At 43.8% G+C, this 60,624-nt stretch overlaps 2 protein-coding genes across 2 annotated transcripts; both read right to left on the minus strand.

The window, feature by feature from the left end:
* Positions 1 to 1,505: 1,505 nt before the first annotated feature.
* LOC128415343 (prostaglandin G/H synthase 2-like) lies at positions 1,506 to 16,920 on the minus strand. The gene is made up of 10 exons (XM_053391431.1): positions 16,360 to 16,920; positions 15,790 to 15,906; positions 14,006 to 14,149; positions 12,674 to 12,817; positions 11,401 to 11,582; positions 8,624 to 8,707; positions 7,818 to 8,064; positions 6,557 to 6,843; positions 4,616 to 4,763; positions 1,506 to 2,203 (listed from the first exon to the last, which is right to left on the minus strand). The coding sequence occupies exons 2-10, from the start codon at positions 15,860 to 15,862 to the stop codon at positions 1,800 to 1,802; spliced, it is 1,713 nt and encodes a 570-aa protein (XP_053247406.1). The 5' UTR covers positions 15,863 to 15,906; positions 16,360 to 16,920; the 3' UTR covers positions 1,506 to 1,799.
* Positions 16,921 to 24,543: 7,623 nt separating this feature from the next.
* PTGS2 (prostaglandin-endoperoxide synthase 2) lies at positions 24,544 to 35,842 on the minus strand. The gene is made up of 10 exons (XM_053391430.1): positions 35,510 to 35,842; positions 33,513 to 33,629; positions 33,278 to 33,421; positions 32,379 to 32,522; positions 31,370 to 31,551; positions 30,611 to 30,694; positions 30,017 to 30,263; positions 28,928 to 29,214; positions 28,454 to 28,601; positions 24,544 to 27,564 (listed from the first exon to the last, which is right to left on the minus strand). The coding sequence occupies exons 1-10, from the start codon at positions 35,559 to 35,561 to the stop codon at positions 27,161 to 27,163; spliced, it is 1,809 nt and encodes a 602-aa protein (XP_053247405.1). The 5' UTR covers positions 35,562 to 35,842; the 3' UTR covers positions 24,544 to 27,160.
* Between the last annotated feature and the right edge of the window lie 24,782 nt (positions 35,843 to 60,624).

Raw genomic sequence — 60,624 nt, forward strand, 5'->3', positions numbered from 1 at the left:
CTTGTGGGGAAAAATGATTGCTGTGCCATAGAAAACCATTTGGGTATCCAAGACTTTAAGGTAGCTGTGACTCAAAAGCATTCATGACCTTTCCAACTTATTTCATGCAAATAATGTGTTTTTTCCTGTTAATTTTGTAAACATTTTTAAAATTACTCTGGTATTGCAGAAGAAGTCCATTGTCCAGGATGTGAAAGGGCTCTGGTATCCTGGTATCAAAGGGGAAGAGAACTTAAAAGGGAGAAGTGAGGCACCAGAAAGAGATGAAGAAACTTCTAGGTATGAACTAATCAAAAGAACCAAGAGAAATGGAATAGAGAGTTCTCAAAACAAAGAGGACAATTACCCCTATAGTCTGTGGGCACAACCCACCAGAAATTCTCCTGAGCAACCTCCATTGAGTGCTACAAAAGCCCAAACAGCAGACCTCATAGAGCTCTCTCAAGAGTTTCCTGGTGACTTTTGTCCATATTTCCTTGGGTTACACCAATATTTCCTTTTCCAGCAATATTTCCTCTATTATCATTTTGGTTTAACAGATAATCATTATATCAATTGCCGGAGTACAAATAACAGAGGGTTTTTCAACTAAGAGGGCCAGTAATGTATGGGCTTCAGAACCATAGTATTAAACATGCATTTCTTAAGCAATATGAAAATTTAAATACCTACAGTACGAGAATAATGTTGCATTTCCCAAGTTACCAGTCAATTAGAGAAATAAGGGTCTGATTCAAGGGCCTTGAATTTGCAAAACTGATGATAACCAAGCTATTAATCAGAGTGCATATTTGGTTTATTTTCTGGTTTATTTTTTACCAATTACGCTTATAGTTCATTTTCGTAAGTGTTTATCAGCCAACTTGAAAAGTGTCAGTAACCAAAAGTTGAAATGGCCAGATATAAGTGGCTGTGTTATAAAGAAGCTCTGGAACATACAGTGCTATTCTATATCTCAAATCACATTTGTGAGCCCTAGATGGGATCTGGAACTCCACTTCTCACAAATGAAAAGAGGAAGCATAAACCCCACACCACTTGCAACAGCTGAAGGCAATTTATGGGTTTAGAAAGTGGCCATTTGCCTGTTAGATCTTATTTCAAACTGCATAGCTAATAAGGAATGGTTTTAGCATGATTTAATAACAGGTGGCGCTGTGGGTTAAAGCCTCAGCGCCTAGGACTTGCCGATCGAAAGGTCGGCGGTTCGAATCCCCGCGGCGGGGTGCGCTCCCGTTGCTCGGTCCCAGCGCCTGCCAACCTAGCAGTTCGAAAGCACCCCCGGGTGCAAGTAGATAAATAGGGACCGCTTACTAGCGGCAAGGTAAACGGCGTTCCGTGTGCTGCGCTGGCTCGCCAGATGCAGCTTGTCACGCTGGCCACGTGACCCGGAAGTGTCTGCGGACAGCGCTGGCTCCCGGCCTCTAGAGTGAGATGAGCGCACAACCCTAGAGTCTGGCAAGACTGGCCCGTACGGGCAGGGATACCTTTACCTTTACTTTTACCTTTAATAACAGGATTTATTGTTCCATGAAACATCACTTCTAGACACCTAAAATGGTTCCATATTTAGGGTCCTTCTTGTCAAGTTTAAGAGGCAGAGTTATCATTTCTGTTCAAGTTTAAGCAGCATATCTCATGCCCTGATCCATTTTGGAATACATCTTTCTAGTACAGTAGATATTCTTAAAAACCGAAAGGTTCGGTCCTGCAGATCTAAGCAGAACATGCCTTTAAAGTGGTTTTTGTTAGCAGCAGCAGCAATGATATATATAAATAAATATGCAAAACACTGTTCCCTATAGTTCAGCAAACTGTTCTTTTGATCGTAATGGTGGGCCAGTCTCGACTCTTGCTGTGCTGGAAGTGCTAACATTATTTGCTGCTGCTGTTGCGGGGTTTATGACATGGAAAGCCACGAGAGGACAGCCCTCTACATTGTTGCAGATAAGGTTTTGGATGGAGGCTGTGTTCACTATGTCAAAGCCAACTTTGCCCCCAAAGGTGCTGGGCTTCCAGTACTCTGGTGAGCAAATAGCGTTTCCAAAGAGACCTTTCAAAGAGAACGGTGCCCCAATTTCTATCATGGTCTCACCAAATATACCACCAGGATATGGTTTTTCTACAAGAAGAGCTGGGTAGAACTCCATAGCATCAATATCCCCATAGAGTTCTTCAAGTTCTGCAGCCATTTCTTTTTCTACTGTGATAACAAGAGGCAAAAATCATGGTTAAGCAGGGAATCTCCAACAGTTGGGGCGATGGTTTTGTATATGATTGCAAATCATTAGCGGGTTCTTCTCTGAGGTTCTGAGAATAAGAAAGGAAGTTGCCTTACAAAGGAGGACAGGGAGAGACCCTGACTCATTAGTGTTGCAAAAGCTGCCATGAAATAGAAATAGTATGGTGGGGAAGTCAAGCTCTGCAATCCTGAATAAATTTTGCATCAACAGGGAGAAAGTCAATGCAGCGAAAGAATAATGAATGAATCATATTACAAATCTTTTCAAGGAAAGCTATGGTTGACACAGAATAGTTTTATGGAAAACTATCTCCTAGAAGGACTCCCCACAACTGCTTTCTTCCTTTCCATCCTTAGAACATGCAGTTTCTCTTTTGAGCATCTCTCCTTACAGCTTGAGGGACGCGGGTGGCACTGTGGGTTAAACCACAGAGCCTAGGACTTGCCGATCAGAAGGTCGGTGGTTCGAATCCCCGCAACGGGGTGAGCTCCCGTTGCTCAGTCCCTGCTCCTGCCAACCTAACAGTTTGAAAGCATGTCAAAGTGCAAGTAGTTAAATAGGTACCGCTCCGGCGGGAAGGTAAACGGCGTTTCCATGGGCTGCTCTGGTTCGCCAGAAGCGGCTTAGTCATGCTGGCCACATGACCCAGAAGCTGTACACCAGCTCCCTCGGCCAATAAAGCGAGATGAGCGCCGCAACCCCAGAGTCGCCCACGACTGGACCTAATGGTCAGGGGTCCCTTTACCTTTTACCTTACAGCTTGAAAAGACAGTACATGTTCTCAGTAGAGGGGCTGCAACTACCCAATCTCTAATAAAAGACAACAGAGCTTTTCTACAGGAACTCAACACTTTTTAAAAACTAATAATAATAATAATAATATTTTTTAAAAATTCCTTCCAGTAGCACCTTAGAGACCAACTCAGTTTGTTATTGGTATGAGCTTTTATGTGCATGCAGACTTCTTCAGATACACTGAAACAGAAATCACCAGACCCTTATATATAGTGAGAGGGTGGGGAGGGGTATTACTCAGAAGGGTGATGGGAATGGGTGATTGGCTGATAGGTGTGGTAAACCTGGTGGTAAGCGATGGTGTTTTCTGGTCATATCCGTTTGGTTTCTGTGGTGGAAGCAATCAATGTACAGATCTAGTGTGGTATTGCATCCATCAGGAGGGGTCCATGTGGAGTCCCTTTTTGTGTAACTCTTTTTAAGTGGTAGTTGGTGGTCAATGTTCTGTTCATTAATGTGTTGGGAGTGTGGTGGTTGTTCCCCAGTAGGTTGAGAGATGTTGTGTTGTGAAGATGTTGTTTGTTCTACTTTGTCTTGTTCTTGTGTGTATTCAAAGTACTCCTTCAGGCATAAATGGCGGAAAAATGCTTCCAAATCCCCGCAGAACTGAATCATGTGTGGGGATTTAGCAGGACAGAATGATAGTCCACGTGAAAGGACTAATAATAACTTATTATTTATACCCTGCCCATCTGGCCGGGTTTCCCCAGCCACTCTGGGTGGCTTCCAACAAAATATTAAAATACAATAGTCCGTCAAACATTAAAAGCTTCCCTAAACAGGGCTGCCTTCAGATGTTTTCTAAAAGTCTTCCAAAAGTCTGGTAGCGTTCTCGACACACTGAAAAATTCATTTATTGGGTATATTGCTTGAATCTTGGATTTGGATTTGAACACTTCAGCAGAGACATCATCTTGCCAACAAAGGTCCATATAGTTAAAGCTATGGTTTACCCAGTAGTGATGTATGGAAGTGAGAGCTGGACCATAAAGAAGGCTAATCACCGAAGAATTGATGCTTTTGAATTATGGTGCTGGAGGAGACTCTTGAGAGTCCCATGGACCGCAAGGAGATCAAACCTCTCCATTCTGAAGGAAATCAGTCCTGAGTGCTCATTGGAAGGACAGATCCTGAAGCTGAGGCTCCAATACTTTGGCCACCTCATGAGAAGAGAAGACTCCCTGGAAAAGACCCTGATGTTGGGAAAGATGGAGGGCACAAGGAGAAGGGGACGACAGCGGACGAGATGGTTGGACAGTGTTCTCGAAGCTACCAGCATGAGTTTGACCAAACTGCGGGAGGCAGTGGAAGACAGGAGTGCCTGGCGTGCTCTGGTCCATGGGGTCACGAAGAGGTGGACACGACTGAATGACTAAACAACAACCCAACCCATTGGAGCATCTAGCCTTTAGCTGCCTACACAATCCTGGACCTGCTAATTGCTTTCCCTTAATTGGAGATGCCAATAATTGGACCCAAAACATCCCCATACAAAGCAGCGGTTTGATCTCTAAGCTGCGCAGCCTTGCCCATAAAGAGCAGCTCCTGTGTTTCTCTAAGTAGAGGACAAGTCTTACCTGTGAGCTCTTCAAATGACTGAAAGGGTTTCAGCATAAAGTGCTTCCGATACTCATTCATGGAGCGGTATCTCATCTGCCTGCTTCGATCAATGGAGGCCTTAGCTACTTTCTGCATTGCAGCAGGGACACTCCGCCCACCAGCTACCTGTTATCAAAGAAATGGAGTAATGTGAGTACCAAAAAGGTAAAGGTAAAGGGACCCCTGACCATTAGGTCCAGTCGTGACCGACTCTGGGTTTGCGACGCTCATCTCGCTTTATTGGCCGAGGGAGCCGGCGTACAGCTTCTGGGTCATGTGGCCAGCATGACTAAGCCGCTTCTGGCGAACCAGAGCAGCGCACGGAAACGCCGTTTACCTTCCCGCTGGAGCGGTACCTATTTATCTACTTGCACTTTGACCTGCTTTCGAACTGCTAGGTTGGCAGGAGCAGGGACTGAGCAACAGGAGCTCACCCTGTTGCGGGGATTCGATTTGGGGGTTGGACTCGATAGCCCTTGTGGTCTCTTCCAACTCTATGATTCTATGAACTGTCAGCCTTCTGATCGGCAAGTCTTAGGATTTGTGGTTTAACCCACAGCACCACCCGCGTCCCTTTTGTGAGTAACAATATGGAGCTTAAATGCTGCATATGTTGGCACAAGTATGGCATGGCGTTGCATAATACCTACAAGCCTTGCCAACATGGTTCCAAAAATAGGAATGTGAGGTTTTGGAGTTGGCCTTCCTTTGGGTAGAATGGAGAAGTAGAGAAAACAAAGAAGACTGCATTAAACTTGGTTACTTCAGACAGAGCTGTATGTTCTCACTGGGACTATACTCAGAGTCCAGTTCTCACATAGAATAAAAAAACACAGGTAAAAGACTAGACTTGAATTCTTCTCCACAACGTCTATACGGAAGGAACATTTTTTTAAAGAGAAAACTGAGGAACATTCCATCATGCAAGTTCCTTCAAGCAGAATAGTGAACAGGTTTGCCACTTCAGTGATAAAAAGCTACTTTTCTACAAGTATATGTAGAGAAACGACCCTAACTAGTCATGTCTATTGTGCATTTGTTGCATTATAAACTGATCAAATGGAACAGTAGGTCATAAGAACTTCTGGCTCCTTTGAAATCAACCGGACCTCAAGTGTAAAAGACGCTCATCTCTTGATTTACCGTATTTTTCGCCCCATAAGGCGCACCGGCCCATAGGACGCACCTAGTTTTTTGGGGGGAGAAATAAAGGAAAAATTTTTTATCTCCCCCCCCCCCGACGAGGGGCTGGGGTGGGAAGCGTCGCCCGAGCTTGTGGGGCTGGCGGCGGGGAGAAGCAGGCTTCTCCCCGCCGCCAGCCTTCAAACCAGGTCGGGGGACAGCGGGATGGTGCGCTGCGCCTCTCCTGCTGTCCCCCGAGCTTGTGGGGCTAGCAGCGGGGAGGAGCAAGCTTCTCCCTGCTGCCAGCCTCCAAACCAGGTTGGGGGACAGCGGAATGGCGACGTTCCGCCTCCCCGCTGTCCCCCGAGCTTCTGGGGCTGGCGGTGGGGCTCTCCTGAAGCCTGGAGAGCGAGAGGGGTCGGTGCGCATCGACCCCTCTCGCTCTCCAGGCTTCAGCGAAAGCCTGCATTCGCCCCATAGGACGCACACACATTTCCCCTTCATTTTTGGAGGGGGAAAAGTGCGTCCTATAGGGCGAAAAATACGGTACAATGTAAAACTGCTTGTGCTATTCAGCCTTCTGTCAGAAAATGCAACAATGGGAGATCAATAAAAGCTGCTGCCCCAGAGAAAGCTGCAGATACTGCAAAACTGTTTCCCAAATCTCAGAAGGCCCCACTGATAATCATTCTGCGTTTAAAGGCTTTTCAGACACAAGGGTGACTTACGAGGACAGTTGTATCATGTTGCCTCAAGATGAAGGCTATGCAATTTCTTAGTAGGAAATATATTCTTACCCTTCCAGCCCTTTGCCTGGAGAAGGATTCCACCATGTGGGAAAGACCATGTTCTAACATGATGGAGTTGTTATGGATGAACTGCTGGTATGTGTACTCTTGGTCATGAATCTGGAAGGTATCAGGGAGGAGAGGGTGCCAGTGGTAAAGGGTGTTGAATTCTGCCGCTATTCTGTTCTGATACTGGAATCTCTGGTTGAACAGCAGCTCTGGGTCAAACTTCAACTTGAAGTGGTAGCCACTCAGGTGCTGCACGTAGTCTTCAATCACAATCTTGATGGTCTCTCCTGTTTCCCCACAGAAAACAAAAGTCAGTCAGTCAGTCTTTTCATTTCCTAAACAATAAAAGGGTAAAGGACCCCATGGCGGTTAAGTCCAGTCAAAGGTGATGAAGTTACTGGACTATGCAGAATTAAATAAACTAACAGGAAGGATCCGAAACTGGCAGGACCAGAATTTTAACGAAGACTGGAGTAAATTTACGGATTATCTGAAAAGTATCTGTGATTATCAGACGATGTTTGTAGGTTTCCAAGAAGTTCTGTGAGGAGTATTATTGGAAATATTGTAAAAATGGAAAAGGAGAGATGATATGTTTAAGAGATGTAAAGGCAATATTAAGTTAAGAAATGCATAAGAAGTGATTAAGACGGAGGATCATCAGAGGTGTTGATGGAAGTCCGATAAGATTGTATTTGTGATAAATTATCTGGTACGTTTTATAATTTTGTATAAGAAAACAAACAAACAAACAAAAAAGTCCAGTCAAAGGCGATTATAGGGTGCGGCACTCATCTCGCTTTCAGGCCGTAGTCTTCAATCACAATCTTGATGGTCGCTCCTGTTTTCCCACAATAAAGTCAAATCTTTTAGTTTTGTTTCCAGAGCAATGTTAAGTCCCTAATCATATCTGCAGCAAGCCATCCAAAATCCAGCAGGCAAACAGAAAGCGAAACTCATCTGCTGTGGAATGCCATGCTCCCAGTTAAAAGTCACAGCAACATTGAATAATGGAAGAACAGTCCTCTTGCATCAATCCAAGTGTCCATCTTGTCTGGCACTACATTTCCAACGATGGCCCACAAAATGTCCCTGAGATGCTCAGAATCAACAATAGTTAACCAACGGTGATAGAGCTATCTCCCATGAAATTGTCTCGGCCATTTTAAAGATATCTTAGATGATGGCCATCACCACATCTAGCAGCAGCAAAATTCCATCGAGTAATTGTGTGTTAACCATGAGCAATTGTAAGAATTACCTGTTAAGATCAGGCGGGCAGTTTGGAACAGCTGCTCATCATCCCATTCTGGATGCTCGCCCTTCAGAATGTCACAGACCCGGTTGTGTTCCCGGAGCCATAACGTGGCGTACATCATCAGCCCTGGAACCAAACCAAAGACCTCTTGCCCTACAGAAAATTTCAGGTGCTCAGGGACATGTGGCGGGTAGATCATTTCTGCCTGAGTTTCTTTGACCGTAGGTGGGTACATCTCTCCATCGATCATCTGTAATTACAAAATAAATAAATGAGCATGGCAACACAGAGAATCTTCTATCATACTGAATTTTAGCCAATAATATGAAAATCCAGTGAAAATATAATATGCTTATATGGTACCTCGGGTTAAGAACTTAATTTGTTCTGGAGGTCCGTTTCTTAACCTGAAACTGTTCTTAACCTGAGGTACCATTTTAGCTAATGGGGCCTCCTGCCGCCACACAATTTCTGTTCTCATCCTGAAACAAAGTTCTTAACCTGAGGTACTATTTCTGGGTTAGCAGAGTCTGTAACCTGAAGCGTCTGTAACCCGAGGTACCACTATACTTGTCAATTTCCAGTGGATTTCAAGTACAGAGATTTTTGTGAGATTGTGGCGTGATAGTCTATACTCCTTAAATAGTTACCTAGGGGAAAAATGGTTGCTGGTGCAGTTACTAAAATGTCTGTGGGGCTTCTATGCATCAGAGGGAACACACCACTCTTCCAAGTAAATACTTTAACATAAATACAATCTCTCTTTTTCTCAACACACTGCAGCGTTTTCAGAAAAAGTCCAAACCAACCTGAAATTTCAGCTTCCCATCCTTAAAGAGTCTGAGTTTCAGCTGCCTATCCAAATTCTCTCCGTAGATATGATTTAGATCAACCTGTTGAAATGATAGGAACATGAACGTCCAATTTTTAATTTGACAGATGAAACAGAGAAACAAATAGATTCAGGGTGAAGCCCTTACAAAATAGACAGAATAAGCTCAGCAGAGTAAAAGGGATTTTTAAGTTGGTTATTGTATTGATGGAAAAGCTGTTTATAAGATATATATATATATATATATATATATATATATATATATATATATATAAACAGACAGAATATTACTTAAATATACTAGTTGTCACCCAAAGAAAGTTGAACACTTCGTAAATGTCCAGTAAAATTAGTTATCTCCCTCTTAAAGTTTCAGAACAATATATGCTGCAGTGAGGGTACAACGGAGGAGACAGTTTGGTCAGTCCTCAAAATACGTCATGATTTGAATATTCTTAATTTATAGAAAAATTGTTTTGCTATTGCATGCCTGTATTTGGGTTAAATATAGAATGAGCCCTGGCATATAAAACTGGTTTTTTTCTGATACACAAGACAGGGTGGTGGTGATACATATCATTGTAAACACGGTTGTTAAGAAGGGCTCCTGCTTTCTGAAGGAACTAATGGGAATTGTTTTGCATGCCACCCCAGTCTCCAGTGGTACAGGATTCCAGGGTCCATATTTTCTTTTGGAAATGAGGCAGAGCAGAGACTGTGGCATCTTTATGATATAAGGCTTATTTACAAATATATAAAACCTGAGCCTATGATGGAGGGTCTCACAGCATTAACACCCCAAAGGGTCTTGCTTCTCCCATAGCCGTAGCTTTAAGTTCAGACAGATGTCAGACATCATGCTTTGCCTTCTGTTTTGTGTCTTGGTCACACAATTCCTAACTCTCACCGTTCTAACCTACACTTTGATCCTCGTTTTCTTAATAACATATCTCCCAGGCTTTTACCTCGACCCAGGAGGCTAGCCTGGCATAATAATAATAATAATAATAGTAATAATAATAATAATAATAATAATAATAATAATAATAATAATAATAATATATTTATACCCTGCCCATCTGGCTGGGTTTCCCCAGCCACTCTGGGCGGCTTCCAACAGAACACTAAAATACAATTATCTTTTAACACTTGCTGCTTCCAGGGGGTTAAAAGTGTCTAGCACATGGAGATGCAACGAGGCTGAGGTTACGTTCTAGCATATGTGGTGGACCTGTAAAAGCGTAAAAGAGTATTGGGAAAGAATTCATAATGAATTGAAAGAAATGCTTAAAAGTACTTTTCCAAAAAAACCCAGAGTCGTCTTTGTTGGGGATAATTCAGCCTGAAATTCCCAGGTGTCAAAAAAGGTTATTTATGTATGCCACTACTGAGCCCTGTCTTTTGTTAGCACCAAAATGGGAAAACAAGCGAGGTCCCAAGTAAAAAAGAATGGCAACTTGAACTGATGGAATGTGTGCAGCTTGCGGACCTAACACAGAATAAGAGAACAAGAAGAGCATAGGTTTAGAGAAGATTGGAAAATGTTTATTGAATATATGGAGGAAATTGTATATATTTGGAAATGTGGGCAGCATTAAGATAAATTCAACAGTGTAAATAAGCTTTGATGGATGTGATAATGGAATACTGAATGGTGTAGTTTATATAAAATATGTAGGGATTTATGTTGCGTGACCAGGCACGACAGCCCCAGTCACTAGGGATCATAAGAAAGGAATAAAGACTCTGGAATTAAAAATTAGGCCACAACTTTATTAAACTTCCAAATGTAGGAAGAGCTTGGCGTAGGCCTTAGGTGTGTATCCCTCCCAGCCCCCCAGCCGGGGGGAACTGGGACTCATCAGGGTAAATGGGATATGGGGGTGCTCTGTGAGATGTAAGTGTAGCAGGCAGCCAAGCCCATATCCCCGCACGCAGGGTAGTTCACTGACAACTTTTCAGTGTATGGCCAGTGACACCCATATATATAACCCCTTTAAGAGGGGACCCTGGAATCGCCACCGCAGGGGGGGTGAGTCACCCCTTCACACACACACCCCATAGGAAAGAAAAGACTAAAGGATTCCACTCAAGGCCATAACCACCAAAGTTGTGACGAACAGCTATGGGAAGACAAAATGCAGGAAAATTTCTTCCCCGTCCTTCAACAATAAGCAGTCAAAGACTGTTGCAGCGCCCGCTAAACAGGAAGAAAAAGTTAACCTGTAAACAAGAAAACATTAAACAGAGGGAGGGGAGGGAGGGTGAATCTCCAGAGCCGACTGCTTGGCTATTGTCGGCTCCACCCCCTATTTATAAATGGGGATGGTCCCACATTCCAGCAAGAAACTTGATAACTGAGGCTGGGCGTGAACCTCCAAAAATTAACACTGAGAGGCAGGTCAGTCCCTGTTTGCCAGTAAGCTCCCTGGAAACCGCAGCACCGCGCGCGATCCCACAAAGGGCACCCACATTATGAAGTATGAGTGCGCATTATGCAAAAGGAACCATGGGAAGAGAAGGGAAGCCAATGATATTTTAAGGTTGATTAAGTGAAAAATGTAAAACAGGAAATTTAATAAAAATTATGAAAAAGAAAGAAAAGTGTCTAGCACATAGCTCGGCACCGCCAAGCCTTAATTGAATTCTAATATTTATAAGGTCCAGAGATTGTATTTGTCCAACACCCTCAAATGCATAACAGTTCTGCTTTGTAATAGCTAACCAGTCGAAGTCATGACTCTTTCAGCTTACCCCATGCCCAAAGGCCTTTGTGAAGGCTGGTCCTTTGTCCTTTTCTGTACGGAGGTATTGGTGGTTGAAGTGTTGAGCGAAGAACGCAAACATGATATTTGTGCCTTGAGGGCTGGGAATAAATTTTCTCCTAAGTAGAACTTTCTCCACAACGAGTTTAGACTCTGGAAGTTCCTTCTTGCCTGGGATGTAAAATAATCATTTATTTTTCTGACACTTGTAAGTGCTGGAAACAGAATAGCTGCTGCAGTTTCCTTTTCCCTACAGGTAAGATTCACCTTCTGTTGTGTGGGCAGGGCGGTCCCTCCCCCTACCTGGCCGATCCCTTGGCAACGCCTCCCCAGGTGGGATTGGGCGATTGGCTGAGGTAGGCGGAGACCTCCAGGTATCCAGCCTGGGGAGGGTGAAACCAGCCATACTACCGAAAGGCGCCCCCCCATTTGATGTGGGGAGTGGTCCTTCCTACAGGAATTTGACAGGGAAAATGTAAATATGCAAAACTCCAAATGTACAGTATGTTAAACTCCAAATGTACAATGTTGATAGCTTCTTTGTGTTTTGGAACTAGTCTAATTCTAAAGTAGTACGCTGAATATAGTTCTGGTTTAAACCAGTTTGTTATTAGTTTGGTTGCCAGTATATGCCCAAATTGGGATGCGGGTGGCGCTGTGGGTTAAACTACAGAGCCTAAGACTTGCCGATCAGAAGGTCGGCGGTTCGAATCCCTGCAACGGGGTGAGCTCCCGTTGCTCGGTCCCTGCTCCTGCCAACCTAGCAGTTCGAAAGCACGTCAAAGTGCAAGTAGATAAATAGGTACCGCTCTGGCGGGAAGGTAAACGGCGTTTCTGTGCGCTGCTCTGGTTCGCCAGAAGCGGCTTAGTCATGCTGGTCACATGACCCGGAAGCTGTACACCGGCTCCCTCGGCCAATAAAGCAAGATGAGCGTGCAACCCCAGAGTCGGTCACGACTGGACCTAATGGTCAGGGGTCCCTTTACCCTTACGTGCCCAAATGCATCACTTGCTAGCATCCACTAAAAGCCTACCCTCTTCTTATTTGACAAAGTAAGACAAAACCTTTCAATGTGAAGATTTATGATGTAGCAAATGCTCTACATCTTGTGGTTCTCCTTCTGAGGTATTCCCTGGACATGATTGACCACTGCATTGAGGGGGGAGACCAGGGTTGCCCCCACTGGCCTTGTGTACGTAGAGGAGGAATAATATTTCATCTTCTCTTATCTTCACGTATTCAGATTTTTGCCCCTTCTTACCTTTCACACCCATAGGGGTTGGGCAGCTGCGTTCTACCGGCGGAAGTGCTCTGGTATAGTAAGAAAGGTTTGAATAGGCTTCCCAGCTTTTGTAACCATAACGGCTGTTATACGTTGGTGGGCTTTCTATTAAATTGGACCTTACTAGATGGCCAAGGGATGAATAAAAGAAATCATGTTCAGGGCAAGCAATTAATGACTGTGTGACCTAAGAAGTGATAATTCATATACAGTCTGTTTTCACAGAGGCAAACTCTGGCCCTCCAGATGTTTAGGACTACAATTCCCATCATCCCTAGCTAAGAGGGCCAGTGGTCAGGGATGATGGGAATTGAAGTCCCAAACATCCGGAGGGCCGGAATTTGCCTATGCCTGATCTAAACCTCACCAATTAATGATCTGACCACGGCAAGGCAAATTTCAGAAGTGATGTGAGAGGATAAGCCCATTCTCAATTTTATACTTTTTGCATTTTTGCATCTTTGGGGCCATAGCAACTCTAAAAAATTATGACACTAAAAACCTCTTGTCAAGGCAGAGGAGTCTGCTGGGCAGGCCACAATTAAACCACCCCTGGGTGTGGGCCCAACTGTCCCCATTGGTCAGGTGGGCCCACCGCCAGGAGAATGTCCATCCAAGGTCTGCTGGCATTGGCCAATAGCCGGCAGCCAGGTGATCGGGCCTGTCATTTGCTGGATCACTTGTGTGGCCTGGCCGTGATACTGCCCACTGAGGAAAGTGGGAGGACATACCACTGTCAAACCCCGTGGAGAATCCTGAAATTTGTAATCAGATGAGGGTGCTCAAAACCCTTTGAGAAAGATCCCCAACTTCCCTCGCAGAAGTACAGACAGCTATATAGACCACAAAACTTCTCAAGAGGAGTTTTCACTTTTGCTGTCATCTTCCACAAGAAGCAAATTGCACCTAAGGTATGAAAAGGAAGACTCTTGACTCAGCTATTGCTTTCCATAATGCCATTTATTAGAAAGCTTAGAGGGTAGAATTCAGTTACTGCATTAGGTCAATATGTATAGAAATGACAACTATTGTAGTCAACATATGGTACCTCAAAGAGCTCAGATATATATAGCTGACCTCCTGTTCCAAGCCTATATTCGTTCACCGGGGAATAAGGCCCGTGGAACTCAGTGAGACTTACTTCTCAAGGAGTAGACATGTATAGGTAAATACCTGTCCCCACTATTAAGCCTCTAATCCAATACTCATTGACCTGGCAGCAAGCTCCATTGAACTCGGCGAGACTTACTTCTGAGTAGATGCGTATAGGACTATTCTGTAAGAACAGCATTGAAAGGTAGGGTTACTTACACATCAATATGAATCTCATGATGGTGTTGCGGAGGAAAGGGGTGTTGTTGATTACATCCCAGACTGCTTTGAAGTGAGTCAGCAGATAGTAGACTGTGGCTGGAGCAGGTTTCAGCATCGCTCTCAGCCAAGTAAAGAATTCGGCTGCAAGGAATGAAGTGCAATGAAAATTAGGAAAAACATTCTTGAAAAAAATGCAAATAAGTACTGAAGAAAACTGGACCGCCATATGCCCAGGGAGAATCTGTGAAAGGTAGAGGTTTGTCCTGGATATTAGGAAGTAAATTTAAAAAAAGATGATTTTGGGGCTTTTGCGGGGGGGGGAGTGCTACAACCCTGGGATTTGTTTTTTAAAAACTCAACAATTTTCGGGGTGTCCTGGTTTGAAATATGGCAACCCTTTGTTTGAAACCTTTGACGCTACCTTAAACTAAGGTATCTCCAGCTGTTTTTGGACTGCACCTCTCATCAGCCCTAGGCAGCAGGACCAGTAGTCAGGATTGATGGGAAATGTAGTCCAAAAACAACTGGAGACCCAAGTCTGGGAAACTCTGATTATTGCTATTACTGATTATCTAAATCAGTAATAACTTCACTGACTAGTGGCCTTTCTCCATGGCTTCAAACAGGAGTCTTTCCCTACCTTACCTGGTGCCACCAGAAATTGAACCTGGAACCAGCTATTTGTGGGATACCCAGCCTCATATAACTAACATGCTTAAGTCTAATTAATGCATGGAGGGGTTAATACCATAGAGCAAGCTGTCCTGCCGGCCTTAAATATGTCCACTTCCTCTCACTTTGGGAGGAACTAGGTAACCAAGCCTTTGTTCACCCTCTGTCTATTTGAGAAGTTCAGCGTGTAGGGATGTCTGAGCTGGTTGCTCCTGTTCAAACCACAAGGCTCACAGAAACCACTATTGAGTTCCTATACCAATTAGTTCAACTGGTTAGCTATTACAAAGTTTGAGGGTACCAGACCACTACAGTAATTTAGGAACCTTCATCACTTTGTAATTAAGCCAAGTTTTATTGCCTGTGCAATTTTCTGAAGCTCATGAATCTGACCTTTGGAGAGTTTGTAAGTAAACCATTTTTAACTTACCAAAAAACGTGTGGTCTTTTCCTATGCTGCAGGAAAAGTGGAACTTTTGAAGGAACTTGAAAGGGCACATTTTAAAGGGCCAATAGCCTATATTTCCATGCTTAAGTAAAGGTACCCCTGCCCGTACGGGCCAGTCTTGACAGACTCTAGGGTTGTGCGCCCATCTCACTCAAGAGGCCGGGGGCCAGCGCTGTCCGGAGACACTTCCGGGTCACGTGGCCAGCGTGACATCGCTGCTCTGGCGAGCCAGAGCCGCACACGGAAACACCGTTTACCTTCCCGCTAGTAAGCGGTCCCTATTTATCTACTTGCACCCGGGGGTGCTTTCGAACTGCTAGGTTGGCAGGCGCTGGGACCGAACAACGGGAGCGCACCCTGCCGCGGGGATTCGAACCGCCGACCTTTCAATCGGCAAGCCCTAGGTGCTGAGGCTTTTACCCACAGTGCCACCCGCGTCCCCCATGCTTACTTTGCTACAAATTTTGTGATTTTAAATATCTACAGGAGTTCCCTCACCAAAGAGCACTTGGTACTTGCCCCAAACTTGCCCCAGAATTTCTTTTATACCCATTTTTAACTTGAACCAACACTGTGCAAAATGATGTGCTCTTTACATCACTGGACTATGGCTTTTCTCCTAAATGTTAATTGTGCAAGTGTAACTTTCTGGGATACGTACGTGTAGTGCAGTTTCCCCCATGATAACCAGTCCGCGTACAGTCGCATTCATAATGGTCAAATCCTGCTGTCATGCAGATTCCTCTGTTTTGGCATGGATTTGAGCAGCAAGGATTAACTAAAAGGGAATCAAGAGATTAAGTTAAGTGAGATCTAGAGCAGTGATGTCCAAACTTTTTTCAAAGAGGGCCAGATTTGATGAAGTGAAGGGCCACGAGGTCCGACCAAAGTACCAACCAAAGTTGTTGAGCTTTTTTAAGGATTGAAGTTGTTGAGGGTTTATTAGGATTTTACCTCAGAAAAATTAAACTGTCACAGGGGCCGGATTAAACCAGCAGGCCGGATTAGGCCCCCAAAACAGATTTTGGACATGGCTGATCTAGAGTCTTATAAAAATCCATGAACTAGTGCTAATGAATTAGATCCCAATAGATTAACTGCTGCTTGATACCATTAGATTATATTTGCTCTCACGTTCCATTCAGCCTTTTTTTACTTTGATACTGCATCCTTCACATGTTATGGTATGGCTGTAGAAGGATGGGGAAGCAGCAGTAGGCAAGCCCTTTACCTACAAGATCCCAGCAGCTGCAAGTAGTGTCCTGGACAGTCTTTATTTTGTGTGCCTTCCCTTCTTTTCCATTTTTTGCTGTGCTTCAGCATTGTTGTTGTTTAGTTGTTTAGTCGTGTCCGACTCCAGAGCACACCAGGCACTCCTGTCTTCCACTGCCTCCCACAGTTTGGTCAAACTCATATTAGTTGCTTCAAGAACACTGTCCAACCATCTCGTCCTCTGTCGTCCCCTTCTTCTTGTGCCCTCAATCTTTCCCAACACCAGGGTCTTTTCCAGGAAGTCTTCTCTTCTCATGAGGTGGCCAAAGTACTGGAGCCTCAGCTTCAGGATCTGAGCCAGTGTGGTGTAGTGGTTAAGAGCAGTAGACTCGTAATCTGGTGAACCGGGTTCGCGTCTCCACTCCTCCACATGCAGCTGCTGGGTGACCTTGGGCTAGTCACACTTCTTTGAAGTCTCTCAGCCCCACTCACCTCACAGAGTGTTTGCTGTGGGGGAGGAAGGGAAAGGATAATGTTAGCGGCTTTGAGACTCCTTCGGGTAGTGATGAAGCGGGATATCAAATCCAAACTACTACTACTACTACTACTACTACTACTCTTCTTCTTCTTCTTCTTCTTCTTCTTCTTCTTCTTCTTCTTCTTCTTCTTCTTCCTTCCAGTGAGCACTCAGGGCTGATTTCCTTCAGAATGGAGAGGTTTGATCTTCTTGCAGTCCATGGGACTCTCAAGAGTCTCCTCCAGCACCATAATTCAAAAGCATCAATTCTTCGGCGATCAGCCTTCTTTATGGTCCAGCTCTCAGTTCCATACATCACTACTGGGAAAACCACAGCTTTAACTATACAGACCTTTGTTGGCAAGGTGATGTCTCTGCTTTTTAAGATGCTGTCTAGGTTTATCATTGCTTTTCTCCCAAGAAGCAGGCGTCTTTTAATTTCGTGACTGCTGTCACCATCTGTGATGATCATGGAACCCAAGAAAGTAAAATCACTGCCTCCATTTCTTCCCCTTCTATTTATTAAGACAGATGTGGCTGTTTCTGGACAGAAAAGCTTGACCACAGCCATCTGTGCACTGGTAACTTCCAGAGTGGATTGCTGCAGTTCTCTGTATGTGGGGATGCCTTTAAGACTGATCCGGAAGCGGGAAGCGGCAGTTGGTGTAAAATATGGCAGCTGCTCAGTAGGGCAGGCTATTGCTGAAAGAATTGCCCATTGCTGAAAGAATTGCACTGAGTGCCAGGCTAAGGGCTCGTCAACACTTCTGCTTGTTCCACAGAATTGTAACTGGGAAGGGACCCAAAGGTTTGACGTGCAGCGTAAATTAATAATGCAGAGTCTTAAAGAATAAGAGCTTTACTGAGTTAAAATAAACTTCTTCATAAACAACATGGTTCCAAACAGTTTGACTGAGATTACATACTGCTCACATCTGAGGCAGACTGACTCTGACTGAAATCTTACAGAGAACGCACAGAGAAAATGGCTGCTAAGTCACATGGCAGAGTGACTCAACACTTAGCAGTTAGGTCTGAATAACTTTAGTAGGCCCAAATGACTGTGCAGTCCCGGCACTTCCCAGGCTGCTTTGCTGCTTCTGCTCTCATGTGTCTTTGTCACATGACAAGGATCACCTGGTCCAGCCCCCTGCTATGCTGCAATCCTGCCCACAGCTATCCCTGGGTGGACTTGAACCACCAACCTTCTGGTTAATAGCCGGACCCAGGGTTTTGCCTTGATCCTGCTACTTTCCCCCAGAAAACCCACTCTTTAGTGATAAATCAAAACAAACAGCCTTGTATAAGAAACTCGATTGCTCTTTGTTCTGATTCAGCACTAAAGATTGGGTTTCTCCAAGAGGAAGCAATGGGGCAAATGGAAGTGTGGGAAACCCTTAAGTTCAAGGTGCTGGTTTTGCTGTTGAAAGCACTATATGGTTTGGGACCAGGATACCTGAAAGATGGATTTGCCCCTTATTTGCCCAGTCAGTACCTGAGCTCTGCAGCTGAGGGCCTCCAGCAGCTAACATCTTATAACAAGGTTCATTTTGTACAATATAAGAACTGGTGACACCATACCCTGTAGAATTAACTCCTGTCACAGCGGGTGGCACTGTTGGTCTAAACCACTGAGCCTAGGGCTTGCCGATCAGAAGGTTGGCGGTTCAAATCCCCACGACGGGGTGAGCTCCCGTTGCTCAGTCCCAGCTCCTGCCAACCTAGCAGTTTGAAAGCACGTCAAAGTGCAAGTAGATAAATAGGTACCACTCCGGCGGGAAGGTAAACTGTGTTTCCATGCATTGCTCTGGTTCACCAGAAGCGGCTTAGTCATGTTGGCCACATGACCCAGAAGCTGTACGCTGGCTCCCTCGGCCAGTAAAGTGAGATGAGTGCTGCAACCCCAGAGTTGTCCGCGACTGGACCTAATGGTCAGGGGTCCCTTTACCTTTACCTAAATATTAGACAGGTGCCACCTCTGTTGTGTTTTTGACACCTACTGAAGACCTTCCTTTGAAACAAGCCTTTGAAGTAGGCTTTGTCCCAGTGTGCATCAGTATTGGAATTGTTCTTAAGAACATCTGCTGAACATCTACACCTTCAGCTAATGTTCTTAAGATGTTTTTGTTGTTCTGCTGCTTGTTGTTTCCTGCCCTGGGCTCCTTGGGGAGGGAAGATGGGAGATAAATGCAATAAGAATAAATAAGTAACTTCATTCAGTGTCATTATTAGCAACCTGGCAACGTTGCTTTCTTCCATTGGTGCTACAGTAGTAAGACACACTAACACCGAAAGGTCTTTCTAGTTGAACTTTTAGTTGTAGAAAAACTCTGGATGAAATTAAGGGGAGTCTACTATTGGCAAAGATGGAGGAAAATGTGATGGCTTTCTCCATGCAAATCTTACACAATGGATTTCATTAGTCCAAATATTCGAATCCTTGAATAAGAGTCATTCTGTATGATTTACCGTATTTTTCCGTGTATAAGACTAGGTTTTTAAACCAAAAAATTAGGTTTAAAATTAGGGCTCGTCTTATACATGGGTAGTGTTGAGGGGTGTTTTCTTAATTTGGAGTCCCCAAATATAGGGGGTGTCTTATACATGGGGGTGTCTTATACACCGAAAAATATGCTATAATCTTAACTAAAACCTACAGGTAGAAATTACTCTCATTTGCAGGAGCAAATGTAATGCAAGATCTAAATATACTATGGTTTTCATTCAGCTATTCATCTTTATGCTACTTGCTTGCCAAAATCATTTCCAGGAGGTTTGAAACTATAAAACAAATTATAAAAGCTATGCAAAAATAAAACAGATCCACCAAAGCATTAAAACATTCTTAATTAAAATACACACTGAAACAAGCCACTTCAAAAGCATAGCGATTTAAACAGTTAACGGCAATTAAAACAAGAAGATCAGAAAGTCAAGTTTATCCCCCTCTGTCGAAACCCATTCCATCGTAACCAAAGCAAGTCCCATTGGATGGGCATGTATAATCTTGTGCACCTGGAAGAGAATTTAATTATTTCAGCAGGTTTTAATCTGATCCTATCACTTCCTATATCTTCACTGCCCCAGAATGGCATTTGATGTATGGTCTCAGAGACTCAAAGTATAAGTGACATTGCAGTTTCTAAACCACACCCCCCTGCCCCCAAACGTGGCTCTAAAAGTTTATTATCATCTCTTGAAAGGATAATTAGCAATAAGCGCTTCCAGAACCACTGGAAATCATTTACCTGCTTTTGCCTCTGCACGAGTAGATGTAAAAAAAGAGACAAAGCATACAGTGGTTTAAAAACAGAAGTCCCAATGCCTCTCCCCATTTTTCAGGCTACACAAATGATATAGAGGGGGGAAAGGCTGCTATTAGCTCCAAGATCAAACACTTTTAAAGCTTCCTGCCCCTTCCTCTCCCTTATATATCATTTCCTTCCCAATGAGAAAATCAGCCAGAGATATTGAGGAAAGGGTATGAATGGGGGCCTAATCTTTAGTTAGTGTTTCATTAATCTTTTCAGAATGAGTGCACAGAAGGCAGAATACAGGCATTTTTCTCTACGTTTGACTTTTGTTAAAGGAAATTAAGCCTAGTTCAGACAACACAGGTATCGAGGAGACAAAGCCAGAAATAATTATATTCAGTTAAATTACATTCATAGATACAAGGATAAAACCACTCATGCTCTTACAGTCCAAACAGAGCGCTCTAAATTCTTATCTGTAGAGCTCCTGCTAAGTCTTCTTCTCCCCTTCAACTTCATCGTCCACCTAACCTGTCCATAAAATGCCTCTTAGGGACAGCTGTGTGAAACTTTCAGGAAACTTAGACGTTAACCTCTTATTTCAGGAATACTTAAACATTTCCAAACACCACCGGTTGTTTTCAGTGGTTTTTAGCCACTTCGATCCATAACTGTAACCCCAAATCGTTCTTAAATACCGAAGGAACTCCAGGAAGAGACTACCATGAGAAACATCTTGGGAGTACATTTTAACAGCCCAATCCCATCCTTACTCAGAAGTAAGTCCTGTTGCACTCAGCGGGACTTAGGTTGAAGCAAGAGGGCACACAACTGCAGCAAATGGTTATAACTAATTTAAATGGGTCAACAGAGGAAGAGAGAAAGGAGTCACGACGCTCACCTGATTGGCTGAGGGCAGAGAGAGAAAACAGAACAATGCAGGTTAAAAACATTTCCTAACTTTGAGGAGAAAGTAGCAGACTCAGCTTCTGTTATTTAGTATATAATATGATGATATGATATGATAAATATTAATATAAATATAATATTATAATAAAGATAAATTCCTGAGGAGTTGTGGCACAATGACTCCTACTCGTTGTTTACCCCTGCAGGATTAGCAATTTCTGCTCTTGGTGCTAATTTTGTGTCTGGAGTAGGTCAGGTAGATGATCTGCCTTTATGGACCAGTTAGCGATGGCTTATAAACCTGAAGCAAGCAAACTCCACCCCTTATTCATAACAAACTAAGGGTGGCAGAGTGTGTGTGTGGGTGATCAATTAAAGTTGGAACAGATTATCCTCATGTTCTCTTTCAACTCTGTTATTCTTTCTCCATAAACAATTGTATCAGCCCCGTGGTTTTCCATGGATCTGAGGGCAATGAAACAATCGCTGAGATGGCTAGAGCACCAGTGGTGGATAACTCATTCTGTAGCTGACTGGACACAGGTTAGAGCTCAACGTCGAGTCTACTAAGTGGCGGTAGCGACGGCGAAGAAGACTTTCTTCACTGCCTCTATTGCATCTGCAGAAAACAGCAGCAGGAGACTTTTTCAGGTGGCTTGCAATTTAGCAGAACCACCTGCTATATCGGGGTCCAGAACGGGCCACATGATCTCTTGCAATGATTTTGCAAAGTTTTTTGCAGATAAAGTCGCTCAGATTCGGGAAGAGGTAGACTCCACCGTGGGAGCAGGGCCGGGGTGGGAGAGTGCTAGAGTCCTGTCAAGTCAAGTTGCGTGGGATCAATTTCAATCTGTTACCTCCAAGGATGTGGACAGGCTGCTTGGACGAGTGAAACCAACCACCTGTCTCCTTGATCCTTGCCCATCCTGGCTTATAAAAGCTAGCCGGGAAGGGCTGGGCGATGGGCTTCGCAGGGTGGTGAATGCTTCTCTCTGTGAGGGAGTCTTCCCAGACCCGCTGAAAGAGGCGGTTATCAAACTGCTTCTTAAAAAACCATCTTTAGATGCAGCCAATATGCCCAACTATCACCCAGTCTCAAATCTTCCATTCTTGGGCAAGGTGATTGAGGAAGTGGTTGCTGAACAACTCCAGGCACACCTGGAAGAAGCGGACCATTTGGATCCCTTCCACTCGGGATTCAGGCCTCATCATGGGACTGAAACTGCCTTGTTCGCACTGGTTGATGATCTCCGGGGAGCTAGGGACAAAGGTGAGAGCCATTTCCTAGTTCTGCTGGATTCCTCAGCAGCTTTTGACACCATCGACCATAACATCCTTCTGGACCATCTAGAGGCGCTGGGAGCTGGGGGCACTGTTATACAGTGGTTCTGCTCCTTCCTCCTGGGCCGTGTTCAGAAAGTTGTGAGGGGGGATGAGTGTTCAGACCCCTGGGCTCTCACTTGTGGGGTGCCTCAGGGTTCTGTCCTCTCCCCCATGCTTTTCAACATCTACATGCAGCCGCTGGGAGAGATAATCAGGGGGTTTGGGCTGGGTGTTCATCAGTATGCGGATGATTCCCAGCTCTACCTCTCTTTCAAATCGGAACCAGTGAAAGCGGTGAAGGTCCTGTGTGAGTGTCTGGAGGCGGTTGGAGGATGGATGGCGGCTAACAGATTCAGGTTGAATCCTGACAAGACAGAAGTACTGTTTTTGGGGGACAGGAGGCGGGCAGGCGTGGAGGACGTCCTGGTTCTGAATGGGGTAACTGTGCCCCTGAAGGACCAGGTGCGCAGCCTGGGAGTCATTCTGGACTCACAGCTGTCCATGGAGGCACAGGTCAATTCTGTGTCTAGGGCAGCTGTTTGCCAGCTCCATCTGGTACGCAGGCTGAGACCCTACCTGCCCACCTCCTGTCCCCTGCTTGGACTACTGCAATGTGCTCTACGTGGGGCTACCTTTGAAGGTGACCCGGAAACAACAACTAATCCAGAATGCGGCAGCTAGACTGGTGACTGGGAGCGGCTGCTGAGACCATATAACACCGGTCTTGAAAGACCTGCACTGGCTCCCAGTACATTTCCGAGCACAATTCAATGTGTTGGTGCTGACCTTTAAAGCCCTAAATGGGCTAGGTCCAGTATACCTGAAGGAGCGTCTCCACCTCCATCGTTCTGCCCGGACACTGAGGTCCAGCACCAAGGGCCTTCTGGCGTTTCCCTCGCTGCGAGAAGCCAAGTTATAGGGAACCAGGCAGAGGGCCTTCTCAGGAGTGGCATCCTCCCTGTGGAACGCCCTCCTACCAGATGTCAAAGAGAAAAATAACTACCAAACTTTTAGAAGACATCTGAAGGCATCCCTGTTTAGGGAAGCTTTTAATGTTAACAGGTTATTGTATTTTAGTGTTTTGTTGGAAGCCGCCCAGAGTGGCTGGGGAAACCCAGCCAGATGGGCGGGGGATAAATTATTATTATTATTATTATTGAAGCTTTTCTTTTCTTATTTATCCATCCTCTTTGTGACCTCCACTTCACTGCGTTTTTCGAAGTCTACCTAGCCTAGAGATGGTAGACCTGTTCAAGCTGGACTGTGCCAACCCCGCTACCCTAGGAGTGTTTCACATCACTTTCAAACTTTGGCTAGAGACAAATGAGGAACAGCTTAAGGATTCCAACAGTGTGATGCCTGTTTGAGAATCAGACAGTAGGACTGACCACCAAAGTGTAGGATACAGATATCCTTTGGATAACTCTCGTGTAAAAACCCGACACTGGAAATGAGGAACGGCTAAGGGAGTTGGGCATGTTTAGCTTGGAGAAGAGGAGGTTAAGGGGTGATATGATAGCCATGTTCAAATATATAAAAGGATGTCACATAGAGGAGGGAGAAAGGTTGTTTTCTGCTGCTCCAGAGAAGCGGACACGGAGCAATGGATCCAAACTACAAGAAAGAAGATTCCACCTAAACATTAGGAAGAACTTCCTGACAACAAGAGCTGTTCAACAGTGGAATTTGCTGCCAAGGAGTGTGGTGGAGTCTCCTTCTTTGGAGGTCTTTAAGCAGAGGCTTGACAACCATATGTCAGGAGTGCTCTGATGGTGTTTCCTGCTTGGCAGGGGGTTGGACTTGATGGCCCTTGTCTCTTCCAACTCTGATTCTATGAAATGCATTGAGTACACATAAATGGGAATGGTAACAAAGCCTTAGTCAACGGGAATCTTGGGTACATGCACCCATGTTGGAGATGTTCAGGCCCTGTAGTTGAATGTGGTACTCCAGGATAATGTTGGCCTCAGGATTCTCTCATCAGATCCCTCTCCCAGACCACATCCCTGAGTAGTTCTCCCTGGGGAGAATCTGCCCTTGAATTGCAGCAACAACTTTTGCCTTCCTGAACACAGGATGCCCGGGGTGTGTGTATGTGTGAGTGCAGAAACCCGACTTCTGCATGGCTACAAAAATGCCCCACCTCCTTGCACTAGTGTTCATTGCGATGGATTTGAAAAATGCAGAAGACACCAAATAATTAGCTTTCAAATAATTTATTTGTAGAAGTACACTTTGCACATCATGGAACGTTAAAAAAACAACACCACCAAACAGTTTTAAAACTATAGTAATAAATAAGGCCACAATCCAGAGAATATGCTGAAATCCCATTGATGTTAACAACAACACAAACGTGACTTAACTTTATCTGGATTGCGGTCACTACAAAATTCTTCCCTGTGCATAATCTGGCATCATTCTAAACACCCAACCAAGACCAGCAGGCTGGGATAAATAATACTTTGGGGTTTTTTTAAAAAATGGAAATATTACAGGAACAAAATGAGGCTGTGTGATGCATATCCAGTGAACTCAATGCAGAGGAAGAAAGAATTCCATAAAACTGGCACCATATAGTGAACTACAGCTATTTAGAACACACACACGGCACTTGCAAGTAATGTACAAAAATGGTTTTTGGTTTTTTTTAAAGAAAGGTTCCAAGAAAAACAGGCTCACAATCTAATAATTACAAGAGACATGGAAGAGGAGATAGCACTGAGTAGGTTGTAAAAGCTTGTGGGGAAAGAACAGTGAACACAAAGTTCAGGAACTGGCAGGACTAGTGTCCTAATTCCAAAGAGAAAGAACTTAAATGGGAGAAGTGACAGGCATCAGAAAGAGCTGAGGTAACTTCTAGGCCTGAACTAGTCAAAAGAACAAAGAGGAATGGAATAGTGTGTTCTCAAAAAGGACAATTAGCCCTATAATCTGTGGGCACAACCCACCAGAAGTTCTCCTCAGCAACCTCCACTGAGTGCTACAAAAGCACAAACAGCAGATATCATGGAGTTTTCTCAAGAGTTTCCTGGTGACTTTTGTCCATATTTCCTTGGGTTACACCAATATTTCCTTTTCCAGCAATATTTTTTCCTTTAGCACTTTGCTTTAACAGATAATCCATTATATCAATTTCCAGAGTACAAATAACAGAGGGTTTTTTAACCAAGAGGGCCAGTAACGTACGGGCTTTAGAACCATACTATTAAAGATGCATTTCTTAAGCAATATGAAAGTTTAATACCTACAATAAGGTTGCATTTCCCAAGTTAGCAGTCCATTAATTAGCATCTAATTGAATGTGTAAAATTGACAATACCCAAGTTATTAATTGACGTGCCTGTTGGTTTACTTGAGGAATTATGTTCATTAGCCAACTTGAAAAGTGGAATAGAATTTTTTTAAAAAATATAGAAACTGAAGTATAATAATATTAACAGAAATGCAGTGTCAGTATCCAAAAATTGAAATGGCCTTTGTATACATAAAGTGCTGTGTTAAAGCAGGGTTTGGGAACCTACAGTACTGGTCTATATCTCAAGTCATATCGATTTGAGTCCTAAATGACATCCGAAACTCCAGTTCTTACTTATGGGAGAGATGTATCTCACCCATCACATTACATAGGCATCTCAAAAGAGGCAGCACAACTATCTCACTGGCTCCTCTATGGAGTTTCAAACACCTGAAGGCACTTTAGGGTTCAGAAAGAATGAGTTTAGTGTTATATTCTACAACAGAGGTCGTCCACCCTTGTTCTGTATAGAGCCTTTGAGTCTCTGCAAGGACATTAAAATGATATGGATCCACTCTTTATATTGAAAATTATTAATTTGGGAGGAAAAAGAAAGGACTGGTTTTTGTGTTGGCTTTTTACATCTTCTTAATTATAATGAAAGAGAAATCTACAGTTCCAAGCCTTTGTTTGGAGCATTAAAACCAAAGAGTGAAATTTCATCTTCCAGTCACAATTCCATAGAGCTAGGGGAGAACTTTCCATTAAAAAGCAATTGAGATTCTGCAGAGACTACAAGCTCCTATACATTTCAAGAGGAATTACATGTGAATGGTTTCACTGGGTTGCGTCCTACACAGTTGTGGTCTTACTCTAAGAAGAGGAAGGAACTATCTGTGCAATAAAAGGGAAGTGCAGTTATAGACACACACAAAATGAAGATCAGTCCATTATCAAAACCTATTGCTGTGTCACATGGGAGAGGTAGTGAAAATAAATTTTCCTTTTTCCCAAATTTGCATCCATGCTCCCTCTCAGTTTAAGTGTTAGTGCACCCTACCGAGTTTACTATAAACAGGGGGTAAAAATCCTTAACTTTGGCTAAACCATAAGGATTCTTTTTGTCCTACATTCATTTTGTAAAGTACAAAGATTTCTGTAAAAGGACAGTTTTCATGAGCACAGATTTCCAGAATTGTTCTGGATTTTTGTTGTTGTTTTTTTAAAAAATAGAGCACTTCCAGACTCTCAGATAACAGCACGTAACATGGTTTTCTATTTAGGATCATACCTGTCAAGTTTAAGAGGCAGAACTATTGTTTATGTTCAAGTTTAAGCAGCAGATCTAATGCCCTGATCCATTTTGGAATACATCTTTCTGGTACAGAAGATAGTCTTAAAAACCAAGGGATCCAGTCCTACTAATCTAAGCAGAACTCCCCCTTTAAGTCTGGCATCGTGAGTTAGATGCCAAGGCACAGGAAAAAAAATCCATGGTGTTTTGCCTGAACTATAAATAACAACAAAAACAACAATATAATAGATATCATAAATAAATAAATATACAAATAGCTGTTCTCTATAGTTCAGCAGAGCGCTCTTTTAGTAGCACAGCTCGGCCGATCTCGTCTCTTGCTGTGCTGGAGGTGCTGACGTTATTCGTTGCTGCTGTTTCTGGGTTTAGGACATGGAAAGCCACGAGAGGACAGCCTTCCACATTGTTGCAGATAAGGTTTTGGATGGAGGCTGTGTTCACTATGTCAAAGCCAACTTTGCCCCCAAAGGTGCTCGGCTTCCAGTACTCTGGTGAGCAGATGACATTTCCCATGAGACCTTTCAGGGAGAACGGTGCCCCAAGTTCTATCATGGTCTCACCAAAGATGGCTCCAGGACGTGGTTTTTCGACAAGGAGGGCTGGGTACAGCTCCATAGCATCAATATCCCCATAGAGTTCTTCAAGTTCTGCAGCCATTTCTTTCTCTCCTGGAATAGAGAGACCAAAAAAAACAACCACATAGTAGTAAAACTTCAACCTTTTTCTCCACAGTTTTGTATTCAGTTCTAAATCACTAAGTAATTATTCTAGAAGATTCTGAAAAGGAGCATGGGAATTGCCTTATACAGGAGGACAGGGAGAGGATTCTAGCTGTTGCAAAAGCTGCCATGAAAGTAATACAGAAGAAAATAATAGAGACAAAGAGAGAGAAATACAAGTCTGTAATTCTAGAGAAAAGTTGCATCAGCAGGGGAAAAATCAATGCACTTGGAGAAGAATGAGCGAAATAACAACTCTGTAAGATATCTTCTCAAGGTCTTTGATTGACACAGAATTTTCTTCATGAAAACCAACATAGAAGCTCCCCCCATAAGAGTCTATTTTCTTCCTTTTCATCCTTAGAACGTAGTTTTCCTTTTGAACATCTCTCATTGCAGATTGAAATGACAGTGAGGAATCTTGTCAGAGGAGCTGCAACTACCCAATCTCCAATGAAAGACAACAGAGCTTTTCTACAAGAACGCAACACTTTTTTCAAACAACATGTTCATGATATACTGAGTAATTCATTTATTGGTTATATTGTTTGAATATTGGGTTTGGATTTGAACATTTGAGCGCCAACTTGAGGGCCTTTTGGGATGAGAGGCAGCATAGAACTGAACTATGACCTAGTCTAACCCAACCCATTGGAGCATCTAGCCTTTAGCTGCCTACACAATCTTGGACCTGCTAATTGCTTTCCCTTAGTTGGAGATGCCAAGAATTTGACCCCAAACATCCCCATGCAAAGCAGAAGTTTGATCTCTAAGCTGTGAAGCCTTGCCCCACAAAATGAAGCTCTTGTTCTTCTATAAGTAGAGGACAAGGTCTTACCTGTGAGCTCTTCAAATGACTGAAAGGGTTTCAGCATAAAGTGCTTCCGATACTCATTCAAGGAGCGGTATCTCATCTGTCGGCTTTGATCGATGGAGGCTTTCGCTACTTTCTGCACCGCAGCAGGGACATTCCGCCCACCAGCTACCTGTTATCAAAGAAATGGAGTAATATGAGAAACCACATGGAGATCAGAACTTCAAGCCCCTTTGAAATCAGATGGACCTCAAACATTTATCCATCTCTTGGATTTACAGTGAGAAACTTGCTCATGCTATTCACTCCTCTGTCTGAAATACGACAGAGAAAGCTGAAGGCAGTCTAAAACTGTGCCACAAATTTCCCCTTTCCCTAATCATTCTTCCCCTGCTCAAAATATTTTCAGATATTGGAGTGATTTAACAGGTGGACAGATGTACCCTGTTGCCTTGAGATGAAGGCTATGCAATTCCTTAGTAGAAAATAAATTCTTACCCTTCCAGCCCTTTGCCTGGAGAAGGATTCCACCATGTGGGAAAGACCATGTTCTAACATGATGGAGTTGTTATAGATGAACTGCTGGTATGTGTACTCTTGGTCATGAATCTGGAAGGTATCAGGGAGGAGAGGGTGCCAGTGGTAAAGAGTGTTGAATTCTGCCGCTATTCTGTTCTGATACTGGAATCTCTGGTTGAACAGCAGCTCTGGGTCAAACTTCAACTTGAAGTGGTAGCCACTCAGGTGCTGCACGTAGTCTTCAATCACAATCTTGATGGTCTCTCCTGTTTCCCCACAGAAAACAAAAGTCAGTGAGTATTTTCACTTCCTAAACAATAATAGGGTAAAGCACCCCTGGATGGTTAAGTCCAGTCAAAGGCGGTTATGGGTTGCGGTGCTCATCTCACTTCAGGCCAAGGGAGCTGGCGTTTGTCTACAAACAGCTTTCCAGGTCCTGTGGCCAGCAGGACTAAACAGCTTCTGGCGCAAAAGGGAAACCGTGATGGAAACCAGAGCGCACAGAAATGCCATTTGCCTTCCCGCCGCAGCGGTACCTATTTATCTCCTTGCACTGGTATGCTTTCAAACTGCTAGGTTGGCAGGAGCTGGGACCGAGCAATGGGAGCTCACCCCGTCGCGGGGATTCGAACCGCTGACCTTCCGATCGGCAAGCCCAAGAGGCTCAGTGGTTTAGACCACAGCACCTCCTGTTCCCTTATATTTCCTAAACAATATTGAATGCTGAAGAATACAAGAACGGCCTTCCTGATTCAGACCAAGAATGCATTTTGACTGGCAACACATTTCCAACGGTGGCCAACAAAATGTCCCTGGGAAACTCAGAATCAAGGCAAAAGGGTAATAAGCCATTCTTTCAGGTTCCTATTCAACATCCAGTATTCATACAACCTATTGCCTCTAACAAATGGACGTTCAGCTAAGACAACATAGGCAACAGGTGATGTTGGGCCGCAAATTTGTCTCAACCCATTTATACCATCTTAGGTGATGGCTATTGCCACATCTAGCAGAAGCAAAATTCCATCGAGTAATTGTGTGTTAACCATGAGCAATTGTAAGAATTACCTGTTAAGATCAGCCGGGCAGTTTGGAACAGCTGCTCATCATCCCATTCTGGATGCTCGCCCTTCAGAATGTCACAGACCCGGTTGTGTTCCCGGAGCCATAACGTGGCGTACATCATCAGCCCTGGAACCAAACCAAAGACCTCTTGCCCTACAGAAAATTTCAGGTGCTCAGGGACATGTGGCGGGTAGATCATTTCTGCCTGAGTTTCTTTGACCGTGGGTGGGTACATCTCTCCATCGATCATCTGTAATTACAAAATAAATAAATAGGCATGGCACCACAGAGAATCTTCTATCATACTGAATTTCAGCCAAGAATACTAAAATCCAGTGAAAATATAATGTATTTATACTTGTCAATTTCCAGTGGGTTTCAAGTACAGAGGTTTGTTGTAAATTGTAGCACTGATCTAGATGCACATAGTTATCTAGTAAGAATAGGGTGTCTGATGCAGTTATTGAAATGCCTGTGGACCTTCTCTGCATCAGAGGAAACACAAAAGCTCCTCTCTTCCTGGTTAAGATGTTAACATAAGTGATGCTCTCATTTTCTCAGCACACTGCAGGATTTTCAGAAGGAATCCAAACTAACCTGAAATTTCAGCTTCCCATCCTTAAATAGTCTGAGTTTCATCTGCCTGTCCAAAGTTTCTCCATAGATGTGATTTAGATCAACCTGTTGAAATAATAGGAACATCAAAGTCTAATTTTAATTTGTCAGATGAGACAGAAAAACAATTAGATTCTCCCTCTAAATGTTTCAGAACATAGTATGTTGCAGTGACGTTCCAATGGAAGAGAGAGTTCTCTCCACTCATTAAAAGTGTTGGAAAACAATGTTATTTCTCAAATGTCATTACCGATAAAATTTCGGAAGCGCAGCTCTTTCAAGTTTTTGCGCTGTCCTCAATGACAACTTCAAAAAGCAGGAGCCCTTGTAAACAACCACTGTTACAACAGTATAAATCACCACCACCCTTGCTTAAAGTATTATCTTAGAAAGTTGTGCTGCAGACAAAACCAGTTTATAAACAGACACACCGACTGCATTTTTCACTCCAAATTCAGGGATGCAATAGCTATTTTTCCATAAATTGAGGAGAACCTAATTGCTATGTATTTTAGAGACTGACCAAATCAAGTCAAATGGTTCTCCCACACAGTGGGCACATAAGATTGTGGGAACAGGCTATTCTGAGGTTATGCAAGAGAGATTTGCTGTACATTGTGCCTATCACAATATTGATGCAACTCCTTTGTGGATGGCAAGATATCCCTCTCACCGCAGGAGTTGATAAAAAGGTTTGTTTGCAATAACTCATCAGTCCAAGTCACAGTTCTGCCATCTTACCCCATGTCCAAGAGCTTTGGTGAAGGCTGGTCCTTTGTGATGATCTGTCTTGAAGAACTGGTGTGTGAAATGTTGGGCAAAGAATGTGAACATGATATTTGTGCCTTGTGGATCAGGAATAAATTTTCTCCGCAGTAGAAATTTATCTACAATGAGCTTGGAATCGGGAAGCTCCTTCTTACCTGCAATCAAAGCAATCATTTATTTTTCTGACACCCAAAGGGACTAGAGCAGCGGTCAGCAAACATTTTCAGCAGGGGGCTGGTCCACTGTCCCTCAGACTTTGTGAACGAATTCCTATGCTCCACAAATAACCCAGAGATGCATTTTAAATAAAAGCACACATTCTATTCATTTAAAAACACCAGGCAGGCCCCACAAATAACCTAGAGATGCATTTTAAATAAAAGGACACATTCTACACATTCTACACGCTGATTCCCAGACTGTCCACGGGCCGGATTGAGAAGCCAATTGGGCTGGATCCGGCCCCCGGGCCTTAGTTTGCCTACCCATGCACTAGAGATTAAATAACTGCAGCCGTTTCCTGTCTGTTCTACAGGAGTTTAACAGGAAGAATTAAAAATGTCAAACCCCAGTTTAATGCATGTTGATAGCTTCTTTGCTGTTTGGAACCTGTCCAATTGTTAATTATCATACTAAATATAGTTGTCTTGGTTTAAACCTGTTAGTTATTCATTTGGTTGCCAATATACACACAATTTGTTGGCTGATTAACAACCACAGCAAGTTTTCTGTTCCTTTGACAAAGGAAGACAGAACATTTCGCTGGGAAAATATGTGCTGCAACACACACTCAATATCATGTGTTTCTCCTTCAGACATATTTTCTAATGTTTAAGCCATTTTCAGGCATTCACTGAACATAATTAACTATTGCATTGAGAAGGGAGGTCAGGGTTGCCCCCACTGGCCTTGTGTACATACAGGAGGAATAATATTTCATTTTGTCTTACATTCACATGCACAGATTTTCCCCCCTTCTTACCTTTCACACCCATAGGGGTTGGGCAGTTGTGGTCTACCGGCGGAAGAGTTCTAGTATAGTAAGAAAGGTTCGAATAGGCTTCCCAGCTTTTGTAACCATAATGGCTGTTATATGTTGGTGGGCTCTCTATTAAATGGGATCTTGCTGGAAGGGGAGAGAAAGAACCAGGAAAATTATGACCATGCTTAAATCACCACAGTATGGAGACAGAGAACCTTGCCAACAAGACTTCCCACATAGTCTAATTTCACAGTCTAAGCCCCACCGGGGGGGGGGGGATTAGCATCTGACCTTGAAAAGTCCGTTTTCAGAAGTGACGTGGAATGTAAAAATCCATTTTCAATTTTACTCTCTTTGCATTTTTGTCTCTTGGGTCACAACTATGCCGAAAGATTCTTACACTTAAAATGTCCATCAGTGGTTTCTCTCATATTCCCAAGAACTGGAGTTTGGCAAGGGTGCTCAAAACTCTTTGACAGAGATTCCCCCTCCCCTGTCACAGAACTACAGTAACCCATAGCGAGGAAATTACCGCTAAACCTATTTTCAGTGTGTACCATACATGGACTTTGAAGAAAGGTTTGAACTTTTGCTCTTATCTTCAAAAAGAGGCAGATGGGACCCAAAGAAGCAGCTTGACTTAGCCATTGCTTTGCCTAATGCCATTTATTAGAAGGCTGAGTGGCTAGAGTGTGGTTACTGCATTAGACCAAAATAAATTGCAACCAACATATAGCACTTCAAAGTGCTTGGGTAAATATCTACCCCCAAGCTTAAGCCTCCAGTCCAATGCTCATTTACCCGAGAGCAGGTGCCAATGAACTCAACAAGACTTACTTCTGAGTAGATGCATATGGGACTGTGCTGTAAAAGTAGCATTAAGAGAGATGGATACTTACACATCAATACGTATCTCATGATGGCATTGTGGAGGAAAGGGAAGTTGTTGATTACATCCCAGACTGCTTTGAAATGAGTGAGAAGGTAGTGGACTGTGGATGGTGTGGGTTTCAGCGTCACTTTCAGCCAAGTAAAAAATTCCGCTGCAAGGAACGAAGGGCAACGAACATTAGCAAAAACTGTTAAACGCTCCGAAATGCTAATTGTGCAAGCGTAACTTTCTGGAATACGTACGTGTAGTGCAGTTTTCCCCGTAATAACCAGTTCGTGTACAGTCACATTCATAGCGGTCAAATCCTGCTGTCATGCAGACTCCTCTGTTTTGGCATGGATTTGAGCAGCAAGGATTAACTGGAAGGGAATCAAGAGGTGTGCTGTCAAAGCGAGATCTAGAGTCTTATAAAGGCCCTTGGACCAGTGCTAATTGATTAGTTCCCTAGAGAACAACTGCCACTTGATACCATTATATTCTATTTCCCCACAGAATGCATCCAGCCTTTCTAGTTTGTTAGTGCATCATGCACATGAGGTTATGGTATAGCTGTTGGAAGCGTGAAGAAGCAGCAGAAGGCAGATTTAACTTTCTTGGGTGGAAAGCACCCCAATTCTGGAAAATAATTCTAAACGCAGCCTACAGAATCATCACTAGCACCCCTGGGGAAATGATTTCTGCCGTAGCTGCTGCTTCTGCAGACACACTAACACCGAAGAGTCATTTCGTAGGAACGTTCAGCTGGAGAAAAACTCTTCTCGAAATTGATGGGGAGTCCGCTCTAGGCAAAGATGGAAGAGAAGGCGATTGCCTACTCCATACAAACCCCGAAGAATGGATTTCACTGGTCGTGATACTTAAATTCTTGGGCAATAGTTTTTCTTATGAAACGTGTACAACTTTTACTAGAGCGTGTTAGCAGAAATTAGTACCACCGGCAGGAACAAAGGCAGGCAAATATAACACACATCCCTGAAATGTAATAAAGCATTCATCTAGGACATTATATTGTGTATCTAAGGCTACAACCCCTATATCTGAGAACAAGCTCCAATTAGGCTTCCTCCTCTGATTAAACATTTATAGGTTTGTGCTCTAAGAAAACTTAAGTTCACTTTCAAGTGAACATAATGATACCAGCAGCTTCTAATAAAGCCTCAGAGTACTACTGGTGCTGATGTCTAATCCTTCCTCTATGCCACCATGCCGCCCCCCCACCAGCGGTTCTAAAAGTTTCTGACCGTCTCCTAAGAAGATACTTAGCAAGATCCACTTCCGAAAATCACTGGTAACCATTTACATGCAATTGACTCTGCAGCATGGATTATCCACACATAAATAAAAGAATGTAAAAAAGAAAGCAAGCATACACTAGTTTGAAAACAGAAGTTATGGTGCCTCTCCCCATTTTACAGGCTAGGCAAATGACGTACAGAAAAAGGCTGTCCTTAGCACCAGCATCAAACACTTTTGATGCTTTCAGCTCCTTGCCCTCCCTTACATAACTTTTCCTGGCCAAGGAAGACGAAAGGGTATGAATGGGCACAATATTTAGTTACTGCTTCATTAATCTTTTCAGAATGAGTGCACAGAAGGCAGGAGGAAAAGCACCAGGAGATACTGGTTTTTTCCTCTACATTTGCCTTTTGTTAAAGGAAATTAACCCTAATTCAGACAACATAGGTGCCGAGGAGACAAAGCCAGAAATAATTATATTCAGTTAAAATACATTCATAGATACAAGGATAAAACCACTCATGTTCTTACAGTCCAAAAACTCTAAATACTTTTATCTATAGTCCATAACTAAGACTTCTCCCCTACATGACATTTTTCCCCTAACCTAACCTGACCCAAAAAAATACTTTTTGGGGGACTTCTGTGTGAGACACACTCAACTCTCAGCACTTTTACAAGTTAACCTCTCATTTCAGGGTTACTTAAACATTTCCAGGCTCCTTCAAACTTCAACCCTGCATATATTGCAACAAAACACCATCGGTGGTCTTCGGTTTTTTTCATCGCCACTCTGAATGGTAAGTGTAGCCAGGAACCTTTCTTAAAAACCCGAAGAGCGCCAGGAAAAGGACAAAACGAGATAACAATGCGCAACCCTAGGAAGTCAGTAGGATTTGCACGGAAGGTACCGGCAAGTGCCGCCACCATCCCAGCTCAACACAGCGCTGGATTTTTTTGTAGCTAGCACAGACTTAATTTTAAAAAGATCAGCAGCACTCACCTGCTTGGCTGATGGCCAAGATAGAAAACAAGACAACGCAGCGTGCAATCATTTTTTGGCGCACAAAGTAGCAGGCTCAGCTTCCGAAATCGCGGATATGATAAAATAAATAATAATATAATATTATTATTATATAAATAGATATTCCCGAGGAGGAGCTTTCACTAGCTGCCCAGCGCCGTTCAGGATCCGCAGCTGGTGCTCTTGAAGTGATCTCCGAGTCTGGAGCAGCTGCCGCGGACCTGCTTGCCTTTATGCGCAGCCGGAGTGACTCACGATTGCGCGCAGGAAGCGAGCAGGATCCGCCCCCGGAGACGCAAGTGGGGGTGGTGCGGAGACAAGGAACGTTTGGCACTCATTTTTTTCCCTGCAGGTTTGCACGGATTCTCACCGCCCCAAAGCTGGGCGATCCCTTTCGTTCCGCTTTGAAATCGAAGCCAAGTGGGCTTGTGCGGGGAACTCCCCTGCATTTGCCACGGGAAAGGGAGAGAGAGAGAGAGGTGGGGACGGAGAGGGATATTGCGCGATGGGCTTTGTGGAAACGTGGGAGAACGCCAGCCCCAACATTTCACTGATCTTTTTTCTTGCCCGACATGGGACTCGAACCCACGACCTCGGTATTCAAGAGTCTCCTGCTGCTCTCTGAGCGATCTCAGAGGTGGAGCCTGCGCGTAAAGAGTCGCCAGGTGGGGCCGTGAAGTTAGAGCCAGAAGCAGATCCGCAAACGCCGATTCTTGCTAGGTTTAAGTTGGTCGACTTCTTGCTGTGGATCCCAAGCCTGCGGAGGATCACTCACTGTAAGGAAGGCCAGTGCCTTCCGGCAAGATCTTCGCGTTTTTGCCTGCTCACCTGCTACAGGTGATTCTTCCGGCAGGCAAAATCTGGGTTGGCTTCCAGCGCAGACGCTTCCTCGCCACCGCGCTCCTTTCTGACATTCTTAACTCGGATCCTAAAATAACGGCATGCTCCGGGTGGACTCGCAGCTCCAAAATCTCTCCAAAGCCTCCTATAAGTCCGTGCCCCCCCCAATCACACACACACACACACACACACACACACACACACACACACACACACACACACTTTATTGGTGACCCAGTCCCCACTTCCGATTCACAAACTGGATCGCTGGGAGTGAGGCTCAGTCAGAAAATTTGGGATATCATGAAAGGACAGCAAATGGTTAGAACAGATTATTATTGTTGCATTTTTGCTTCCCCAGGTATATAGCCTTGGATGCCACATGATTTGGGTTGGATAGCATTTGTTACACAATGTACAGTGGTACCTTGGGTTAAGTACTTAATTCGTTCCGGAGGTCTGTTCTTAACCTGAAACTGTTCTTAACCTGAAGCACCACTTTACCTAATGGGGCCTCCTGCTGCTGCCGCACCGCCGGAGCCCGATTTCTGTTCTTATCCTGAAGCAAAGTTCTTAACCTGAGGTACTATTTCTGGGTTAGCAGAGTGTGTAACCTGAAGCGTATGTAACCTGAAGCATATGTAACCTGAGGTACCACTGTATTGTTTTCTGGGTCCTATGGAAGGATAAGAATAAGGGTGATGTTGATGTACCGTATTTTTTCGTGTATAATACGACCCTTATTCTTTGGGACTCCAAATTAAGAAATTGGGGAGGAGATGTTAAGCTTTTTTGGGGTGGGAATTGCCCAGAGTTGTTCAGCTTTTTATGGGGGCGGGGGTGCCTGTCAATCGCTCAACCGCCTGACTGCAGCTGCCAATCGCACGCCTCGCAGAAGGCACCAATCCATAGCTGTCAACTTTCCCCTTTTCTTGCGAGGAATCCTATTCGGAATAAGGGAATTTCCCTTTTAAAAAAGGGAAATGTTGACAGCTATGCACCAATCGTCTGACCGAACACAGCCACAAATCGCCCGACCAAATGCCACAACAACAAATCCCAACCACACCTGGCCGCATACACCAATCACACGCCCAATCACCGCTGTGTAGCGCCTACCCTCTGCACCACCTGCCTTACCACTGCAAGAACCTTGTAAGGTTGACTTTACAGTAGGTAAAGGTAAAGGGACCCCTGACCATTAGGTCCAGTCGTGACCGACTCTGGGTTTGCGACGCTCATCTCGCTTTATTGGCCGAGGAAGCCGGTGTACAGCTTCCGGGTCATGTGGCCAGCATGACTAAACTGCTTCTGGCAAACCAGAGCAGCGCACGGAAACGCCGTTTACCTTCCCGCCGGAGCGGTATCTATTTATCTACTTGCACTTTGACGTGCTTTCGAACTGCTAGGTTGGCAGGAGCAGGGACCGAGCAACAGGAGCTCACCCCGTCACGGGGATTTGAACCACCGACCTTCTGATCGGCAAGCCCTAGGCTCTGTGGTTTAACCCACAGTGCCACCCGCGTCCCTTAACAGTAGGTATCTTCCCTTTATTTGATCTTCCCTTTCTTTGTTTTGCTTGTTTACTTATTTATTAGAGAACTAGATGCAGTGAGCAGCCGTTTGCCCTGTTCACATGGGAAAAAAGGGAAGGGCATCACACAGCTTAGTGGCCAAACATTTGCCTTGTGTGTGGAAGGGCCTGGGTTTCACGTTGGCAGAGGCTGGCAGAAGTTAGATCTGGCTGTGCTGACAGATATCTGGAGTCAGCAAGGGTCATCAGTTGCTTAACAATCCCAGCATCAAAATGGCTTTCCTCCAACCAGAGTGGATTTGATTTAAATCAAATCAATTTAAATCACTAGTCAGTAAGGCTTAATTTAAATCATTTTTTACAGAAAGGTTCAACCTTGCTGGCATCCTCTTAATATTTACAACCAGAGGAAGGTTTCATTTTTGGAATAATAAATTTTCAGTGTAGTTTTTACAGTTACATCAGAAATTACTGATTTGGTTATTCTATCAGAAATGTGTAGATTATAAATTATTGTTTATATTTGGACAACTCTTCTGCTGTGCTTTATTGGAAGGAGAAAAATAATCATTTCCTTAAGAACAATTTAAACAATTTATTTAACTAAAACAATAACATTATAGCATATGTATCCATGTTTGTTAACCGTTGTGGTTAAACTTTTTTTAAAAAAAAAAACTTACACTATGTTTTAGTACACATGAAAAACTTAGAACAAATCCTTATTTGCTGATGAATAGCCTTTGGACTATAATGTAACTTAAATAGAAAACTATCTTTAGAAAGATTTTTTCCTCCAAAAGCATTTTATTTTAAAAATCCGATTTAAATTTTAAAAAAATCTGATTTAAATTTTTAAAAAATCTGATTTAAATTTTTAAAAATCTGATTTAAATTTTTAAAAATCTGAATTATTATTATTATTATTATTATTATTATTATTATTATTATTATTATTTTAAAAATCATTGATTTTTATCCACCCTGCCCCCAACTACATTCGGCTGCTGAAATGAAAAAAAGTTAGGAACAGGCCTTTGTGCGAAAGGTCTGTGGTCTCAGTTCAGTACTGGTGCTGAAAAGAAATTCCTACTCTCAAAATGTGCTCCCTCATTTTTGCACTCGGCTCTGGTTAGCAGAGCTAAACAATACTGGGCAAAATGGACGAATACCCTGGCATGCCAGCTACTTCCTTCCTTTCCCTCTCTCATCTCCTCAGAAAGGAGAAGCACATAAGCTGGGAACAAACCCTGTCCCGGTCGGCTTGCTGTTCCTTTAAAGCACTTTTCTCCCAGCCCAGCTCCAATAACTTAAAGGAGTCAAGGTGAAGAAAATGTTTTTGAAGCAATGGAATGCAGCCAGGTAAGGTGAGAGCAGGTAAGAAGGGAGCTGAGATTAGCTTCCCTTAGCTGCCTGTATCTTTGGTGTGTTTAAAAAGGGAGCTACTGCCTAATATCTATATTTCATTTCCCTCCGTTCTCATGATTAACATTTCTCTCTCTCTCCTTTAGATGTTATCCTCCTTTCACCTACCTATTTAATGTATGTGATGGAGTGGAGTCCAATCTATGGAAGTTTATGCTGTAGCAATGCGTTAGCCTTTAAGGTGCTTTTAAAAATATTAACTTTTTTTTAAAAGTGCTCACTGTAGACGGGGAGTAAATCCATAGTACGATTCCTTCATGCAGCTCACTCTACAGCTGAGGAATTTTCTTGTGCAATAATTTTTATTAGTTTTCAGTTACAATAACCCAATAAAAGCTTCATTGTCACAATACCAAATTATAATTCAATCAATAATGCCAATTGTTCAAATGCCAAATTATATTATTTTGTTGTCTGTCTTTCTAGTGCATGCTAGAATTGATGGTTTGATAATTTACTTTAACTCTGCATTCCAAAAACTTATAAATTCCAATTACATACCAGTCAGAATAACCAGCTGAGGAATTTTCAAGACATGCTTGAACTTTCCGAGAAGGGAGTGAGGGCAGAGTTAAACCTGTGCTGTCCTGAATTTACAGGGAGGGTTTGCTCCCGTGGTTTGGGGGAAATTTGAGAAAGTGCATACACATTCTTCTGATTATAGTGTGTCTCCAGTTTGAACCCAGGAAGAAGAAAAACATGGATGGTGTAGTAATAATAATAATAATAATAGGAAATAATAATAATAATAATAATAATAATAATAATAATAGGAAAATACTGAAGACTGAGTTGCCTCAGTAAGGGTCAGCAACCCTTTTCCCTCAGGGGTCAGCAACCTTTTTCAGCCGTGGGCCAGTCCACCGTCCCTCAGACCTTGTGAGGGGCCGGACTATATTTTTTTGGGGGGAGGAAATGAACAAATTCCTATGCCCCACAAATAACCCAGAGATGCATTTTAAAGAAAAGCACACATTCTCCTCATGTAAAAACACCAGGCAGGCCCCACAAATAACCCAGAGATGCATTTTAAATAAAAGGACACGTTCTACTCATGTAAAAACACGATGATTCCTGGACCATCCGTGGGCCGGATTTAGAAGGCGATTGGGCCGCATCTGGCCCACGGGCCTTAGATTGCCTACCACTGCTGTAAAGGGATCCGGGGTGTGAATCCTGTCCGAAGCCTGGACGTGGGCTAGGGCCATGTCACAGCCCCTCCGGGGACCCCTCGGGGTGCCACTATCTGATGTAAGTCATAGGGCGCCCCCTACTGGTTTGCCCTTAAGTGGACTCCCTGCAGGTACAACTCTCTCTAGTTGTACCTCTTCTTGCTCTCTGGAAGGTATTTGTTATATACTGAAGTTCTCACCGTGGGCCAGCAGGGGGATACTATAGATAGTTTTCACTCAGGTCCACATATGCAAATAAGGAATTGAAAGTGACGTTCAGTGATTGGATAGTTACAGAAAGTTGTTACAGTTGCGTTGTTGTTGAGCTCTATATAAGCTCTATATAACCCTTCAGTTCACCCCCCACAAGGTCTGAGGGACACCCTGCTGAAAACGTTTGCTGACCCCTGAACTAAACCTATTATACAACTAGTTTCTCATAATACAAATGACAATGGTGCTTGGACAGTTTGCTTCATATTTCAGGTTTTATAAAAGCTAGAAACATACTTTAAAAAAATAAAAAAATAAAAATAAAGCTATGGTTCATTGTTGTTGTTTAGTCGTTTAGTCGTGTTTGACTCTTCGTGACCCCATGGACCAGCTGGTAGCTTCGAGAACACTGTCCAACCATCTCGTCCTCTGTTGTCCCCTTCTCCTTGTGCCCTCCATCTTTCCCAACATCAGGGCCTTTTCCAGGGAGTCTTCTCTTCTCATGAGGTGGCCAAAGTATTGGAGCCTCAGCTTCACGATCTGTCCTTCCAGTGAGCACTCAGGGCTGATTTCCTTCAGAATGGAGAGGTTTGATCTTCTTGCAGTCCATGGGACTCTCAAGAGTCTCCTCCAGCACCATAATTTAAAAGCATCTATTCTTCAGCAATCAGCCTTCTTTATGGTCCAGCTCTCACTTCCATACATCATTGAGTGGGAAGCAATTCCCAACAGGGATCAGCGCCAGGTTGAGGCAGTTGAGGCAGTCCTCCCTCCCCCAGGGTGATGAGCCAAGGAGGTGCAAAAATTGAGAAGAACCATAATTGAGAAGATCCATTGGGGGGTGACCAAATTTTGGACTCGCACAGGGCACCATATTGGGGATGCACAGATGCAGAGAGCTTTCTGAGCTCATGGACATTGACTGTTCCTCTAGTTCCCAGACCAGGCTTTCTCAGCCTTGGGTCCCCAGATGTTCTTGAACCCCAACCCCAACCATCCCTAACAGCTGGCTAGCGATGATGGGAGCTGTAATTCAGCAACATCTCGGGACCCAAAGTTGAGAAAGTCCCAGACTACGACGGGAGCAAAGCTTTCAGGGTGCCCAGGGTAGGGTGGGTACTACCCCCAGGAACTGTCAGTGGGCAGCCAAGCCCATGAAGCCTGCAGAGATATTGCTTCTCTATACCAGGGCTAGCCTATGACAGTAAACCACATCATCCTAATTAAAGGTAAAGGACCCCTGGATGGTTAAGTCCGGTCAAATGCGACTTTAGCATTGCAGCGCTGATCTCGCTTTCAGGCTGAGGGAGCCGCCATTTGTCCACAGACAGTTTTCTGGGTCATGTGGCCAGCATAACTAAGCCACTTTTGGCGCAACGGGACACCATGATGGAAACCAGAGCGCATGGAAACGCCATTTACCTTCCTGTCAGAGTGGTACCTATTTATCTACTTGCACTGGCGTACTTTCAAACTGCTAGGTAGGCAGGAGCTGGGACAGAGCAACAGGAGCTCACCCCGTCACAGGGATTTGAACTGCCGACCTTCTGATCGGCAAGCCCAAGAGGCTCAGTGGTTTAGACCACAGAGCCTCCTGTGTCCAGCATCCTAATTAACCCTAATCCTAATTAATTAATTAATCCCCTAATCCTAAGGGGAAAACAGTGAAAGACAGCATGCACTGGCAATAAGGAATTTGAAAAGGAACGTGAAGGATTTAAAACCACATTGCTGACCTTTCCAAAACCGGACCAACATGTTCTTGAAATTAAAAACAAAACAAAACCCGCAGCTGAAGCAAAGATGTTTTCACTGCATGCTTTTAGAGCCAATCCACACATCGAAATGAAGCTACAGCCTCCTGAGATTAACATTTTAGAATGCAGGTAGAGACATGTATGTATATGGAGAACATTTCTATACTATCCTTTCATTCAGAAAAAAATATATTGGGGCAGTTCACAATATATCGTAAAATCAAAATTATCAGATCTTCAATAACAAAAACTTTAAACATGTTCAGTGGCAAATTTTAAAAAGCCTTCAAAAATCAAAATCTTGCAAATTGTTAGTATGCTTAATTATTCACCTGGTGTTGACGGAGAAAAGCATCTCCATAACCTGTGGAAAAACTTTTTTGTGAAAAAATCCCAAATCCCTAACCAAAAATCTGAAATATCCAATTCACTCAAAAATGGTGCCAAACTGCTGCAAATACTCCTCTGCAAGGTTTGGCAGTGCAAAAAGCACACTTTATCATAAATCAAACAGAATAGCCCTCGGTGCCTGAACCCGCAGAAAGACATTTTTTCAAAAAAAATCCCTAACCCGCAGGGTCACAATTTCACAAAAAAATCTGACGTTACCCAATTTACTCAAAAATGGTGCCAAACAGTTAGAAATTCTCCCCTGGAAAGTTTGGCGGTGCAAAAAGCACATTTTATCATGGGGGGGGGGATCAGACTTAGGTGTCTTAACCAGCAGAAAATCTTTTTCCAAAAAAATCCCTAACCCGCAGGGTCACAGTTTCACAAAAAATCTGGCGTTATCCAATTCCCTCAAAAATGGTGCCAAACTGTTGCAAATTCTCCCTTGCAACATTTAGCAATGCAAACAGCACGTTTTATCATAGACCAAAAAAAATCAGGCTTCGACGCCTCAACCTCGACGCTCACGGTTTTTTTTTTTAAGTATCCCTAACCTGCGGGGTCACAATTTCACCAAAATTCCCTCAGCGCCTCACAATTACAGGGCTCCTTTAGCCTAATGGTTGCCATCAATTTGATTTGAATTATGGTAATTTTGTAGTGAAGTGATTTTGGAATGTTGTGCTTTTTTATTGTTGTTAGCCGCCCTGAGCCCGGCTTCGGCTGGGGAGGGCGGGATATAAATAAAATTTTTTTTTTTTTATTATTATTATTATTATTATTATTATTATTATTATTATTATTCCACCCTTTCTTTTCTTTCATTTTACTTCCCCACTGAAGTATCTGTCTGTCTGTCTATCATCTTTCTTTCTTTCTTTCTTTCTTTCTATCTATCTATCTATCTATCTATCTGTCTGATCTGCAAGTTGGAGACCACAATAACAATATTATTTCCCTAGTTTCCACCTGGTTCTGCCTCTACCCCATCTCTATTTTAAGGTAAGTATTGCATGACTGGGCTGGCCATGCATACAGATTTCCATCTAACTGTACATTCTAAAGCAATACACTTTCTCTGTGGAGAGTATTCTCTGTAACCAAAAAAACCACCATGGGAATACATTTTGCTGATTACAGAAGAAATAATACTTTCATCATTTTCTCTAGAAATGCTTCACTTCTCTAGAAAACCAGGAAGCAGACTTACTTCCAGGTAAATGAACTTTTTAGATTGGATGCTATGATTTTTAGACACATTTCTGTGTGTCTGTAATCTGTCACAAAATTTGCAGAGTCTAATAACACACATAGCATCGCTATGCGCTAGAGGCACAGTTCAGTAATTTTAGACTCTGGGCTTGATGGTCTTCCTAGAGGTGTGCTGTTTTTTCAATGTTGTGTATTACTTTCATTGTTTCAAAGTGTGCTAAGAGAGCACTGCTGCCTTGGGTGACCTTCATTCTCATTCTGGCGACTGAGGCCCTTGCCTTCGCTTTCCTTATATTCTTTCAGGTGCCAGATCAGGGCTGGACCTTCGCCTGTATCAGTGCCAGATTTTGGGTGGTGCGGGCAGTTCCACTGCACAGGGCACTGAGCCAAAGGGATGCAAGATTGAGAAGATCCATAATTGAGACAATCCATTTTGTGGCACCAAATTTTGGCCTTGCACTTGGTACCATATTCCAAAAGATTACCAAAGTCCAGCCCTGCCTTTCTGCATATAGTCGTACCTCGGCTCCCGAATGCCTTGGGAGTCGAACGTTCTGGCTCCCGAACGATCAAAAACCAGAAGTGAGTGTTCCGGTTTTCAAACGTTCTTTTGGAAGCCGAACGTCCGACAGGGAGCTTCCTGCAGCCAATCAGAAGCTGCGCTTGGGTTTCCGGACATTTTGGAAGTCGAACGGACTTCTGGAATGGGTTCCGTGTGACTTCTGAAGTACTGGTACTTATGTATCTCTCTGCATTGTGATGGTTTTGGAGAAAGTTCCATGATTCCAGTTAGGTATCCAATCTCCCTTTACACTGAATTTATGGATAAACTTGATATAGCTTTAATCTTACGTATTTTGTTACAAGTTCCAATGGCAGTGGACAGTTAGGCAATTAAGCATTTTCTGAGAAACATGTGTGAATGCATGTGTGAATGATGGTAAACTTTGACGGACCAGAACAGAGATCTGGGGAATAATGAGGGGAGCCGGCTCCCTCCATGAAAATTTTGGGCCCCTCAGCCCACCCCTAGATAGCACCTCTGGTTAGGAAAGAAAAGGCCTGCTACTTTTTCTTCAATACTCAAAGGACCTGGCTGTTTAGCCTAAGCGATTGCTCTTCCTGAAGTGCCTTGTGAGTGTTTCTGGACGCTCCACAAGAAATGAATTTTCTAAATACCTGCAAAATCCATTTTTATAACTGGATTGACCTCTGGAGAGAACAAGTGGGCCAGCCTTGGAAACTACCAAAAAGCCCACATTTCGGTAGCTGGTTTTCCATTCAAGGCTTTTGTGATTACCTGAATGTGGACAGGGTCAACATGGCGCAACAGCTGCCAGTACTGAATATGCAGAAAACCTCCAGGTGCTCCCCATGTTATGATGAGAACTGAAGGTTTTGCTACCTTTATGAAGCAGAGGAAACCATTTTGAAATACTTGTGGATCCCTGCAAGGTGCAGGTGGCGCTATGGTCTAAAGCACTGAGCCTCTTGGGCTTGCCGATCAGAAGGTCGGCAGTTCGAATCCCCGCGACGCAGTGAGCTCCCATTGCTCTGTCCCAGCTCCTGCCAACCTTGCAGTTCGAAAGCATGCCAGTGCAAGTAGATAAATAGGTACTGCTGTGGCGGGAAGGTAAACAGCGTTTCTGGGCCCTCTGGTTTCCGTCACAGTGTTCCCGTTGCACCAGAAGCGGTTTAGTCCTGCTGGCCACATGACTCAGAAAGCTGTCTGTGGACAAACGCCGGCTCCCTCGGCCTGAAAGTGAGATGAGCGCCGCAACCCCATAGTTGCCTTTGACGGGACTTAACCGTCCAAGAGTCCTTTACCTTTTTACCTTTTCTTGCATAACCATTTAGTTCCATAAGACTTCAGTTGGAAAAGTTTGTTGCAGTAGTTGGCAAAGTTCATTAGGACATTCCCTGAATGGGAATGTCTGGAGAACAATGGCAGGCAGCTGTGTTCTGTCCATCAGAAGCGGAATTAAGTGACAGGTCACAAAGCAGTGAGAAAGCTTTAGAACTCATTAGCACCCATTCACTCTGGCTATTAAAAAAACGTGGGTGGGGATGAGAAAACAGAGACTGTTCATGGGTGTGATGGGAAAAAACACTGGTATGAACTACAAAATCTGACATCACATCAAATAACATTGTTTCTTCACGCCCACTTCTTTTCTTATGTAAGTAACGTCCAGTCTGAATAAGAATTCTGGTGAACTTGAAAGCTTAGCTCTAATAAAGGCTTTTCAGTCAGTTTATGTGGTAGTCTTAGCTATCTCACCTCCCCGGGAGTAAGCCCCACTGAGCTCAGTGGGACTTCCTTCTGAGTAGACATGCCTGAGATTGTGCTGTAAAGAATGCTAATCTTCACCAGAGTCTTTAGTTGTCGGCCAAATAATAATAATAATAATAATAATAATAATAATAATAATAATAATAAATTTATTTGTAACCGCCCATCTGGCCGGGTTTCCCCAGCCACACCCAGTCGGTGTTATGTGGTCTTGGAGACCACCCCTGGTCACCAGTCTAACTGCTGCATTCTGGATTAGTTGTGGTTTCCGGGTCACCTTCAAAGGTAGCCCCACGTAGAGCGCATTGCAGTAGTCCAAGCGAGAGATAACTAGAGCATGCACCACTCTGGCGAGGCAGTCTGCGGGCAGGTAGGGTCTCAGCCTGGGTACCAGGTGGAGCTGATAGACAGCCGCCCTGGACACAGAATTAACCTGCGCCTCCATGGACAGCTGTGAGTCCAAAATGACTCCCAGGCTGCGCACCCGGTCCTTCAGGGGCACAGTAACCCCATTCAGGACCAGGGAGTCCTCCACACCAGCCCACCCCCTGTCACCCAAGAACAGTACTTCTGTCTTGTCAGGATTCAACCTCAATCCATTAGCCACCATCCATCCTCCAATCGCCTCCAGGCACTCAAACAGGACCTTCACTGCCTTCACTGGTTCTGATTTGAAAGAGAGGTAGAACTGGGTATCACATAATTCAGAGGTTGCTGTAAGTTTGTCATTTCCAGAAGAGATGTGTCTGATTTGCAGTTGTTTAGGAAAAAAGATCCTGCTACTGATCTTAGTTCTACTTCAGGCATATTCAGGAGCAGCCCATTCTGTTTTGCAGCCTGAAGTGATTTGGGAAAGGGCTGCCTTGTGTGTGCAACCCCTTGCCACCCCTGCCAAAACCTTGCTTGCCAGGGCTCCAGCAATATCTTGTGGGTTCTCATGAGACTTGCCAGTTCTTGGAAGCCACTGAAGCCACTTTTCTTCACTTTTCTGGTGGCAGATGCCCACAGAGGCACACCTTGAATTCCACCGCCTGAGGCAGCTGCCTCAGTCTGCCTCATAAACAGCCTGGCCCTGGTTGTATTACACTACAGTGCACTTGAATAAGTTCATTAACTTCAGTGAGTTACATAGCTGTATTAAAGGTAAAAAGGTAAAGGAGCCCAGGGCGTATAATAAGGTTACCAGATTTTTTTCAATGAATCCGGGGACACTTTTCAACTTCAATGGATTTTGTAAGGGGACTGATTTGTAAATCCTGGGACCGCCCCCGGGAAATGGGGACGTCTGGGAACCTTAGCATATAATCCAGTCAAAGGCGACTATGGGTTGCGGCGCTCATCTCGCTTTCAGGCCAAGGGAGCTGGTGTTTGTCCACAGACAGCTTTCCAGGTGATGTGGCCAGCAGGACTAAAGCACTTCTGGTGCAACGGAACGCCAGACGGAAACCAGAGCACATGGAAATGCCATTCACCTTCCTGTGACAGTGGTACCTATTTATCTACTTGCGCTGGCGTGCTTTTGAACAGCTAGGTTGGCAGGAGCTGGGACAGAGCAATGGGAGCTCACCCCGTCGTGGGGATTTGAACCGCTGACCTTCTGATCGGCAAGCCCAAGAGGCTCAGTGGTTTAGACCACATCGCCACCCGCTCCCATTTACCATTGCTCCCTTTACCATTGCTATATTATCCACAGAAGGCACTTCTGATGCAATCTTAATTCAGTAATTCTCTTTCTGCACTATGCCAGAACTTCCCGCTCTCTCAAACTTCCTGTATTTTCACAGCATGCTCACACTCTCTGCATTCATTTCAATATTTCTTCTTTGCAGCACAAGGCAAATATATGGCGAAGGAGTCTCATATGCGAGCAGGTCATGCAATTGTGTGGGGTTTCCTGTGAGAAGGAGGTTGGGGGGGGGGGAAATGGCTGCTAGCTTTACCAGGCACATCTCAAGAGACCGAGGAGAAGCAATGCAAATATAAGAATCTCACACATATTCCAGTATTTACTTCCAGTATTGATGGGTCTGTGTGGGCTGCAGATATTCTGATACATAAATGGGAATGGTCTGCAAACAATTGGAATTTCTCTCAAGGGTCCCACTTGTCTGGGAGATGCCTGCAGTAGGTCAGCAGCCCTTTTCTACATTTACCTTCCATTTCTTTGCTGCATTCAGAGTTGTTGTTTTTAAAAAAGAAAGACTAATTTTGACAAAATCACATGGGGACAGTGGACGGGCAAGATAATTAAAGCATTCTGGGAAATGATTTATAATGAGTTAAAGAAAATGTATCTGAAGAGGTGTGCATGCACACGAAAGCTTATACCCAGAACAAACTGAGTTGGTCTCTAAGGGACGCGGGTGGCACTGTGGGTTAAACCACAGAGCCTAGGACTTGCCGATCAGAAGGTCGGCTGTTTGAATCCCCGCGACGGGGTGAGCTCCCGTTGCTCGGTCCCAGCTCCTGCCAACCTAGCAGTTCGAAAGCACATCAAAGTGCAAGTAGATAAATAGGTACCGCTCTGGTGGGAAGGTAAACGGCGTTTCCGTGCGCTGCTGTGGTTCGCCAGAAGCGGCTTAGTCATGCTGGCCACATGACCCAGAAGCTGTACGCCGGCTCCCTCGGCCAATAAAGTGAGATGAGCGCTGCAACCCCAGAGTCGGCCACAACTGGACCTAATGGTCAGGGGTCCCCTTTACCTTTACGGTGCTACTGGACTATTTTTTTTATTTAAAATAGCATTTGTGGGGAAAAACCAGAGGCTTTTTTGTTAGGTGTTTTAGGCACAGAGATTCTGAGAAAGCAGAAAATATTATTTATGTATGCGATGACAGCAGTGAGGATACTACTGGCCCAAAGATAGAAAGAAGACAAAGGTCCAACCAGAGAAGAAAGGCTGATGAAGATGATGGACTATGCCAAAATGGCAAAACTGACTGAGAAAATCAGAGACCAGGAAGAGAAGAACTTTATGAAGGAATGGGGAAAGTTTATAATATATCTAAGAGAACACTGTAAACAACTAAAAACTTTGGCAGGATTAGAGTAATGCTTGTAGTGTACAAAATACAATGGGAAAATGGGGAAATTTTTAAAAAACAAATTAGAAAAAATAACATAAGCAGAATGAAAAAGGGATCGATAATGGTAACCATGGAAGGACGGAGGGAAGTCAAGGGATTCTGAGAATCCTAAATGTGAAGGGGAATGATATGTTCAAATTTAAATTTGTTATGTAAAACATAAAAAATATTTTATACAAAAAGATTGTGTGGGGAGCGGTACTTTTTCAGTTACCTGACTTAAATAAAAACAGTGCACAGGTACTATGATAAAATCTATTGGGAACATAGGGTGATATTCAATGTAGAGATGAATCTGGGACCTTCTGAGTGCCAAGCAGGGACATTCTCACAGCTGCCTAAATTGCCTAAATCTCTAAGTGCTTCCATTGGTAGGAATGTTTTGCAGGCATCCACTTGTTTGAGGAGACTTTAAAATGCTCCTGCTCATTCCTGAAAGATGCAATTCTCAAGCTCCTTTGAAATGTTCAGAAACCAAACCAAACCCAAAGACACAAGTTTGAATAATAGCTATAATTAAACACTTTAAGAAATATATGAAGGAAATCCAATAAATAACAGAAAAAGAGAGAGAAGATGATTACACACTATATCTTTGAACCACAATTGAAGCACATGCCCCCCTTGAAATTCTGGCCACACTCGTTTGTTAACAGTTGGTGAGAATTGTAAGTCCCGGGTATAGGGCGGTATATAAATTCAATTAATAATAATAATAATAATAATAATAATAATAATAAGTTTGTGCGGTGTAAATTGCAGTGCCCAAAAGTCTTTGAAAGCGCTTCACATGCCTTCAAGTTGCAAGAAAGGAGATTCTGACTAAACATTCGGAAAAACATTCTGACAGTGTGGGCAGTTCAGCAGTGGAACAGTCTCTCTCGGGAGGCTGTGGACTCTCCTTTTTAAACAGAGCTTGGATGGCCATCTGACACGGATGCTTTCGCTGAGATTCCTGCATTGCAGAGGGTTGGAATAGATGACCCCTGGGTCCCTTTCAGCACTAAGATTCTATAATTCTTTTGACAATTTACATGTTGCCTTAACTATCTAGCTGTGCCTTTAAGTTCAGGCTGCTTTAAAACAAAACAAAACACAAATTTCTAGTAGGAAGGACTCATTGCCATTTTTTAAGAGTCCTTTAGCCCTTTAGCCCCTGCTGTGGCCCTGGTCTGGGTCCAGACAACAGCTCCCTCCCAGGTTTTCTGAGGCAAGAGAATGGGACTGAAGCCAATGATGAAAGCAGTCTTCCCTTCCCACACCTGCCCTTGTTCTGCTGCTTCTGTCACCCTCCTGGAAAAAAACTGCTCTTTGATGCTCAGTTGGAGCTAACAGGAATCTGGGTTTCCCCCAGATTGCCGTTTGTTCTGATGTATCAATAAAGAGCGGGTTTTCCCTTGGAAAGGAGCAGGGCAAGGGGAAAACTCCTTGGACCCATGCTTAGAAAGTGTGGGTCAAGCAGGAAACTGCCAGGACTTGTGCTTTCTAGGCACAGCACATGTGGAAATGTGTATGAGCCGTGTATTATCTATCTATCTATGATCCGTAATTGCAGTCACCTGTGTATGACAGCTATGTACATTTTACAATTTTTAACGCACTGTAAGTCGCCTAGAGTGGCTGGGGAAACCCAGCCAGATGGGCAAGGTATAAATAATAAAATCATCATCATCATTCTGGCAGGGAAGGAATTCAGGATCAAAGAGCTAGCACAAACGTATTTGGCTGATGGCAAAGTGAGAAAACAGCATACACTGGATGCTCCACATTCAGATCATAGCATTTGGCCAAAATGCTGACAACGTCCATTTCATTTTATTCATCTCCGTCTCTGTCTGCACGCACCAGCAGTTCCTCTTCTTGATGTGACCAAGTCCCAGTTAGACTGCTGTCTCTTCAGCTGCGATGACTCAGCTTTGTTTTTTATCTGGAAATGCAATACTCTACCTCAGATAAACTCAATCATGGGTGAAGGTTGTGACCAAAGTCTTTAGAAACGCACTAAGAATTGAACCATCAAAATACAAGGCAATATCATTTGAAATTTTAAAATGAAAACAGTCCATCCACTCCGAAAACCAGGGGGAACCAAGAATTCAACTAAGTATATCATTGGTTTTTCTTCAGAAACATCCCTTTTTTGTCAATTGCATCACGTCGCAAAGAGATTCTGTGGAGTTTTCTATTCTCTGTGTGACATTTTAGACCTTCTGCTACCTACTCCTTGTTCTCCGTTTAGGGTTAAAATTGCAGTTGAAGAGCAGTCCAAAGATTGTTACTGCCCCCTTCTGATTAAGGTAGTTTATTTTATTCTTTTTGAATTGGACAAGGCATTAAGTGATGGCAACAAAAACCAAGCAGTTGCTGCTTTCGACTCATTTCCCATTGTGCCTGCAGTTCAATCGTCTACATTTATTTGTCTATATAACTCACATTTCTTATAAGGTTGAAGCATACTTTTCCTTTGTACACTATAGAACCTGGCTCTTTTCGATTTGACATTTGTGTTAGAGACTATAATAAATGCCGGACCATTAATTGTACTATCTAAATGCCAAGCTGGGGTAACAGGAATGGTAGCAGCAACACACCAAAGTCTATTGGTTCAAGAACCCAAATAATTATATTATATTTTTTCCAGATGTTTGGTAAAACAATCTGCCTACTTCAAGCTACTTCCCTCCCTTTATGTATCTGAACTACTTCATTTATTTTATACTTGCCATTTACCTATTTCATGCTGATTTTCACCTTGCCTTGCTCTGTAGATTCAGAGTTCTTACAAAACTTTAAAGTTTTCTCCCCTGGGTCTCCCCTGGTCTAATAATCTTTCCTTCATTACCATCACCACAGTCCAAACAACTAGCCCATCAAGATTAAATCTTATCTAAAGGTAAAGGTAAAGGGACCCCTGACAGTTAGGTCCAGTCGCGAATGGCGCTCATCTCGCTTTATTGGCCGAGGGAGCCGGCATACAGCTTCCGGGTCATGTGGCCAACATGACTAAACCGCTTCTGGCGAACCAGAGCAGTGCACGGAAACGCTGTTTACCTTCCCGCCGGAGCGGCACCTATTTATCTACTTGCACTTTGACGTGCTTTCAAACTGCTAGGCTGGCAGGAGCAGGGACTGAGCGACGGGAGTTCACCCCATTGCGGGGATTTGAACCGCCGACCTTCTGATTGGCAAGCCCTAGGCTCTGTTGTTTAGACCACAGCGCCACTCGCGTCTGACATTAAATCCATGCTGGCTACGTGTAGCTTTTCTCTTGCCCCTCCATATTCTCATTATTTAAATTTAATTAAATTAAGGAATGCTGAGGGAGAAATCTCATGGTTTGTCCTAACGTAGACCAGAAACACTTCTGGACCATGTAATGAGGTCCCTTCACATGCCACTAGGGAAGTGAGTGGTAAAGATGTGGCAAGTAATTCTGGAAAGCCACTTTTTCTATTTCCTGGTCCAGATTTTGTTATGTCTCCTACGTAGGCTGAAGCGGACCCAGACAATTACTCATACGCAATCTGTTGAGTTCAATGAAATGAGAGTAAGTCAGTAATTACTAATTTGCCCTATTGATTTCCATTGGACTGAAATGTGACTAGCTTAGTCTGGATTCACTTGTCACGAGCGATGCATACTTAAATTCATGTCTCTGTTCTTCGTCTTCATGAGCGATACCCGGCAGTTAGTTTTTTCATGCAGAACTTATTTTCTGTGTTTTAGCCACATCTTTGTTTTTCAGATGACTCAGCTACTGAAAAGTCCAATAATCCCCTGCTTATATAACAACCTTAATGATGGTCATTGAAAGGAATGCCCGGTTTTAACTATCCTTTGAGCTAAAATGGGACTGAATTTAACATTTTTTCATTGTTTCCATGCAGTCATAGACAACATATAACTAAACAAGGTTGCGCACGCACGCAGCCCCCCCCCCCGACACAGCTGATAAACTTTGCTGAAATACAACTCTACAGTTCTGGTGGTTGTCTGAAATCTGTACATTTCCACTACAGCATTCATGTGGAACAGATTAGAAGTTTATGGGGACCATAAATACAGTCCTATTCAAAGCACCTGTTAATACTTAATTGGAAGCAGTCATGGAAGAGAAGGCAAGGGCGAAGACAGTGAAGTTAGGTAGCAGAAGTGTTGGCTTCCTAGCACAGGACTTAATTTTCATGCCAAAGGTCCTAGTAACAGAGGATCCCAAGTAGGCTAGGAAAAATCTTGATGAATACAGTGCTAGGCTATACAGCAGGGACAAAGGACTCAGGATATAGGCCCATGACACAAATTTGCAGAAGTTTACATGCACATAATACTGTATATAAAGGTAAAGGTACCCCTGACCGTTAGGTCCAGTCGCGGACGACTCTGGGATTGTGGTGCTCATCTCGCTTTACTGGCCGAGGGAGCTGATGTTTATCCGCAGACAGTTTTTCTGGGTCATGTGGCCAGCATGACTGAGCTGCTTCTGGCGAACCAGAGCAGTGCATGGAAAGGCTGTTTACCTTCCCTCTGGAGTGGTACCTATTTATCTACTTGCACTTTGATGTGATTTTGAACTGCTAGGTGGGCAGGAGCTGGGACCGAGCAACGGGAGCTCACCCCGTCGCGGGGATTCAAACCGCTGACCTTCTGATCGGCAAGCCCTAGGCTCTGTGGTTTAGACCACAGCGCCACTTGCGTCCCAATACTCTCTCTCTCTCTGTATATACATATATAGGCAAAATAAGATGGCAGGTGGCTAGGATCTCATCCACATTGCAGTTCACCCAGCTTCCCTGTAAACAAAGTTTTTTTTAAAAAAAGTTTTAACAATGGGAGAAAACAATGGAAGGATGGCCATCTGTTAGATATGCTTTAGTTGAGATGCCAGCATTTCAGGGGTTTGGACTAGATTACTCTCGGGGTCCCTTCCAACTATAGAATTCTATGATTCTTGATTCTAAAAAAGTGGGCAAGTAAGGCCTCGGGTTAAACCACAGCGCCTAGGACTTGCTTATCAGAAGGTCGGCAGTGCGAATCCCCACAATGGGGTGAGCTCCCGTTGCTCGGTCTCTGCTCCTGCCAACCTAGCAGTTCGAAAGCACGTCAAAGTGCAAGTAGATAAATAGGTACCACTCCGGCGGGAATGTAAATGGCGTTTCCATGCACTGCTCTGGTTCACCAGAAGTGGCTTAGTCATGCTGGCCACATGACCCGGAAGCTGTACACTGGCTCCCTCGGCCAATAAAGTGAGATGAGCACCGCAATCCCAGAGTTGGTCATGACTGGACCTAATGGTCAGGGGTCCCTTTACCTTTAAGACCTCGGGATGTTTATCTGGACCACCCCAAAACAACACCCCTGGTCTAAGGAGCAATGGTCCGAATTGATATAAGGCATCTTTATATGAAAATCAATGACAAACTTATTTCCCACTTAATCTGGTGGGTCACAGATTAATCTACCTCACAGCTACTACAGTGAGTTTGGATAATCTCACTGATTTCATAAAATGTGGTTTCATAAAATGCAGTCTGTTTACTATAGGGGTGCTATTTAAAATATCAAGTTGTGTTACAGAACTGGAAGGATAAGCTGTTTGTCTAGGACTCTAGGTTATTTGTTGCTGTTACAGTCGGGGCAATGGACATTTTTCACAAAAACCCTAAGCAAAAAAAAAAAAAAAAAAGGACCCCTGGATGGAATCAAACAAAGGAAGTGGGGTGGAAAAAGGAGTTTAACAGCATCTGGAAGGTTTAATTTGTGGAGGAACAGGTGAAAAAGAAAGCTGGGCTCCTGCAATTTTAACAGGTGAGAAGAAAAAGGAATTGTCATGCAAGCTACAGCCACAGAAATTCTCTATTCTACATGTCTATTAAAGGTCCAGAAGCCTCTTTTGCTACCTTAATTAGTGATGAAGCCTTTTTCTGTTTTGGAAGAAGTGACTTTGAATTTGAAGGAAGATGATATGATCGATATCATAACAAGGGAGAATCAGCAGAAGTCCTGAGTCGAAACCCTGAGAGGATTTATTTAGATTTAAGTGGCGCAATGGAATGGAGAATTTCACCAGAAGCATTTGTTTCCCAGCTGCAGATACATGACTGAATTTGTCTTCAATTTAGCTCTTAAGTCTCCCTTACAGGCTGGAACTGGAAATGCTAGTTTGTTGTGTGAGATACCACGGGAAAGATAACACTGAATTTTGTATCGTCATTTTTCTGCTACTTTCCCCAAATACGTTGCCATCTTCATCTTGGCTGTCCACACGACAGCTCTGCGATGTTGGCGTTAAAAAATTCCACAGGTTTACATAATGCTTCCATTGTTTCTCATTTCCTTCTTACTGTAGTCGGAGACTCATCATCTTTTAATGTTACGGGCATTTTGGGGCATGACCAGATATATTTCTTCAGTCTGTACTTTTCCATCCCTTTGTTGCAATACAAAAATGTGTAAGAACCCTTTGAGGTGTAGCTAGAGCCCAAGGTGTGACTTTCACAATCTGAACAGAAGTCAGAATAGATTCTCAAATATGGTTTGCTTGACTTACCTGAACAAACAATCTGCTTTCCCCCCCCCTAATGCATTCTCAGCAATGCCACAAGGCGGTGGAGTCCTTTCTTAAGGTACTAACTGTGATTCCAAATTTAGAAAGAAAACATTAAAGCAGAATGTAATATTCTTGCTAAGATATTGCGCCAGGCTTTTCGGCCCATCATTTATCCACTATAGAAATTCACTATAGGATTAGGCAGTATAATACGTGAATAATTAAGAATAATGAAGTGTGATTTTTGCAGCTGTTGTAAAAGTTGCAAAACAGTGAATCACGGGATGGAGCAATGGAGAATTTCTGAAACAACAATGGTATATTAGCTCCACCCAAGGCAAGATGGAGAACAGCAACAACTGGGAAAAGATAGACATAATATTTTAAAAGGACATGAAGAACCGTCACAGACAGAATAACTACCACACACAGGAAGAATAAGGATATAGTTTGAGTGCCTCACCTGTAGATTTAGAAATCATTTAATGTGTCAACACAAATGGAAGTTGTTAATATTGCAGTTGTTGTATAAGGGATTGTTATTTTGCCAGGAATATAATTGAAATTAATCAGATTTGGAAAGGCGGAAATAAAGTAAATCGTCAAACCATCAATTCTAGCATGTGGGAGGCCACCTAAATTATATAATTTGGTATCTGAATGATTGGTATTAGTAATTGTATCATATTTTGGCATTGTTATAATGAGGCTATTATTGGATTATTGTAATTGAAAACTAATAAAAATATTATTATTATTATTATTATTATTATTATTATTATTATTAATAAAGATGCAACCCATGGCATTAAATTGTGTTTGTGTGTACAAATTGTTAATCCTTGAGCAATACAGTAAGGCATAGGTGCTTTGTTATGTACTGAAGTTCTCACCCTGGGCCAGCAGGGGGATACTGTAGATAGTTATGCAAATAAGGGATCGAAAGTGACGTTCAGTTTAGAAAATTGTTACAGTTACGTTGTAGTGGAGCTCTATATAAGCAGGCTGACCGAACCCTTCAGTTCAGTTCTGTTCTGGCCTGTGAATAAACAAGAGCTGTTTGAAGAATCGTTGTGTCGTCTGATATGTTCACCCACAACTTAACATGCTTCATGTGGAAATACAGGACCAAGTCAATGTGAGGCATCTTTGCTAAACACACTATCCTCCCTGTCTAGATTTGGGCATGAAAGAGTTGGTGGATGAAGTATGAGTTGCAAGCAAGCATTATTGATTGTGGGGAACATCTATTATGGCATTTTCCTTGGCCTCTACTTTTCTGGCTTTGTAGAGCTTGAACCAATATGAGATAGCTTTAACTCTGGTCTTAAACTGTCAAGTTGTTTTTTTTTTTAATCATTTGTGTTTGTTACCTTTCGGGGCCTGTCAGGGAAAATTTAGGTCAGAAAAAATTAATGCTAAGGTTTCCAGCTTCACTTACCTGCTTTCTTTGCTAATTCCTATTTTTACTGCAATAATTATCAAAAAGCAGAGGACAAGGTTGTGAGCGCTATATTCAAACTCTTCCTTTGTTCTCATACAGAATTTCTTTTGCAAATGATCACGAACCAAATTCTCTCTCTCTCTCTCTTTCTCTTTTAAGCAAATGCAAGCAAATATAGCTGAAAGAAAAACAATCCATTCTTGTATTCGTTCTCTCTTACACTTTGCATTTCATTATTATATGGTCCCATGCACTTGCGATCAAGGCCCACTAAATGCAGTGAGGCTTACTCCTGAGCAAGTGTAGAATTTCACTTGTCAACTTTTTCGTAGCTCCTCACCTTCATAAACTTTATACAGTCATACCTTGGGTGACAAACGCTTCAGGTTGTGTTTTTTGGGGTGAGGATCGCCAAAACCCGGAAGTATCAGAACAGGTTACTTCCAGGTTTTGGCGGTCGTGCATGCGCAGAAGCACTAAATCGCGCTTTGCGGATGCGCAGAATTGCAAGCCGCGCGTGTGCAGACGTGCGCTGCAGGTTGCGGACGCTGCGGGTTGCAAACGTGCATCCCGCATGGATCACGTTCCCAGCCCAAGCGTCCACTGCATACAGCTGGATTGTTTTAAAAAACCGAAGAGTTGTTTGCTCAAAGAATAAAATTACACCTAAAAATAGTTAGAAACAACCATTTAAAACATTCAAAAAGGAAATAAAATGAACAATAAAACGCTGTACAAACAAATTAAACACGTGCCAGCGTTCTACATATATTTTAAAAAATCCCCTGAACTTTTATTTATGGAGAAAGTGTCATCTACTTAATTGCTAAATGAATGTGTGTGCCCATCTCCTATTAAAGGTGCGATAGCAAGGCATATGAACTCTCTGGATCTGCTAAGATGTGCTGCGGTAGCATCTCTCCAAGACTCCTGGAGCTACTGTCTAGAAAGCTGAAGGGTCTGCCTTCCTTTCTTTAGTGCAACTAAATACAATACAATAAAATAAAAAGCAAAAATCCATTCCTTATTTCCCTCCAGACTTCCTTCATTTCCACAGCCTATTTCCGTGCCCTCCAACATTTCTCTGATGAAAATAGGGGCGTCCTAAGCAGTGGTGTAGCGTGGGGGGTGCAGGGGGGGCCGGCCGCACCGGGCGCAACATCTGGGGGGGGCGCTCGCCACCTCCGGAGTCGCCAAAGAGCCTCGGGCGCAGGTTGTAGCAGAGCCCCATGTCTCGCGGAACCGACGAGCTGTGCACGCGTCCGGGCTGAAGGCGTCCGGCAGGCAGCGGATCTCAGCGCTCGCCGCGGTCCCCGCGCATCAGGGCCGCGGAGGGCGCGCAAGGCAGCCCCTCCTCACAGCCCCGCCGCCGCCGCTGCTGCTGCAGCTGCTGGGCCATGTTGCATTTTCCTCGCCTCTCTGCCCTCCTCCTCCTCCGGGCAAGCGGCGTCGTTTGGGCGGCAGCGCCAGCGGCAACTCGCCTCAGATCACCTGACACGGACCCGCCGCCGCCACCGTGGCTACCTTACCGTAAATACCCCAGCCCAGGCAGCAGCAAGAAGAAGCTGGCAGCGGCAGCAGGTTAGGGGTTAGGGGGAGCAAATTACTTGCCTTGGCCCGGGTTAGGGGGCGCAAATTACTTGCCTTGCCCCGGGTGCTGACAACCCACGCTACGCCGCTGGTCCTAAGGAAAAGTGGGACATTCCGGGATCAGAATCTGGGGTGGCTTCTGTAATTCTGGGACTCTCCCTGGAAAACTGGGGCACTTGGGGGGTCTATATTTCTTCTGGGGTGGGGAAAGTTGTAGGATAGTTTCGTTAACCAGCTGGGAAACAGAAATCTTTCGTGATCTACTGTAAGTGGTCCACAGCAGATTTCAGTATATCTCCTGCCCATACCTGCCTGCCCTAAGAGTTTGGGTTTGCAGCTTAGGGTGCATCACTTATCCTCGATGCAACAGATGGTGTTGGTGGTGAGGGTTGTCTTTTCCGGGCTTTGGCTGGTATATAGGGCTGCCCTTGAATGCATTCAGAAACTTGAATTGTTGCTACCAGGTTGCTGGTTAATGTTAATAATAATAATAATAATATTTTATTTATTTATTTATATCCCGCCCTCCCCAGCCAAAGTTGGGCTCAGAGCATCTAACAACAGAAAAATAGCAGTTTACATAAAATCACAGTCAATTAATTGAAATACATTCTAAAATCAATTCAGAATCAAATTAATGGCAACCATTGGGCTAGAGTCCTATGAGGATTACAGAAGGAGTCTGTCTTGCAGGCCCTGCGGAAAGATGTCAAGTCCTGCAGGGTCCTAGTGTCTTGTGACAGAGCGTTCCACCAGATCGGGGCCACGGCCGAAAAAGCCCTGGCTCTGGTTGAGGCCAGCCTAACCTCTCTGTGGCCCAGGATCTCCAGGATGTTTTTAATTGAAGACCGTAAGGTCCTCCGTGGGACATACCAGGAGAGGCGGTCCCTTAGGTACAAGGGTCCTAGGCCTTATAGCACCTTAAATCTGATCCTGTACTCCACCGGAAGCCAATGCAGCTGGTATAGCACCGGGTGAATGTGATCCCATGGCGAGGACCCCATAAGGAGTCTCACAGCGGCATTCTGCACACACTGGAGTTTCTGGGTCAGTCTCAAGGGCAGCCCCACGTAGAGTGAGTTACAATAATCAAGCCTGGAAGTGACCGTTACATGGATCACAGTGGTTAGGTCAGGGCGAGAGAGGTAAGGAGCCAACTGCTTAGCTTGGCGGAGATGGAAAAATGCCGCCTTTGTTATAGCTGCAATCTGCGCCTCCGTGGAAAGGGGTGTCGAAGATTACACCCAAACTCTTAACGGATGGTGCTGGCACTAATTGCGCCCCCGCAAGAGATGGGAGTTGCCTCCCCAATCCCATATCATCCCGACCCAGCCAAAGGACCTCTGTCTTTGAAAGATTTAAATTCAACCGGTTCCCACATAACCATCCAGCCACAGCTTCCAAATTTCTGGTTGTAGCGGCGGAGCTAGCTGCTCTGGCTAGCCGCTCTGGCGCCCAGGGGGGCAGGGCGATTGGCGTGGCGATTGGCTCTCACTGGGGGTGATTGGTGTGGTGATTGGGACCTGGGGGGCAGTGCAGCGATCCGCCCAGGGGGGATTTTGTCACCCACCCCAGGGATGACACCTGGGGC

Source organism: Podarcis raffonei, chromosome 6, assembly GCF_027172205.1.
Source record: "Podarcis raffonei isolate rPodRaf1 chromosome 6, rPodRaf1.pri, whole genome shotgun sequence".
NCBI lineage: Eukaryota > Metazoa > Chordata > Lepidosauria > Squamata > Lacertidae > Podarcis > Podarcis raffonei.

Coding starts and splice junctions, on each gene's coding strand:
- LOC128415343 (XM_053391431.1), bottom strand. CDS start 15,862: ATGACAGCAGGATTTGACCATTATGAATGCGACTGTACGCGGACTGGT. Junction 6,844..7,817: donor TGCCCGCCTGATCTTAACAG/GTAATTCTTACA, acceptor GTGGGGAAACAG/GAGAGACCATCAAGATTGTG. Junction 2,204..4,615: donor GTCATTTGAAGAGCTCACAG/GTAAGACTTGTC, acceptor TTGTTATCACAG/TAGAAAAAGAAATGGCTGCA.
- PTGS2 (XM_053391430.1), bottom strand. CDS start 35,561: ATGATTGCACGCTGCGTTGTCTTGTTTTCTATCTTGGCCATCAGCCAA. Junction 33,630..35,509: donor CTTGGCCATCAGCCAAGCAG/GTGAGTGCTGCT, acceptor ATTCCCTTCCAG/TTAATCCTTGCTGCTCAAAT. Junction 30,264..30,610: donor ATGGGAAGCTGAAATTTCAG/GTTAGTTTGGAT, acceptor TTGTAATTACAG/ATGATCGATGGAGAGATGTA.